Below are 71,082 nucleotides of genomic sequence, written 5' to 3' on the forward strand. Positions count from 1 at the left end.
ATTTTTATTTAGTTTTTAATCCCAGTCCCCGTCCCTGCAGGAGGCTTTTTGCCTTTTGGTAGGCCATCATTGTTAATAAGAATTTGATCTTAACTGACTTGTCTAGTTAAATAAAGGTTAAATAAATAAATAACTCTGAGTCTTTCTTTCCTGATGTGGTCCTCATGAGAGCCAGTTTCATCATAGTGCCTAATGGTTTTTGCTACTGCACTTGAAGAAACTTTCAAAGTTCTTGAAATGTTTCTGATTGACTGACCTTCATATCTTAAAATAATGATGGACTGTCGTTTCAAATCAAATGTATTTATATAGCCCTTCTTATATCAGCTGATATCTCAAAGTGTTGTACAGAAACGCAGCCTAAAACCCCAAATAGCAAGCAATGCAGGTGTAGAAGCACGGTGGCTAGGAAAAACTCCATAGAAAGGCCAGAACCTAGGAAGAAGCCTAGAGAGGAACCAGGCTATGAGGGGTGGCTCTTCTGGCGGTGCCGGGTGGAGATTATAACAGAACATGGCCAAGATGATGATGCCGCAGGCAGAATAGTTGAAACTGGAGCAGCAGCACGGCCAGGTGGACCAGGGACAGCAAGGAGTCATCATGCCAGGTAGTCCTGAGGCATGGTCCTAGGGCTCAGGTCCTCCAAGAGAGAGAAAGAAAGAAAGAAAGAGAGAAAGAGAGAATTAGAGAGAGCATACTTAAATTCACGCAGGACACCAGATAAGACAGGAGAAATACTCCAGATATAACAGACTGACCCTAGCCCCCCGACACACAAACTAATGCAGCATAAATACTGGAGGCTGAGACAGGAGGGGTCAGGAGACACTGTGGCCCAATCCGATGATACCCCCAGACAGGGCCAAAAAGGCAGGATATAACCCCATTCACTTTGCCAAAGCACTGCCCCCACACCACTAGAGGGATATCTTCAACCACCAACTTACCATCTTGAGACAAGGCCGAGTATAGCCCACAAAGATCTCCGCCACTGCACAACCCAAGGGGGAGGGGGGGGGGGGGGGGGTGCCAACCCAGACAGGAAGACCACGTCAGTGACTCAACCCACTCAAGTGACGCACTCCTCCTAGGGATGGCATGGAAGAGCACCCGTAAGCCAGTGACTCAGCCCCTGTAATAGGGTTAGAGGCAGAGAATCCCAGTGGAGAGAGGGGAACCGGCCAGGCAGAGAAAGCAAGGGCGGTTCGTTGCTCCAGTGCCTTTCCGTTCACCTTCACACTCCTGGGCCAGACTACACTTAATCATAGAACCTACTAAAGAGATGAGTCTTCAATAAACACTTAAAGGTTGAGACCGAGTCTGTGTCTCTCACATGGCTAGGCAGACCATTCCTTAAAAATGGAGCTCTGTAGGAGAAAGCCCTGCCTCTAGCTGTTTGCTTAGAAATTTGAGGGACAATTAGGAGGCCTGTGTCTTGTACGTGTAGGTATGTATGGCAGGACCATATCAGAAAGATAGGTAGGAGCAAGCCCATGTAATGCTTTGTAGGTTAGCAGTAAAACCTTGAAATCAGCCCTTGCCTTGACAGGAAGCCAGTGTAGGGAGGCTAGCACTGGAGTAATATGATACATTTTTTTTTGGTTCTAGTCAGGATTCTACCATCTGTAGTTAGCACTAACTGAAGTTTATTTAGTACTTTATCCGGGTGGCCGGAAAGTAGAGCATTGCAGTAGTCTAACCTAGAAGTGACAAAAGCATGGAATATTTTTCTGCATCATTTTTGGACCAAACATTTCAGATTTTTGCAATGTTACGTAGATGGAAAAAAGCTGTCCTTGAAACAGTCTTGATATGTTCGTCAAAAGAGAGATCAGGGTCCAGAGTAACGCAGAGGTCCTTCACAGTTTTATTTGAGACGACTGTACAACCATCAAGATTAATTGTCAGATACAACCGAAGATCTCTTTTTTTCTTGGGACCTAGAACAAGCATCTCTGTTTTGTCCAAGTTTAAAAGTAGAAAGTTTGCAGCCATCCACTTCCTTATGCCTGAAACACAGGCTTCCAGTGAGGGCAATTTTGGGGCTTCACCATGTTTCATTGAAATGTACAGCTGTGTATCATCCGCATAGCAGTGAATGTTAACATTATGTTTTTGAATGACATCCTCAAGAGGTAAAATATATAGTGAAAACAATAGTGTTCCTAAAACGGAACCTTGAGGAACACCGAAATGTACAGTTGATTTGTCAGAGGACAAACCATCCACAGAGACAAACTTATATCGTTTCTATTGGCTTATTTGAGATGTTCTTATTTGAGCTGTTCTTGGTCTTTTACCAAATAGGGCTATCTTCTGTATACCACTCCTACCTCGTCACAACACAACTGATTGGCTGAAATGCATTAAGAAGGAAAGAAATTCCACAAATTAACTTTTAACAAGGCACACCTGTTAATTGAACTGTATTCCAAGTGACTACCCCGTGAAGCTGGTTGAGAATTTCAAATATAAATATACTTTGAAGAATTTCAAATATAAAATATATTTTGATTTGTTGAACACTTTTTTGGATACTATTGTACATGATTCAATATGTGTTATTTCATAGTTTTGATGTCTTCACTATTATTCTACAATGTAGAACATTGTAAAAAATAAAGAAAAACCCTTGAATGAGTAGGTGTGTCCAAACTTTTGACTGGTACTGTATATATATATACTCTGGACATCCTAATATTTCCATATAAATATATGTGTAACGGATGTGAAACGGCTAGCTTAGTTAGCGGTGGTGCGCACTAAATAGTGTTTCAATCGGTGACGTCACTTGCTCTGAGACCTTGAAGTAGTAGTTTCCCTTGCTCTACAATGGCCGCGGCTTTTGTGGAGCGATGGGTAACGATGCTTCGTGGGTGTCAGTTGTTGATGTGTGCAGAGGGTCCCTGGTTCGCGCCTGGGTATGGGCGAGGGGACGGTATAAAGTTATACTGTTACATTGGTGCCGTGACCCGGATCACTGGTTGCTGCGGAAAAGGAGGAGGTCAAAAGGGGGGTGAATGTAACGGATGTGAAACGCTAGCTTAGTTAGCGGTGGTGCGCACTAAATAGTGTTTCAATCGGTGACGTCACTTGCTCTGAGACCTTGAAGTAGTGGTTCCCCTTGCTCTGCAAGGGCCGCGGCTTATTTGGAGCGATGGGTAATGATGCTTCGTGGCTGTCAGTTGTTGATGTGTGCAGAGGGTCCCTGGTTCGCGCCCGGGTATGGGCGAGGGGACGGTATAAAGTTACACTGTTACATTGGTGCCGTGACCCGGATCACTGGTTGCTGCGGAAAAGGAGGAGGTCAAAAGGGGGGTGAATGTAACGGATGTGAAACGCTAGCTTAGTTAGCGGTGGTGCGCACTAAATAGTGTTTCAATCGGTGACGTCACTTGCTCTGAGACCTTGAAGTAGTGGTTCCCCTTGCTCTGCAAGGGCCGCGGCTTATTTGGAGCGATGGGTAGTTATTGTTTTTGGTGCCGTTTCTAAAGGACATTTAGGCCTAAACTGCATTTCACCCATCTATTATCAGTAGTTTTTTTACATATGCATGTGATGGGATGTATAGAAAATATGAACAGTATATGGGTAGAATATGTAGTATATCTGAAGAATAGTATATTAGTTAAATAGGATGGCCTTGACTAGAATACATTATATACATATGAAGTGTGCAAAAGAGTATGTAACATTATTAAAGTGACCAGTGTTCCATGACCATGTTCTGCACATAGGGCAGGTAGCCGGCTAGTGACTAAAGTTCAGTGCAGGGTACTGGGTGGAGGCCGGTTAGTAGTGACTATTTAACAGTCTGATGGCTTTGAGATAGAAGCTGTTTTCCAGTCTCTTGGTCCCAGCTTTGATGCACCTGTACTGACCTCGCCTTCTGGATGGAGACAGGCCTTGGCTTGGCTGGCTGAGGTCCTTGATGATCTTCCTGGCCTTCCCGTGACACCGGGTGCTGTAGATGTCCTGAAGGGCAGGCACTGTGGCCCCAGTGATGCATTCGACAGACCACACAATCCTCTGGAGAGCCCTGGGGTTGCGGGCCATTTCAGATTGTCAGTGATGTTTACGCAGAGGAACTTGAAGCTTTTCACCTTCTCCACTGCAGCCCCCTCGATTGGGATGGGGGCATGCTCCCTCTGCTGTCTCCTGAAGTCCACAATCAGCTCCTTTGTTTTGTTGATGTTGAGGGAGAGGTTATTTTCCTGGCACCACTCTGCCAGGGCCCTCACCTCCTCCCTGTAGGCTGACTCATCATTGTTGGTAATCAGGCCTACAGTACCACTGTTGTGTCATCCCAGTACAACCACCATTTGATCTTCACAGGACAACTGTAGTCAACCACACCATGTTTTTAAATGTGACCTTTATTTTTCTAGGCAAGTCAGTTAAGAACACATTCTTATTTACAATGACAGCCTACCGGGGAACAACTGCCTTGTTCAGGGGCAGAACAACAGATTTTTCCATGGTCAACATTGGGATTCGATCCAACAACCTTTCAGTTACTGGCCCAATGCTCCACTAGGCTACCTGCCGCGCCTGAATCATAGCTATAGTAAGTACATGGGATGTTTGAAATTCAATTCATGTAGAAACGCAGCAAGGTTTCAAACCAATCCTACCATCCACTTAAACTCTTGGGCCAGTTCAGGTTAAAATACTGATTCTGCATTAAACTGACTGAGGCCAAACTTTAGGGCTAAATCAATGTCCACTGCTACCAATCAAAAATATGAGCCACATTGAGAAAAAAGAGAAATACAATATCACCACATACAAAATTAATGGAACTCTAGGCATGAAGCCAAACTGTGTATCATATATCACAAAATAGGACAGAGAGCTTGACGAATCACAAAGAGAGATAAAGACTGAGGATGCTGCAGTGAAAGAGAGAGAGAGAGAGAGAGAGAGAGAGAGAGATAACTAGAAAGAGCAAGAAAGAGAAAGCAGGTGAATAGGGTAGGGCAGAATAATTGTGCAGTTGAAAGAGAGGGGAGTGAGAGAGGAGAGGAGAGGAGGGTGGTGTGGAGGGGATGGGGGGTCCTTGGTGAGTATGACTGTACTGATGAGTCAGCTTGCGGCAGTACCCCACACCTACACTAAACATTGTCGTTGCCTTGTCAGCAAAATACATACAAACACACTCAAATTCATACACTCATCTCAATAAGTACAGCCAAAATACACAGTATACTGCATCCAAACACGGACTCATACCAGCCTGCTCTTTGACCAGATCCTCATACTGTAAACTACTGGTCACTGCTATCCATTCTGTCAGTCAACAGTCTTGGACACTATCAAAGGTGTCCCCTCCCCTCCCCCCACCTCAGGATGAAGAGGAGAAGGAATAGGAGGAAGTGTGTGTCAGCAGTCAAGCAGGCAGGGGGGCAGGCAGGCAGCAGTATTTTTGACCAGTCATGGTTCCCTCTTCACGCTTCAGCTGAAAGATGAAACTGTTTTTCTTGTTAGGGAATTAACATGAAGTCTAACTTCAAAGCCCTCTGTGTTCCTTCCAGCAAAAGCGATCATGAAAATCTATTTGAATGAATATAACCCATTCCGTATAATAAACAAACCAATACATTATCATTACAAAAATTGAAACATCTTCACAGACATCATTTATACACATTAGCATTACAGCACCTGATAGGGGAGAGTGGGGTATGTTGAGACATTTTTTACATTTAGTATATAGTATTATTTTTAACAAAATACAGTATATCACAAAAGTGAGTGCACCCCTCACATTTTTGTAAATATTTGAGTATATCTCTTCATGTGACAACACTGAAGAAATGACACTTTGCTACAATGTAAAGTAGTGAGTGTACAGATTGTATAACAGTGTAAATTTGCTGTCCCCTCAAAATAATTCAACACACATCCATCAATGTCTAAACCGCTGGCAACAAAAGTGAGTACACCCCTAAGTGAAAATGTCAAAATTGGGCCCAAAGTGTCAATATTTTGTGTGGCTACCATCATTTTCCAGCACTGCCTTAACCCTCTTGGGCATGGAGTTCACCAGATCTTCACAGGTAGCCACTGGAGTCCTCTTCCACTCCTCCATGATGACATCACGGAGCTGGTGGATGTTAGAGACCTTGCACTCCTCCACCTTCCATTTGAGGATGCCACACAGATGCTCAATAGGGTTTAGGTCTGGAGACATGCTTGGCCAGTCCATCACCTTTACCCTCTGCTTCTATAGCAATGCAGTGATCGTCTTGGATGTGTGTTTGGGGTCGTTATCATGTTGGAATACAGCCCTGTGGCCCAGTCTCCGAAGGGAGAGGATCATGCTCTGCTTCAGTATGTCACAGTACATGTTGGCATTCATGGTTCCCTCAATGAACTGTAGCTCCCCAGTGCCGGCAGCACTCATACAGCCCCAGACCATGACACTCCCACCACCATGCTTGACTGTAGGCAAGACACACTTGTCTTTGTAGTCCTCACCTGGTTGCCGCCACACACGCTTGACACCATCTGAACCAAATAAGTTTATCTTGGTCTCATCAGACCACAGGACATGGTTCCAGTAATCCATGTCCTTAGTCTGCTTGTCTTCAGCAACTGTTTGCGGGCTTTCTTGTGCATCATCTTTAGAAGGGGCTTTCTTCTGGGATGACAGCCATGCAGACCAATTTGATGCAGTGTACGGCGTATGGTCTGAGCACTGACATGCTGACCCCCCACCCCTTCAACCTCTGCAGCAATTCTGGCAGCACTCATCCATCTATTTCCCAAAGACAACCTCTGGATATGACGCAGTCTTGGACACTATCAAAGGTGTCCCCTCCCCTCCCTCCACCTCAGGAGGAAGAGGAGAAGGAATAGGAGGAAGTGTGTGTCAGCAGTCAAGCAGGCAGGGGGGCAGGCAGGGGGGCAGGCAGGCAGCAGTATTTTAGGATTTTTGGGGATTTCTTTACATTTGATTGTGTTACAAAGTGGATTCAATTGTCATTTTTTTCCAACAAACTACACAAAATATTCTGTAATGTGAAAGTAGAAGAAAAATTCCAACATTATTTTAAGATAATTTAAAAATAAAACACTAATAAACCATGATTACATAAGTATTCACTGCTCTGTCAATACATGTCAGGAACACTTTTGGCAGCGATTACAGCAGTGAGTCTTCCTGGGTAAGTCTCTAAGAGTGATTACAGCAGTGAGTCTTCTTGGGTAAGTCTCTAAGAGTGATTACAGCAGTGAGTCTTCTTGGGTAAGTCTCTAAGAGTGATTACAGCATTGACTCTTCTTGGGTAAGTCTCTAAGAGCTTTCCACACCTGGATTGTTCAATATTTGCCCATTATTCTTTTCAAGCTCTGTCAAGGTGTTGGGGATTATGGCTGGACAGCAATTTTCAAGTCTTACCATAGATATTCAAGCAGATTTAAGTCAAAACTGTAACTTGACCACTCAGGAACATTTACTGTCTTCTTGTTAAGTTATTCCAGTGTAGATTTGGCCTTGTGTTTTAGGTTATTGTCCTGCTGAAAGGTGAATTTCTCTCCCAGTGTCTGGTGTAAAGCAGACTAAGTCAGGTTTTCCTCTTGGATTTTGCTCCATTCTTTTTCTTTTTATACAGAAGAACGACCCAGTCATTGCTGATGTCAAGCATACACATACCATGATGCAGCCACCAGAATGCTTGAAAATAAGGAGTCAGTTACTCAGTGATGTTGTGTTGGATTTGCCCCAAAAAATAAAGTTTTGCATTTATTCTGTGAATTTAAAAAATATATATATTTTCACTTTGTCATTTAAGTCATTATTGCGGAGTCACTACAATGTTGTTGATCCATCCTCAGTTCTCCCATCCTCAGTAGCTGTTTTAAAATCGCCAATGTCCTCATGGTGACATCCCTGAGCAGTTTCTTCCTGCAGCTCAGTTCAGAAGGACCAGAAGGACTTATTATGTGATTTGTTGAGCCAAAATGTACTTCTAAACAAATGTAGGCTTGCCTGAACAAAGGGAGTGTTATGGTGCGTGAATGAGGACCCAAAAGCGAATTAACAAACAGAGTACTTTAATGACGAACATACGTGGGCTCAGATGGACAGGTAGATTCCGACAGGACAGGACAAGGTTGCAGCACACACGATGATAGTCTGGTTCAGGCATGAGACACACAAACAAACAAACAAGAATCCGACAAGGACAGGAGCAGAAACAGAGAGAGATATAGGGACCTAATCAGAGGGAAAAAGGGAACAGGTGGGGAACGGGGTGAATGGGTAATTAGGAGGAGACAAGGCACAGCTGGGGAAAAGAGGGGGAGAAAAGGTAACATAACAACGACCAGCAGAGGGAGACAGGGTGAAGGGAAAGGACAGAGACAAGACAACATGACAGTACATGACAGTACCCCCCCACTCACCGAGCGCCTCCTGGCGCACTCGAGGAGGAAGCCTGGCGGCAACGGAGGAAATCATCGATCAGCGCACGGTCCAGCACGTCCCGAGAGGGAACCCAACTCCTCTCCTCAGGACCGTACCCCTCCCAATCTACTAGGTACTGATGACCACGGCCCCGAGGACGCATGTCCAAAATCCTACGGACCCTGTAGATGGGTGCGCCCTCGACAAGGATGGGGGGGGGGGGGGAAGACGAGCGGGGGCGCGAAGAACGGGCTTGACACAGGAGACATGGAAGACCGGGTGGACGCGACGAAGATATCGCGGCAGAAGAAGTCGCACTGCGACAGGGTTAATGATTTGAGAAATACGGAACGGACCAATGAACCGCGGGGTCAACTTGCGAGAAGCGGTCTTAAGGGGAAGGTTCTGAGTGGAGAGCCAAACTCTCTGACCGCGACAATATCTAGGACTCTTAGTTCTACGCTTATTAGCAGCTCTCACAGTCTGCGCCCTATAACGGCAAAGTGCAGACCTGACCCTCTTCCAGGTGCGCTCGCAACGTTGGACAAAAGCCTGAGCGGAGGGGACGCTGGACTCGGCGAACTGAGATGAGAACAGCGGAGGCTGGTACCCGAGGCTACTCTGAAAAGGAGATAGCCCTGTCGCAGACGAAGGAAGCGAGTTGTGGGCGTATTCTGCCCAGGGGAGCTGTTCTGACCAAGACGCAGGGTTGCGAAAAGAAAGACTGCGTAAGATGCGACCAATAGTCTGATTGGCCCGTTCTGCTTGACCGTTAGACTGGGGGTGAAAGCCGGAAGAGAGACTGACGGAAGCCCCAATCAAACGGCAAAACTCCCTCCAAAATTGAGACGTGAATTGCGGACCTCTGTCCGAAACGACGTCTGACGGAAGGCCATGAATTCTGAAAACATTCTCGATGATGATTTGTGCCGTCTCTTTAGCAGAAGGAAGCTTAGCAAGGGGAATAAAATGAGCCGCCTTAGAGAACCTGTCGACAACCGTAAGAATAACAGTCTTCCCCGCTGACGAAGGCAGTCCGGTGACAAAATCTAAGGCGATGTGAGACCACGGTCGAGAGGGAATGGGAAGCGGCCTGAGACGGCCGGCAGGAGGGGAGTTACCGGACTTAGTCTGCGCGCAGACCGAACAAGCAGCCACGAAACGACGCGTGTCATGCTCCCGGGTGGGCCACCAAAAACGCTGGCGAATGGAAGCAAGCGTACCCCGAACGCCAGGGTGGCCGGCTAACTTGGCAGAGTGAGCCCACTGAAGAACGGCCAGACGAGTAGGAACGGGAACGAAAAGAAGGTTCCTAGGACAAGCGCGCGGCGACGGAGTGTGAGTGAGCGCTTGCTTTACCTGCCTCTCAATTCCCCAGACAGTCAACCCGACAACACGCCCCTCAGGGAGAATCCCCTCGGGGTCAGTGGAGGCTACTGAAGAACTGAAGAGACGAGATAAAGCATCAGGCTTGGTGTTCTTAGAGCCCGGACGATAAGAAATCACGAACTCGAAACGAGCGAAAAACAGCGCCCAACGCGCCTGACGCGCATTAAGTCGTTTGGCAGAACGGATGTACTCAAGGTTCCTATGGTCAGTCCAAACGACAAAAGGAACGGTCGCCCCCTCCAACCACTGTCGCCATTCGCCTAGGGCTAACCGGATGGCGAGCAGTTCGCGGTTTCCCACATCATAGTTACGTTCCGACGGGGACAGGCGATGAGAAAAATACGCGCATGGGTGGACCTTGTCGTCAGAGAGGGAGCGCTGAGAAAGAATGGCTCCCACGCCCACCTCTGACGCGTCAACCTCGACAACGAACTGTCTAGAGACGTCAGGTGTAACAAGGATAGGAGCGGATGTAAAACGATTCTTGAGGAGATCAAAAGCTCCCTGGGCGGAAACGGACCACTTAAAGCACGTCTTGACAGAAGTAAGGGCTGTGAGAGGAGCTGCCACCTGACCGAAATTACGGATGAAACGACGATAGAAGTTCGCGAAGCCGAGAAAGCGCTGCAGCTCGACGCGTGACTTAGGAGCGGGCCAATCAATGACAGCTTGGACCTTAGCGGGATCCATCTTAATGCCTTCAGCGGAAATAACAGAACCGAGAAATGTGACGGAGGAGGCATGAAAAGTGCACTTCTCAGCCTTCACAAAAAGACAATTCTCTAAAAGGCGCTGGAGGACACGTCGAACGTGCTGAAGATGAATCTGGAGTGACGGTGAAAAAATCAGGATATCGTCAAGGTAAACGAAAACAAAGATGTTCAGCATGTCTCTCAGGACATCATTGACTAATGCCTGAAAGACAGCTGGAGCGTTAGCGAGGCCGAAAGGAAGAACCCGGTATTCAAAGTGCCCTAACGGAGTGTTAAACGCCGTCTTCCACTCGTCCCCCTCCCTGATGCGCACGAGATGGTAAGCGTTACGAAGGTCCAACTTAGTGAAAAACCTGGCTCCCTGCAGGATCTCGAAGGCTGAAGACATAAGAGGAAGCGGATAACGATTCTTAACTGTTATGTCATTCAGCCCTCGATAATCTATGCAGGGGCGCAGAGACCCGTCCTTCTTCTTGACAAAAAAAAACCCCGCTCCGGCGGGAGAGGAGGAGGGGACTATGGTACCGGCGTCAAGAGCTACAGACAAATAATCCTCGAGAGCCTTACGTTCGGGAGCCGACAGAGAGTATAGTCTACCCCGGGGGGGAGTGGTTCCCGGAAGGAGATCAATACTACAATCATACGACCGGTGTGGAGGAAGAGAGGTGGCCCTGGACCGACTGAACACCGTGCGCAGATCGTGATATTCCTCCGGCACCCCTGTCAAATCACCAGGCTCCTCCTGTGAAGAAGAGACAGAGGAAACAGGAGGGATAGCAGACATTAAACATTTCACATGACAAGAGACGTTCCAGGAGAGGATAGAATTACTAGACCAATTAATGGAAGGATTATGACAAACTAGCCAGGGATGGCCCAAAACAACAGGTGTAAAAGGTGAACGAAAAATCAAAAAAGAAATGGTTTCGCTATGATTACCAGAAACAGTGAGGGTTAAAGGTAGCGTCTCACGCTGAATCCTGGGGAGAGGACTACCATCCAGGGCGAACAAGGCCGTGGACTCCCTTAACTGTCTGAGAGGAATGTCATGTTCCCGAGCCCAGGTCTCGTCCATAAAACAGCCCTCCGCCCCAGAGTCTATTAAGGCACTGCAGGAAGCTGACGAACCGGTCCAGCGTAGATGGACCGACAAGGTAGTGCAGGATCTTGAAGGAGAGACAGGAGTAGTAGCGCTCACCAGTAGCCCTCCGCTTACTGATGAGCTCTGGCTTTTACTGGACATGAAGTGACAAAATGACCAGCAGAACCGCAATAGAGACAGAGGCGGTTGGTGATTCTCCGTTCCCTCTCCTTAGTCGAGATGCGGATACCTCCCAGCTGCATAGGCTCAGCTCCCGAGCCGGCAGAGGAAGATGGTAGTGATGCGGAGAGGGGGGCAACGGAGAACGCGAGCTCCTTTCCACGAGCTCGGTGACGAAGATCAACCCGTCGCTCAATGCGAATAGCGAGTTCAATCAAGGAATCCACGCTGGAAGGAACCTCCCGGGAGAGAATCTCATCCTTTACCTCTGCGCGGAGACCCTCCAGAAGACGAGCGAGCAAAGCCGGCTCGTTCCAGCCACTGGAGGCAGCAAGAGTGCGAAACTCAATAGAGTAGTCTGTTATGGATCGATTGCCTTGACATAGGGAAGACAGGGCCCTGGAAGCCTCCTCCCCAAAAACAGATCGATCAAAAACCCGTATCATCTCCTCCTTAAAGTCCTGATACTGGTTAGTACACTCAGCCCTTGCCTCCCAGATTGCGTGCCCCACTCACGAGCCCGTCCAGTAAGGAGAGATATGACGTAGGCGACACGAGCAGTGCTCCTGGCGTAAGTGTTGGGCTGGAGAGAAAACACAATATCACACTGGGTGAGGAACGAGCGGCATTCAGTGGGCTCCCCAGAGTAACACGGCGGGTTATTGATTCTGGGCTCCGGAGATTCGAAAGCCCTGGAAGTGGCCGGTGGATCGAGGCGGAGATGGTGAACCTGTTCTGTGAGGTTGGAGACTTGGGTGGCCAGGGTCTCAACGGCATGTCGAGCAGCAGACAATTCCTGCTCGTGTCTGCCTAGCATCGCTCCCTGGATCTCGACGGCTGAGTGGAGAGGATCCGAAGTCGCTGGGTCCATTCTTGGTCGGATTCTTCTGTTATGGTGCGTGAATGAGGACCCAAAAGCGAATTAACAAACAGAGTACTTTAATGACGAACATACGTGGGCTCAGATGGACAGGTAGATTCCGACAGGACAGGACAAGGTTGCAGCACACACGATGATAGTCTGGTTCAGGCATGAGACACACAAACAAACAAACAAGAATCCGACAAGGACAGGAGCAGAAACAGAGAGAGATATAGGGACCTAATCAGAGGGAAAAAGGGAACAGGTGGGGAACGGGGTGAATGGGTAATTAGGAGGAGACAAGGCACAGCTGGGGAAAAGAGGGGGAGAAAAGGTAACATAACAACGACCAGCAGAGGGAGACAGGGTGAAGGGAAAGGACAGAGACAAGACAACATGACAGTACATGACAGGGAGTGAATACTTATGCAACAACTATGTTTTTATTCATTTGTAAAAGTGTCACATTTTATTTTTACTTTGACATTATGTAGTATTGTATGTAGATCAATGACAAAAAACGCATAATTAAATATTTTTAAATCCCACTTTGTTACGCAATAAAATGGGGTTGAATACTTGGGGTTGAGGCCCACTGTATATTTCAGGATGTTGTGTATCCTTGGAAATAATCAGTTTAGCAAGCTCAGTCAAATCCATGACTGATCTACAAATAATAATGAGTAGTTATTTATGATGCAAGGTGATTTGTAGATCAGTCTGCTGCAATGTCGAACAAGCCCCCTGTGTGCCTCTGCTACTCTATCATAGGCTTTCTTCCACACAGGTAAAATGTTTTATTTTTTGTTAATGGACCTCTTCGGTGTCATTCGGTTAATTGTTTCATCCCTTGCTGCTGCTCGAATGGACTCTAACTTCATTGGCTGTTCTTTCAAGAACTTTAAGTGGGGGCTAGACCCCTGCTGGTTTTACATGTGTATACACAGGGCATGATGATGTCTGTTCTGTAAAAATAAAAATGCCCTATCTTCATATGCATAAAACTGACAAAATGTGATCATCATTTGTATAGGGTATGTTGAGCCATTGGCTCAATTGCCACTGGCCAAATGGCACAACTTACCCCAAAGCAATTTTTTTTCCAATATTAGCTCACACAGCTACAAGAATGCACTTTCATGCTAGGTTCAGGACCTTATATTGAAGCTTATAGAGACCACAACTGATGTATAAAACAGTCTTAGAACTATCTACTTTGGGTTAGATACAAGCACCATGAAACATATAACGCAATACATTTATTTGTGAAAATCTGTTTTTTGTACCTAACTTGCTTACCACTTTTTACATGTGGTTTCTTCCTTTACAGACTCCATGAAATTATGACCTCTTCCTAAATATTTGGTCACATTATTCATTTTGTGTATGGTTTCCTAGAGTCAAGGGGTGGCTCAGCTAACCCTTTAGCACGACTTACCCCACTCACCCCTACAGAAGAAGTATCTACAGGCACCAAACAGTAGCTTACCAGCCATGACGTATAAGTAAATAAGCACTCTGAGATTCATCGCATATTTGACCATGTATTTGACCAAATACAATCCAGCTGTGTGTTCTGTGTTTATCATTGCAGGTTTTCAGAGGTCATGGGTGTATTTCTCCTATTGGCCAGCAGGGGAGGTGCCGTGCCACTGTATGATTACATGCTGTGTATAATAGGAACACAAAAGCTGCTGGAGAGTCAGGACAGCCCATTCTCTTCCCCTGTAGAGAGGACTGCAGAACCTTCATTCAAATGAGTACAAACTCAAGTCATCTCATGCGACTATTCATTTTTTCAATGACTGCAGGTACAGTGCAGATAATATACTTCACTAGCCAGAGGCTTTAGCTATCTGACTCTACTTTTCTGTACATTAACTTGTGAATATTAGTAGTCAAGGTTACTGTGTATGACAGAAACACTGTAGAGCAACTAAAAACATGTTAACCTCTGTTCTACTCTCAAAAACACAAACATCTCTCTTTCATCTGCCCCCTCTCCCTTTCCCTCCCCATCTCTCGCCATCTCTATATCTCCTTCCCTCCCCCTCTCTCTCCTTCCTTATTCTCTTTCTCTCATTCTCCCTCTCTCTCCGTTGCAGTGTTAGGCTTTCGATCCTGCGTAGTCAGAGTTTGGGAAACTGCTTGCGTCAGAGCTCAACCTTTTGCTATAAAAGCTGGAGCCACTGCAGCAGCATCAGTCTGGGTTCTTCACCGGAGCCCTACAGACATATTCACTCAGAGCCCGACAAAGCAGCCTGTCCTCCCAGCACAGCCATGAGTACCCTCGGCTTTGACCCTTACTACTCCTCCTCCTCCTACCGCCGCTGGTATGTGGAGGGAGCCCCCCGAGGGGTGGTAACCAGGGGGAGGTCACGCTCGGCCTACTCAATCCACACCTCTCCCCTGTCCTCTGTGAGCTCCCGTTTGCAGTACTCCTCTCCTGGACGGGCTCTGCATTCATCCCCGGCTTCCTCCTCCTCCGTGGAACTGGAGCTGAGCCAGGCGGCCCAGGTGAGCTCTGAGTTCCGCACGGTGAGGACCCAGGAGAGGGCTCAGATGCAGGAGCTCAATGACCGCTTCGCCGGCTTCATCGACCGTGTGCGGGAGCTAGAGCAGCAGAACCGTGCTCTGGAGGCTGAGCTGATGCTGCTGAGGCAGAGGCATGGGGAGCCTTCCCGTCTGAGGACCCTGTATGAGCAGGAGGCTCGGGCTCTGAGGGCTGCCGTGGAGGAGGCGCGTGGGGAGCAGCAGGCCGCCCTGGGGCAGAGGGAACGTCTGGGGCAAGCCCTGAGCGCCCTACAGGCCCGCTACGAGGAGGAGGTGGTGGCCCGCGAGGACGCGGAGGGAAGGCTGTTGGATGCGCGGCGTGGTGCCGACCAGGCCACCCTGGCCCGGACCGAGCTGGAGAAGAGGGTGGAGACCCTGCTGGACGAGCTGGCCTTCCTCAAGAGGCTCCACGAGGGGGAGGTGGTAGAGCTCCAGGCCCAGGCCCAGCTGGGGGCCCAGGTGGCTGTGGAGATGGAGGCAACCACGCCGGATCTGTCCGGGGCTCTGAGGGACATCCGAGCCCAGTACGAGAGGCTGGCGGCCAAGAACATGCAGTCTGCTGAGGAGTGGTTCCGTGGGAAGGTGGGCTCCCTGACGGAGAGTGTGGCCCAGCACAGCGATGCAGTGAGGAGCTCCAGGGACGAGGCTGGGGAGTACCGCCGGCAGCTCCAGGCCCGCCTGCTGGAGATCGATGCCTGCAGGGGTCTCAATGAGTCTCTGGAGAAACAGTTGCATGACATGGAGGACAAGCAGAGTGCTGAGATCAATGGCATGCAGGTCAGTAGTGGTACAGCAGGACTAATTTATACTGGTACTGCAGGAGTGGTACTGCAGGACGAATTTATATCTGTATTCAAGCAAATACCTCAGAAGGAATGCAATCTAATAGTGAATGTGTTTCTTAATTGCATGTTTAGAAACTGTTTATCAATAGATAGATGACTTGATCAGAATACAAGACACCCATAATGTTTTTAATAATTTGTGCAAAGTGGAACTGATTTAGTAATGTAGAAGGGGAAAAATATTATATTGCATCAAATGTGCATTTTAATAGTCACACTCAACATTTTTTGGCAGTTTACCTGAACTTGTAACCTGCTGTAAGAACACACACATTATCCATCACATTACCTCTAAACTTCTCCTGTAGGATACTATTGGCCAGCTGGAGAATGAGCTGGGAGCCACAAAGCAGGAGATGGCTCGCTACCTGAAGGATTACCAGGACCTGCTGAATGTTAAGATGGCCCTTGACATCGAGATCGCTGCCTACAGGTAGGATGCTTTGAGGAGCATTGGCCAGAGCTTCAACTTAAACAAATATAATGTAATAATCCTAATGCAAGTCCAGGTCAAGGAAAACCTTTTGTCCTTTAACTCTGAAAGTATATATGTCCCGTGATACTTTACTTCTCCAGGAAGCTGCTGGAGGGGGAGGAGTCTCGTTTCAGTGTGGGCGTGTCCGGGGGTATGTCCAGTGTCTACGGCCACACCCTGTCGGCCACACCCTCCTTTGGCCGCTCTATGTTCTCCATGCAGTCCAGCCTAAGCTCTGGCGCCCCCTACCTGATGACTTCACGCTTCTTCAGCTCCTCATTTGCCTCTGGAGATGATGTCATCTCTGCCAGCCTAGCCCAGCAGGACTCTGCCAGCCTACCACAGGAGGAGGAGGAGGAGAAGGAGGAAGAGGATGAGAAGGAGGAAGAGAAGGAAGAGGAGGGAGAGGATAAGGAGGAAGAGGGTGGAGAGGAGAAGGAGGAAGAGGGTGGAGAGGAGAAGGAGGAAAAGGGAGAGGAGAAGGAGGAAGATGGAGATGAGGGAGGCGAGGTGGAGAAAGAAGATGGGGAGGATGCTAAGGACGGCGAAGAAGGTTAGCATTAGCATTATCCCTCAAAGAATATTCTCTATTGTTGTCGTGCATTGCTTAGATGTCAACATTTTTACAATACAGTCTACTAACCCAATTATTTCCCTATTCACAATTATAAAATGTTTTGGTTATAGCTGGGGATGAGATGGAAGAGAAGGAAGAAACTGCAAAGGAGGATGGAGAGAAAAAGGAAGATAAGGACAAGGGTGGGGAGCAGGAGGGAAAGGAAGGCGAGGAAGATAAAGAAGCGGGTGATAAAGAGGAAGAGGATCAAGCTGAAGCTAAAAGTGAGGAGAAAAAAGATGACAAAGCAGACACCAAAGAAGAGAAAGGTGAACCAGAGATATCCAAGACCGTTGGAAAGAGTGAAAAACCTGCCGAAGAGAAGAAAGACCAATCTGAAAAACCAATGGCTAAAAAGTAAGTTTGTGGCCCAAGACTCCACAAGCCAAAAGACAGTCTAATAAAAACCTCAGCTTGAAAAAACAGCAGAAATACCCAATATTTATGACTTCAGTGTGCTTGTTAACAAGGTGCTCAATACAATACATATTTTAGTGCACTACTGCATAAAATCACTGCTTGCAAAGATCATAAAAAGTCAATTAAAGTCTGGTCACACAATTCCTTGTGTGTGTGTGTGTACGAATGTGTGTGCTGTGCCTGTGTGCAAGTCTGCGAGAGTGTGGTTTCGGATGACTGAATAAATACTATTCAAATGCAGAGTGTGTCATTTATTGTTTTTGTGCTTCATGCTAAATAATAACTCAATTAACAATATGTATCATTTCTATGTCAGATCTGTTCAACTCAACAACAAGGATGAGTTGTTGAATATATTCGTTATAAACTTTTAATTGAAGGTGTGCTTAAAAAAATGATCACATAGTTAACCACAAATTTAATGCATGTAATGGCCTGCTTACAGCAGGTCCAGACTCAATTGATTCAGTCATCAATCAATCCATTAACAGGTTATGTGTCATGATTTACAAACGGTTTACAAATGTTGAACAAACTATCTATTAAATGCTTTATAAGCTGTTTGTAAAGAAGACATTAACATGATGGTTTACTAGGCTCAATAGCCTGTCAGATCTCGTTTAGACCGTGTAGAGCAGTGGTACTCAAACTTTTCAGCAGGGGCCCCATTTTGTCAGCCAGAATTTCTGGGGACCCCATTTTTTCCCCAATAATTCATTGCGACCCCACCACATCCTAAATCTAATGACACAACCTTAAAATCGTAAGTTTTGATTTTTACATCAACAAATAAGCTTAAATTCAATGCATTTGAATCTATAATAAATAAATACATTTACTTAATAAAACTATATCTTTGAAACTATCTTTCAAAAAATGTTTGTATATTGTCCCATCCAATAATCTGCACTTTTAATATTTTGTTCCTCAAGTGCAGTTACCCCACGACACCACTAGGGGTCGCGACCCAGACTTTGAATACCACTGGTGCAAAGCCATCTTATAAACACAACCATTCATCTCTCTGTCACGACACATCACGACGCACTAGCACCGGCCTGACAGATTTTTGTGCTGTAGCACAAGGTCTGGCAAGGTCTACATCAGATGCTTCATCAGCTACGCAGAACAGGTCCAGTGTGTCAGAGAAACAAATGCTGAGTAACGGGATGATCTTCAGACAGTGATGGCATTGTTATTAGCTCATATCAGGGCTGAGAACGATAACATCTCTGGTTTTTATTGCTTTTAAGACATTGTGCTAACTTTATGACTCTTGGCAATTGAGTTGCTTCCTTCAGCACATTACGTGAGGGCTGGCTAAAATCCTGAGTGGAAGAGGTACAGCAATCAGCAGTCATCCAGGGACAGCACTAAAGAATAAACAAGGTAGTATTAACCAACACCTGCATTGCAGAGGTGTGGATATATCAGTTGGAAAACTGTTTCTAAGCTACTAGGGCGGAAGGTGTACATGACATTGACATTAGAAAGAGCCACATTTGATATCCGACTGCTTCTATGGCTACTTTAGTCTGTTTTTATTCATGCTATTTGGCAATGTCCACTGATGAAAGGGTTTAAAATTGCTCTGAATGAACAAAGCATCGTCACCAAGAAGCAAGTCCGCAGGTGCAGTACAGTCTGGGTCATGTGAGGACATGTAATGTGAGGACAAGCAATGGAAGTGCAGCTCATATAGGTAATTTACAGTCGTAGCCTACAGGCAGACATTTCTAAGATGCTCTTATTTTGATATAGAGTGCCTTTGGAAAGTATTTAGACCCCTTGATTTTTCCCACATTTTGTTAGGTTACAGCCTTATTCTAAAATGCATTTTTTTTAAATCTCCCTCATCAATCTACACACAACACCCCATAATGACAAAGAAAAACAGGTTTTTAGACATTTTTGCCACAAAAATACAAATAAACTGAAAAATCACATTTCCATAAGTATTCAGACCCTTTACTACTTTGTTGATGCACCTTTGGCAGTAATTACAACCTCGAGACTTCTTGGGTATGATGTTACAAGCTTGGCACACCTCAAGATCTCTCAAGATCTGTCAGGTGGGATGTGGAGAGTTTGATGCACAGCTATTTTCAGGTCTCTCGAGAGATGTTCGATCAGGTTCTGGCTCTGGCTGGGCCACACAAGGACATTTAGAGACTTGTCCCGAAGCCACTCCTGTGTTGTTTTGGCTGTGTGCTTAGGGTCGTTGTCCTGTTGGAAGGTGAACCTTCGCCCCAGTCTGAGGTCCTGAGCGCTCTGGAGCAGGTTTTTCTCAATGATCTCTATGTACTTTGCTCCATTCACCTTTGCCTCAATCCTGACTAGTCTCCCAGTCTCTGCCGCTGAAAACCATCCTCACAGCATGATGCTGCCACCACCATGCTTCACCGTAGTGATGGGGCCAGGTTTCCTCCAGACGTGACCCTTGGCATTCAGGCCAAAGAGTTCAATCTTCAATATTTTATTTCACATTTATTGAACCAAGTAGGCTAGTTGAGAACAAGTTCTCATTTACAACTGCGACCTGGCCAAGATAAAGTAAAGCAGTTTGACACATACTGCAACACAAAGTTACGCATTGGAATAAACAAACATACAGTCAATAATACAGTAGAAAAAGTGTGTGCAAATGAGGTAGGATAAGGGAGGTAAGGAAATAATTAGGCCATGGTTCCGAAGTAATTACAATATAGCAATTAAACACTGGAATGGTAGATGTGCAGAAGATGAATGTGCAAGTAGAGATACTGGGGTGTAAAGGAGCAAGATTAATAAATAAATACAGTATGGGGATGAGGTAGTTGGATGGGCTATTTACAGATGGGCTATTTACAGATGAGCTATGTACAGGCCCATTGATCTGTGAGCTGCTCTGACAGCTGGTGCTTAAAGCTAGTGAGGGAGATATGAGTCTCCAGCTTCAGTGATTTTTGCAGTTCGTTCCAGTCATTGGCAGCAGAGAACTGGAAGGAAAGGCGGCAAAAGGAGGAATTGGCTTTGGGAGTGACCAGTGAGATATACCTGCTGGAGCGCGTGCTACGGGTGGGTGCTGCTATGGTGACCAGTGAGAGATAAAATAAGAGATAAGATAAGATAAGGTGGGGCTTTACCTAGAAGAGACTTGTAGATGACCTGGAGCCAGTGGGTTTGGCGACGAGTATGAAGCGAGGGCCAGCCAACGAGAGCGTGCAGGTTGCAGTGGTGGGTAGTATATGGGGCTTTGGCGACAAAACAGATGGCACTGTGAAAGACTGCATCCAATATGTTGAGTAGAGTGTTGGAGGCTATTTTGTAAATCACATAGCTGAAGTCGAAGATCGGTAGGATGGTCAGTTTTACGAGGGTATGTTTGGCAGCACGAGTGATGGATGCTTATTAAATTAAATTTGGATTGGGGATGCTTAGTGTGAGTCTGGAAGGAGAGTTTACAGTCTAACCTGACACCTAGGTATTTGCAGTTGTCCACATATTCTAAGTCAGAACCGTCCAGAGTAGTGATGCTGGATGGGCGGGCAGGTGAAGAACATGCGTTTAATTTTACTTGCATTTAAGAACAGTTGGAGGCAAAGGAAGCAGAGTTTTATAGCATTGTAGCTCGTCTGGAGGATAGTTAACACAGTGTCCAAAGAAGGGCCAGAGGTATACAGAATGGTGTCGTCTGCATAGAGGTGAACCAACAGCAAGAGCGACATCATTGATGTATACAGAGAAGAGAGTCAGCCCGAGTATTGAACCCTGTGGCACCCCCATAGAGACTGCCAGAGGTCCGGACAACAGGCCCTCCGATATGACACATTGAGCTCTATCAGAGTAGTAGTTGGTGAACCAGGCGAGGCAATCACTTGAGAAACCAAGACTGTTGAGTCTGCCAATAAGAATGTGGTGATTGACAGAGTCGAAAGCCTTGGCCAGGTTGATGAATACGGCTGCACAGTAATGTCTCTTATCGATGGCGGTTATGATATCGTTTAGGACCTTGAGTGTGGCTGAGGTGCACCCATGACTAGCTCTGAAACCAGATTGCATAGCGGAGAAGGTACGGTGGGATTCGAAATGGTCGGAAATCCGTTTGTTAACTTGGCTTTCGAAGATCTTAGAAATGCAGGGTAGGATAGATATAGTTCTGCTGCAGTTTGGGTCTAGACTGTCTCCCCTTTTGAAGAGGAGGATGACCGCGGCAGCTTTCCAATCTTTGGGTTTCTCAGACGATATGAAAGAGAGGTTGAACAGGCTAGTAATAGGGGTTGCAACAATTTCGGCAGATCATTTTAGAAAGAGAGGGTCCAGATTGTCTAGCCCGGCTGATTTATAGGGGTCAAGATTTTGCAGCTCTTTCAGAACATCAGCTATCTGGATTTGGGTGAAGGAGAAATGGGGGAGGCTTGTGCAAGTTTCTGTGGGGGGTGAAGGGCTGTTGATTGGGGTAGGGGTAGCCAGGCGGTAAGCACGGCCAGCCGTAGAAAAATGCTTCTTGAAATTCTCAATTATAGTGGATTTATTGGGGGTGACAATGTTTCCTAGCCTCAGTGCTGTGGGCAGCTGGAAGTAGGTGTTTTTATCTTATTCGCCATGGACTTTACAGCGTCCCAGAACTTTTTTGAGTTTGTGCTACAGGATGCAAATTTCTGCTTGAAAAAGCTTGCCTTAGCTTTCCTAACTGCCTGTGTATATTACTTCATGACTTCCCTGAAAAGTTGCATATCACGGGGGCTATTCGATGCTAATGCAGAACGCCACAGGATGTTTTTGTGCTGGTCAAGGACAGTCAGGTCTGGAGAGAACCAAGGGATATATCTGTTCCTGGTTACATTTTTTTGAATGGGGCAATCTTATTTAAGATGGTGAGGAAGGCACTTTTAAAGAATAACCAGGCATCCTCTACTGATGGGATGAGGTCAATATCCTTCCAGGATACCCGAGCCAGGTCGATTAGAAAGGCCTGCTCGCTGAAGTGTTTTAGGGAGCGTTTGACAGTGATGAGGGGTGGTCGTTTGACCGCAGACCCATTATGGATGTAGGCAATGAGGCAGTGATCGCTGAGATCTTGGTTGAAAACAGCAGAGGTGTATTTGGAGGGCAAGTTGGTTAGGATGATATCTATGAGGGTGGAACTAAATGGTTGGTTAAGGCAAATTGAGCAGGGCTATACGCTCCACAGTGAAATAAGACAATAATCACTATCCAGTACAGTAATGGACAAGGCATTAATGTTAGGGTGAGGCATGCGTAGCCCAGTGATCATAGGGGTCCAGTGAGTGGTTGGGCTGGCTGGAGACACGGCGATTCAGACAGCTAGCAGGCCGAGACAGAGGAAAGACTGATTTAGCCTCCACGTGCGTTGATGTTGATAGACCAGTCGTGATGGATTAGTAGGGTTCCGAGTAGCAGAGGGGTCCAAGTCCAATAGGCAAAATAGATATAGTGGCCCAAGAAATTGGCCGATGGATCTATTCAGCTAACAGTCCAATATGCTCTAGCCAGCTAGCGGGCCGTGGTTAGCAGGCTAGCAGATGGGCATTCAGGGGACGTTGCGACCTAGGGGCCAGTTGAGTACCCCCTCGAGCAGATTACGTCGGTAGTCCACTCGTCAAGGATCGGCGAGGTTCAGTGCCCCGTACCGGCAGTAGAAGGGGTCAGGGTATTGTAGCCCAGGAGTGGCTGATGGGCTCTTCAGCTAGCCGGGAGAATAGGCCTAGCATGGGCTAGCTCCAGGCTAATTGGTGCTTGCTTTGGGACAGACGTTAGCCAGGAGTAGTCACTCGGATTGCAGCTAGCTAGCTGCGATGATCCATGTGAAAGGTTCAGAGCTTGCGGTAGGAATCTGGGGATATGGAGAGAAAATATGTCCGGTTTGAGTCGCGTTGTACAAAGTGGTGAGAGCTTTCCGAGCTAAAGGTTAGCTGATGACCACTAGCAGTGGTTAGCTGACTACTAGCTAGTAGCTAGTGAGCTAGCTAGCTTCTGTTGGGGGATTCAGGTTCCGGAGGTAAATAAATATACTTTAGAAAAAACAGATCCACACCATGTTGGGTGAGGTGGGTTGCAGGAGACTATTATGAAGGTGAGGTTTAGAGAAATATAAAAAAGATATGCGAAGAAAAAAATATAAAGGATATATACATGGGACACGGACAAGATGAAGGACAAAGACGTCTGACTGCTACGCCATCTTGGATTTGCAGATAATCTTGTTTCTCATGGACTGAGAGTCTTTAGGTGCCTTTTGGCAAACTCCAAGCAGGCTGTCATGCGCTTTTTACTGTTAAGTGGCTTCCATCTGGTAACTTTACCATAAAGGCCTGATTGGTGGAGTGCTGCAGAGATGGTTGTCCTTCTCGAAGGTTCTCCTATCTCCACAGAGGAACTGTGGAGCTCTGTCTTAGAGACCATCCCTCCCTGACCAAGAACATTCTCCACCGATTGCTCAGTTTGGCCGGGCGGCCAGCTCTTGGTGTTACGGTGCGTGAATGAGGACCCAAAAGCGAATCAACTTAAACAGAGCTTCTTTAATTACCAAACATAGGTAGGCTCAGATGGACCGGCAGATTCCGACAGGACAGGACAAGGTTACAGCAAACATGACGACAGTCTGGTTCAGGCATGAATGACACAAACAAACAAGAATCCGACAAGGACAGGAGCAGAAACAGAGAGAGATATAGGGACCTAATCAGAGGGAAAAAGGGAACAGGTGGGGAACGGGGTGAATGGGTAGTTAGAGGAGACAAGGGACAGCTGGGGGAAAGCGGGGGAGAAAAGGTAACCTAACACGACCAGCAGAGGGAGACAGGGTGAAGGGAAAGGACAGAGACAAGACAACATGACAGTACATGACAGTACCCCCCCACTCACCGAGCGCCTCCTGGCGCACTCGAGGAGGAAACCTGGCGGCAACGGAGGAAATCATCAATCAGCGCACGGTCCAGCACGTCCCGAGAGGGAACCCAACTCCTCTCCTCAGGACCGTACCCCTCCCAGTCAACTAGGTACTGATGACCACGGCCCCGAGGACGCATGTCCAAGATTTTACGGACCCTGTAGATAGGTGCGCCCTCGACAAGGATGGGGGGGGGGGGGGGAGACGAGCGGGGGCGCGAAGAACGGGCTTAACACAGGAGACATGGAAGACCGGGTGGACGCGACGAAGATATCGCGGAAGAAGAAGTCGCACTGCGACAGGATTAATGACCTGAGAGATACGGAATGGACCAATGAACCGCGGGGTCAACTTGCGAGAAGCCGTCTTAAGGGGAAGGTTCTGAGTGGAGAGCCAAACTCTCTGACCGCGACAATATCTAGGGCTCTTAGTTCTACGCTTATTAGCAGCTCTCACAGTCTGCGCCCTATAACGGCAAAGTGCAGACCTGACCCTCTTCCAGGTGCGCTCGCAACGTTGGACAAAAGCCTGAGCGGAGGGGACGCTGGACTCGGCGAACTGAGATGAGAACAACGGAGGCTGGTACCCGAGGCTACTCTGAAAAGGAGATAGCCCGGTCGCAGACGAAGGAAGCGAGTTGTGGGCGTATTCTGCCCAGGGGAGCTGTTCTGACCAAGACGCAGGGTTGCGAAAAGAAAGACTGCGTAAGATGCGACCAATAGTCTGATTGGCCCGTTCTGCTTGACCGTTAGACTGGGGGTGAAAGCCGGAAGAGAGACTGACGGAAGCCCCAATCAAACGGCAAAACTCCCTCCAAAATTGAGACGTGAATTGCGGACCTCTGTCCGAAACGACGTCTGACGGAAGGCCATGAATTCTGAAAACATTCTCGATGATGATTTGTGCCGTCTCTTTAGCAGAAGGAAGCTTAGCAAGGGGAATGAAATGAGCCGCCTTAGAGAACCTATCGACAACCGTAAGAATAACAGTCTTCCCCGCTGACGAAGGCAGTCCGGTGACAAAATCTAAGGCGATGTGAGACCACGGTCGAGAGGGAATAGGAAGCGGCCTGAGACGGCCGGCAGGAGGAGAGTTACCGGACTTAGTCTGCGCGCAGACCGAACAAGCAGCCACGAAACGACGCGTGTCATGCTCCCGGGTGGGCCACCAGAAACGCTGGCGAATGGAAGCAAGCGTACCCCGAACGCCAGGGTGGCCGGCTAACTTGGCAGAGTGAGCCCACTGAAGAACGGCCAGACGAGTAGGAACGGGAACGAAAAGAAGGTTCCTAGGACAAGCGCGCGGCGACGGAGTTTGAGTGAGTGCTTGCTTTACCTGCCTCTCAATTCCCCAGACAGTCAACCCGACAACACGCCCCTCAGGGAGAATCCCCTCGGGGTCAGTGGAGGCTACTGAAGAACTGAAGAGACGAGACAAAGCATCAGGCTTGGTGTTCTTAGAGCCCGGACGATAAGAAATCACGAACTCGAAACGAGCGAAAAACAGCGCCCAACGCGCCTGACGCGCATTAAGTCGTTTGGCAGAACGGATGTACTCAAGGTTCCTATGGTCAGTCCAAACGACAAAAGGAACGGTCGCCCCCTCCAACCACTGTCGCCATTCGCCTAGGGCTAACCGGATGGCGAGCAGTTCGCGGTTACCCACATCATAGTTACGTTCCGACGGCGACAGGCGATGAGAAAAATACGCGCATGGGTGGACCTTGTCGTCAGAGAGGGAGCGCTGAGAAAGGATGGCTCCCACTCCCACCTCTGACGCGTCAACCTCGACAACGAACTGTCTAGAGACGTCAGGTGTAACAAGGATAGGAGCGGATGTAAAACGATTCTTGAGGAGATCAAAAGCTCCCTGGGCGGAAACGGACCACTTAAAGCACGTCTTGACAGAAGTAAGGGCTGTGAGAGGAGCTGCCACCTGACCGAAATTACGGATGAAACGACGATAGAAGTTCGCGAAGCCGAGAAAGCGCTGCAGCTCGACGCGTGACTTAGGGACGGGCCAATCAATGACAGCTTGGACCTTAGCGGGATCCATCTTAATGCCTTCAGCGGAAATAACAGAACCGAGAAATGTGACGGAGGAGGCATGAAAAGTGCACTTCTCAGCCTTCACAAAAAGACAATTCTCTAAAAGGCGCTGGAGGACACGTCGAACGTGCTGAACATGAATCTGGAGTGACGGTGAAAAAATCAGGATATCGTCAAGGTAAACGAAAACAAAGATGTTCAGCATGTCTCTCAGGACATCATTGACTAATGCCTGAAAGACAGCTGGAGCGTTAGCGAGGCCGAAAGGAAGAACCCGGTATTCAAAGTGCCCTAACGGAGTGTTAAACGCCGTCTTCCACTCGTCCCCCTCCCTGATGCGCACGAGATGGTAAGCGTTACGAAGGTCCAACTTAGTGAAAAACCTGGCTCCCTGCAGGATCTCGAAGGCTGAAGACATAAGAGGAAGCGGATAACGATTCTTCACTGTTATGTCATTCAGCCCTCGATAATCTATGCAGGGGCGCAGAGACCCGTCCTTCTTCTTGACAAAAAAAAACCCCGCTCCGGCGGGAGAGGAGGAGGGGACTATGGTACCGGCGTCAAGAGCTACAGACAAATAATCTTCGAGAGCCTTACGTTCGGGAGCCGACAGAGAGTATAGTCTACCCCGGGGGGGGGGGGTGGTTCCCGGAAGGAGATCAATACTACAATCATACGACCGGTGTGGAGGAAGAGAGGTGGCCCTGGACCGACTGAACACCGTGCGCAGATCGTGATATTCCTCCGGCACCCCTGTCAAATCACCAGGCTCCTCCTGTGAAGAAGAGACAGAGGAAACAGGAGGGATAGCAGACATTAAACATTTCACATGACAAGAGACGTTCCAGGAGAGGATAGAATTACTAGACCAATTAATGGAAGGATTATGACAAACTAGCCAGGGATGGCCCAAAACAACAGGTGTAAAAGGTGAACGAAAAATTAAAAAAGAAATGGTTTCACTATGATTACCAGAAACAGTGAGGGTTAAAGGTAGCGTCTCACGCTGAATCCTGGGGAGAGGACTACCATCCAGGGCGAACAAGGCCGTGGGCTCCTTTAACTGTCTGAGAGGAATGTCATGTTCCCGAGCCCAGGTCTCGTCCATAAAACAGCCCTCCGCCCCAGAGTCTATTAAGGCACTGCAGGAAGCTGACGAACCGGTCCAGCGTAGATGGACCGACAAGGTAGTGCAGGATCTTGAAGGAGAGACAGGAGTAGTAGCGCTCACCAGTAGCCCTCCGCTTACTGACGAGCTCTGGCCTTTTACTGGACATGAAGTGACAAAATGACCAGCGGAACCGCAATAGAGACAGAGGCGGTTGGTGATTCTCCGTTCCCTCTCCTCAGTCGAGATGCGGATACCTCCCAGCTGCATGGACTCAGCACCCGAGCCGGCAGAGGAAGATGGTAGTGATGCGGAGAGGGAGGCGACGGAGAGCGCGAGCTCCTTTCCACGAGCTCGGTGACGAAGATCAACCCGTCGCTCAATGCGAATAGCGAGTTCAATCAAGGAATCCACGCTGGAAGGAACCTCCCGGGAGAGAATCTCATCCTTTACCTCTGCGCGGAAACCCTCCAGAAGACGAGCGAGCAAGGCCGGCTCGTTCCAGCCACTGGAGACAGCAAGAGTGCGAAACTCAATAGAGTAGTCTGTTATGGATCGATTGCCTTGACATAGGGAAGACAGGGCCCTGGAAGCCTCCTCCCCAAAAACAGATCGATCAAAAACCCGTATCATCTCCTCCTTAAAGTCTTGATACTGGTTAGTACACTCAGCCCTTGCCTCCCAGATTGCCGTGCCCCACTCACGAGCCCGTCCAATAAGGAGAGATATGACGTAGGCGACACGAGCAGTGCTCCTGGAGTAAGTGTTGGGCTGGAGAGAAAACACAATATCACACTGGGTGAGGAACGAGCGGCATTCAGTGGGCTCCCCAGAGTAACACGGCGGGTTATTGATTCTGGGCTCCGGAGATTCGAAAGCCCTGGAAGTGGCCGGTGGATCGAGGCGGAGATGGTGAACCTGTTCTGTGAGGTTGGAGACTTGGGTGGCCAGGGTCTCAACGGCATGTCGAGCAGCAGACAATTCCTGCTTGTGTCTGCCTAGCATCGCTCCCTGGATCTCGACGGCTGAGTGGAGAGGATCCGAAGTCGCTGGGTCCATTCTTGGTCGGATTCTTCTGTTACGGTGCGTGAATGAGGACCCAAAAGCGAATCAACTTAAACAGAGCTTCTTTAATTACCAAACATAGGTAGGCTCAGATGGACCGGCAGATTCCGACAGGACAGGACAAGGTTACAGCAAACATGACGACAGTCTGGTTCAGGCATGAATGACACAAACAAACAAGAATCCGACAAGGACAGGAGCAGAAACAGAGAGAGATATAGGGACCTAATCAGAGGGAAAAAGGGAACAGGTGGGGAACGGGGTGAATGGGTAGTTAGAGGAGACAAGGGACAGCTGGGGGAAAGCGGGGGAGAAAAGGTAACCTAACACGACCAGCAGAGGGAGACAGGGTGAAGGGAAAGGACAGAGACAAGACAACATGACAGTACATGACACTTGGTGGTTCCAAACTTCTTCCATTTAAGAATGATGGAGGCCACTGTGTTCTTGGGGACCTTCAATGCTGCAGAAAAGTTGTGGTACCCTTCCCCAGATCTGTGCCTTGACACAATCCTGGCTTGGAGCTCTACGGACATTATATAGACAGTTGTGTGCCTTTCCACATCGTGTCCAATCAATAGAATTTACAACAGTGGGACTCCAAGTTGTAGAAACATATCAATGATGATCAATGGAAACAGGATGCACCTGAGCTCAATTTTGAGTCTCATATCAAAGGGACTGAATACCTAAGTAAATCATGTTTTCTGTTTTTTATTTGTAATAAATTTGCAAACATTTCTAAAAACATGTTTTCGCTTTGTCATTATGGGGTATTTTGTGTAGATTGCTAAGGATTTTTTATTTAATCAATTTTTGAATGAGTCTGTAACGTAATAAAATGTGAAAAAATGTAATGGGGTCTGAATCTTTTCCGAATATTCATAATATTCATAATATTTTTTTAAAATGTTAGATAGAATATTTTGTTCTGAAAGTTTTAGGAACAAAAAAATATATGTAACACCCCAGGTGTTATCGTGCTTTGTGGCATAGAATCAGACCAACTATCCTTCTAGCATTATAATAAGGATTCATTCACTGTGAGTGAGTGATAGGCTACATTTCAAAGAAACCTCTTCATGGATTCTGCCTGAGATAGTCGCTGTCCATTTTCCGGTGGTGCTGAATTTCAAATTACGATCGGTTTGCTGTCTGCTTTAATGTTGCTAAATCTCCGAAGGACCTATCACTCGATTGTTTAACTTGTCATGTAAAATACTTTGAATTAAATATGTATGGTTTAAAATCGTGTTTAACAATGTAGGTAATGTTGTTCTCAAATAATGTAGCTATTTGCTGAAACTGCATAAACATCTCTCAATCTAAATACAGTATCTCATATTACTCTCTCATGTTCACTGATGTTTGAATGTTATTTTACTATCCTAATTTATTTAATATTGTTTTACTATCCAAATGTATTTTATATTGTTTTACTATCCTAATTTATTTCATATTGTTTTACTATACTAATTTATTTCATATTGTTTTACTATCCTAATTTATTTCATATTGTTTTACTATCCTAATTTATTTAATATTGTTTTACTATCCAAATGTATTTTATATTGTTTTACTATCCACATTTTTTTCATATTGTTTTACTATCCTAATTTATTTAATATTGTTTTACCATCCTAATTCATTTAATATTGTTTTACTATCCTAATTTATCTATCTTAATTTGATATTTATCTATCTTCATTTTATATTTATTTATCTTCATTTTATATTCATCTATCTTCATTTTATATTTGTCCAGAAATGTATTGTTCTTATCTTTCTCACTGTTTTATTATTGTATTTATGTAAGTGAAGTACATTGAATTGCATTGTTTATGGTAAGAAATGTGCTATGTAAATAAAGTTTTATTTGATAAATCAAGTGCTACAATAAAATGCTATTTGCATGAACATGCCATGGGGTGCATCGTTTATATTATGGTTGGTGGCTCATTCTTTGATGGTATGCACATATTACAGTGTAGCTTTAAAAATCTGTAGAGGACAGCCTCTGGATGGTGATATGGTTTTGTATCATTTCTAGGGTACAAAAGATCATGAAGCATGCGATCACACCCCTATGAAAGCAGATTAAGAAATAGAATAGTGTGCATGTTGAGGTGAGACAGCTACTGTAAATGAACAAGTGAAAGGACATGACAGGACAATTGCATAAAGGAACAAGAGACCATATTTGTATTTCAGTATGACATTTATTGAGCAAATGCTGCTGGGAAATAGTTCATGATGAGTAAAGACATGGGATTGCAAACTGTAGCACCTCATTTAAGTTCGCTATTTAAATTCAAGTCCATCCTATGCATACAAGAATGTATGTGTGCGCATTTACATATTTATTTTCAATTGCACTCATTAGGTAAACACAATAGATACTGATAAAAAGCATGTTTAAGGCTCAGAGTTTCTTCAAGGTTCTTAATGCTTTAGTTGCTTCGGGTACTGTATGTTTATGATCATCAGTACATTGCACCATTGTCTTTCTCATTCTTCACTATATTGTGTTGTAGACGATTGTATTTTTGGCTCAGTTGGTATCTTCACATAAAAAGGCTAGTCCTTTTGAACATGTGTCTCTAAAGTGGACCGTCCAACCCAGGCACCCCTTTTTGAATTAACATTTGAATGAACATACATTTCTATCACTCTCCCACCCACATACAGTATCTAAACTGTAAACCTTCCATCCATACATACAGGTTAGAGCGGAGGGGTCTCCCTCCCTGAGCTAGCATGCAGACGCCCCCACCCGTGAGCCCTCCCGTGAACTGCAGGGAAACATAAAGACAATTAATAATCTGTCCCACTATCACATTTTCCTGATATAATCTGCAGCAAAACCCATTTAAAGCTTTCTCTCAACATGCATTTTTTAAACGTTAGCTTTGTCACATCATATGGCTTCTCTCGTTGCTTTTCTGGATGTTTGAGAGTGGTTCTCTTTATTACATCGCTCTAGCACTATGATTTCTTTGTTATGTTAGTTCTGGGTTGATTGCTTGTTGTCGTGTCATCTTTGTTCCTCCTGAGTGGGTTGGATGGAGCGCAGTTACTCAGTTTCAGTCACCACCTTGACGGACTGGGAAGAGTGTTTCTCCATCTTCTTGCTGGAGACTGTCTTCTCCTGCATCACATCCTCAGACTCCTTCACAGTCTCGGTGACAGTGACAGATTTGGTGACATGCTTGGCTCCATCCTCTCCAGTGGTAATGGTCTCCACCGTTTTGGTGATGACCACCTTCTGGTCCTTTGGATCATCTTTCTGGTCCGGGTCATCTTTAGTGGGGCTCTCGTCCACTCCATTTGAGATAACATCCTTCTCCTCTGCCTCTTTCCCACCCTCATCCTTCTTGTCCTTGTCCTCTGGGGTAATCTTCTCCACATCTCCGTTCATGGCTGCGTCTTTCTTTTCTACCTTCCTCTCTTCCTCTGAATCACTATTTTTGTCTACTTTCTCTTCTGCAGCCGTGGGGGCCTCTGACATTGGAGCTTCTGGTTTGGGGGCCTCACCCTTAGGGGACTCTGCCTCAGGGGATCCTAAATTGGGGGATTCAGATTTGGGGGATACTGTATGTTTTGGGGATTCCGATTTTGGGGAGCCAGCAGGTTTGGGGGATTCAGAAGTAGGGGATGCAGCAGGTCTTGGGGATTCAGATTTAGGGGATCCAGCAAGTTTTGGGGATTCAGATTTAGGGGATCCAGCAGGTTTTGGGGATTCAGATTTGGGGGATCCAGCAGGTTTTGGGGATTCAGATTTGGGGGATCCAGCAGGTTTTGGGGATTCAGATTTGGGGGATCCAGCAGGTTTTGGGGATTCAGATTTGGGGGATCCAGCAGGTTTTGGGGATTCAGATTTGGGGGATCCAGAAGGTTTTGGGGATTCAGATTTGGGGGATCCAGCAGGTTTTGGGGATTCAGATTTGGGGGATCCAGAAGGTTTTGGGGATTCAGATTTGGGGGATCCAGCAGGTTTTGGGGATTCAGATTTGGGGGAGCCATCAGATTTAGGGGATCCTGCAGGTTTTGGGGATTCAGAAGTAGGAGATCCAGCATGCTTTGGGGATTCAGATTTAGGGGATCCAGCTAGTTTTGGGGATTCAGATTTAGGGGATCCAGCAGGTTTTGGGGATTCAGATTTAGGGGATCCATCAGGTTTTGGGGATTCAGATTTGGGGGATCCAGCAGGTTTTGGGGATTCAGATTTGGGTGATCCAGCAGGTTTTGGGGATTCAGATTTAGGGGATCCAGCAGGTTTCGGGGATTCAGATTTGGGGGAGCTAGGTTTTGGAGATTCAGATTTGGGGGTTACAGCTTTGGGAGATTCATGTTTGGGGGATCCAGCTTTTGGTGACTCAGACTTAGGCGACCCAGCCTTTGGGGATTCAGCTTTTAGGGAGTCTGGCTTGGAGGGCTTTGGGGACTCAGATTTCTGGACCTCAACTTTTGGGGCCTCACTCATGGGGGCTTCTGTTTTGGGAGCCTCTGTCTTGGCTACAGCTGCCTTCTCATCTGTTTTGTCTTCTTTCTCATCCTTTCCTTTCTTCTCATCTTCCTCATCCTTATCATCTCCATCTTTGGATCCTTTGTCACTACCTGCATCTTCATCTTGATCATCACCCTCCTCTTCTCCCTCTCCCTCTCCTGTCTCCTCTTCTCCTCCGCGTCCCTCCTTCTCTCCAGCCTTCTCTTTGTCAGGAGAGGCCTTTGATTCTGGGGCTTTGGAGCACAGGACTGTCTCCTCTAATTCCCCCTCTCCTTCTCCCTCATCACCACCTTCTGTATCATCTCCCTTCTCACCCTCACCCTCTTCTCCTTTCTCACCCTCTTCTTCTTTTTCTCCCTCTTCCTCTTCATCACCACCTTCTTTGTCCTCCTCTTCCTCCTCAGCAGGTGTGCTGGAGCTAACTTGGGCTTCAGTGGAGGCTACAACCTCTTCTGATTCACCCTCTCCCCCTTCTCCCTCTGCTTCTTCTCCTCCCTCTTCTCCCTCATCCTCTCCTTCATCTGTTGCCTCTGCCTCCAGAGTGGCAGAAAACTCCTGGGCCATCTCAGCCAGGGCCTGGTCCATCTCATCCTTCTCATCCTCTACCCTGGTCTCCTCGATGATCTCCTCTACAAACTTATGCTGGACTTTCAGTTTGGGAGGCTCATACTTGGACTTCTTAGAGGAGGTGACGGTGTGGCGGTAGGGGAAAGTGCTAAAGTGGGTCTCTTCACCTTCTAGGAGTTTCCTGCAAGAACAGTAGAACATGAGATATAGTTTAGTGTAGGCCGAATATAAAAATGTAGTTTCTATATATAAATGAGATCTTTATGTTTTTATTACACATGATATATTAAAAAAAAAGTTTTTTCAATGTTAGTCCTAATTAGCGCTCTGTTGTCGCACTGTACCTGTATGCAGCAATCTCAATGTCGAGGGCCATCTTGACATTGAGCAGGTCCTGGTACTCACGCAGATGACGCGCCATCTCCCACTTCGTGCCCTTGAGCTCATTATCCAGCTGGTGGATGGTCTCCTGCAGAGAACAAGACCGAGAGACACAAGCTGGTTAAGAGCTATTATTTCTTATGCCTATATGGAACCCTGAAATAATACTTGGTTATTTATTTCTGGTGTAGGGAAGACACGTTTCTCCATAAGGACACTGCTTTCTAAACATCATAAGAAAACGATCAAAAATACAATGTCATATTTTGTGATCCTGGTAATTACTTAACAAGCACATTTACACTTGTATAGGCCTACATTTGAAACAGCACTTTGAGATTCCAATAAAATATCATTGCAATAACAATTGAAACTGTGAAGTCCTCCTGTCTCATTTATGAAAAGTGAAAGTGCAAATAATTGGATAGATTGGACTGTTGTTGTGTTAAATAATGTATTCTGACGCAGTGAACAGCACTGTGTTTCAAGGGCCCCGAGTCTCTGGCTCAGCAACGAAAAAATAACAAAAAACAGTCTGCTGCATTATGTCTTCCCAACCCAAGTGTCGCTGCTTATGCGTAGCCTAATGATCCAACATTTGGAGATGTTAAATCTGTGTCCATAAGATGTCAGCATTGTGCCATTTAGGCTATCTAAAGCAAATGCGCGGACACCACTATTGGGCAGAGTTTATAGCCTAGTTAAAAGACATGCATTTAGGGCCCACATAATAAAACAATTTAGTTCGTTCAAAATCAAACTAATACAATATGTGGGGACACAATGCAAGTGTGTGTCTTTCTCTCTATCAAAGTAGGGGACTCTCCTTATAAGTAGACCTACATTTAAAATAAGAATAAAAACCCCAAAGGTGTGGTGATAATTTTCTCAATTTGAAATCAACGAAAAACACATCTTATTATATAATATATTCTCTCTACTACATTGCTTCTCTTTACACAAAGAATACAACTTTATAGAATACCTCACCATTAAGCCTGTGGCTGGAGGTTTCTGTATGAAAATAATGCCTACAGCGGGTCTCATCATACCTGCAGGCTGGACAGGTCGTTGTTGTGTCGGTCCTCGATGTCATTCAATTGCCTCTCCAGTGACTCCCTGGTTCCACGGACGGACTCTAACTCCACGGTCTTGGACTGAAGCTGGCGACGGTAGTCTGCTATCTCATCACGGGCGGACTTGATTGCATCTTTGTTTTGTGCCGCAGCATCAGTGAGCTTGGAATAGCGGCACATGAACCAGTCCTCCACCTGCTGCAGGTTCTGGTTGGAGTGGCCCTCGAGCTGGGTGCGGATCTCCCGGAGCGCCTCGGTGATGTCCGTCTTCTGGATGTCTTTCCTCTCCATGGTCACCTGCGACGCCTGCACCTGGGCGAACAGGTCGCTCACCTCTTCTGCGTGGTTGTTGCGGATAAAGGCAATCTCGTCATGCAGTGACTGAACTTTCTTCTCCAACTCTGACTTCACCAAATCAGAGTCGGTCATATCTTTTTTCAACGCCCGGATGATGCCTTCCGTCTCATCCCTGATGCGGGCTTCCTCATCGAAGCGGTCCCTAATTCTCTGGATGTCATCCTCGACGTGGTCCGTGTCGAGCTGGATCTGCGCTTTATCGTGGTGAATCTGCTCCAGCATGGAGCGCAGCTCCTGGAGTTCCTGGTCGTATAAATCGCCTAGCTGGGATTGTGACACCTGCTTCTGCCGCAGCGTCTGGATCTCCTCTTCGATCTGGCTGTTCTGCTGCTCCAGGTAGTGCACCTTGTCGATGTAACCGGCGAATCGGTCGTTGAGCCCCTGGAGCTGCTCTTTCTCGTTGGAGCGCTTGTAGTCTCCGTTCGTTTGATTGAAATCAACGCTGTCGGCGGAGCTGAGGAGTGTGGAGCTGTACGCTCTGGCTACCGGCACATTGACGCTCCTCTTGTAGGAGGAGGTCATCGTGGAGCCTGGGCTTGCCCGGGACCAGGACTGAGAACGGAACCCGCTGGAGGGTGTGCCAGTGGAGCGGCCGTAGGTGGTCCTACTATCCATACTTCTCCTGAATGGACTCCCTATCGTGTCCACCGGGTGGTAACTCATCCGGCCAGACCAGGGGTTGCGTGTGCAGATGGAAGGGAAGGTGTCGGAGGTGGAGGAGTGGGGCGAGTATGTGTTTGCAGGTGCGTGGTGGATGGCGCTCACAGCATTCTTAGTCTCACCGGATGTCCTTTATATAGGACAAGCATATCGCTAACGAGGCAGAGACTGTTTTTACTGGCCCATTGATCGAACGGAGGGGGAGGGCCATGTCTCAACCCTCCATACTCTATGTAAGTGAAACACTACTTGAGTGTGTGAGGGTTCGTGGGTGGCCGTTTGAAAGCAGAGGAATGATCACACATAGGGAGAAAAAAGGAAATGGGGTGATTATAATTAGGATGTTTGGGATAGCCTATGTGTCCTTGACGTTGATGTGTTTATCATTTGTCTCTTGTCATATAGTTTCCTCCAAATTTTGAACATTCGAATTAGAGAGAAAATTATACATGCATCTCTGCATTTGCTAATTCAACCAGCCAATATGGAGCAGTTCAATGACCCATGTTAATTATTATTTCCCCTAGTATTAGTTAGCAAAAACGGTTATACCAGAAATGATCAATTTACCGATGCAATTTAGAGCGATAGCAATATCGTCTCCATGGACAGCACCAGTCCGTCAGACTCCAATATCAGCGCCATGGACAGCGACTTAATGCAGCAAAACACCATTACCGTCCTTTTCAAGTGTTTGAAAAGTGTTGAAAATGTTTCTCTCAAATTGAACAGAATGATTGATCATTAAATGAATTGAATTAATAATGTATATTTGCCTATGAACATGTGCAAAGCGAACCAATTTCATATATTGATGTTTTGCTTGTGCTAAGTCTTCAATAATAGGTGATTGATTACTTCTTGACAGGAAACCTCCCAAAATCAAAGGGATTACCATCAGTGACCTACTGATGATGTATAAAGTGAGACTACCATGAGGGGGTTGGTTCAAACAATATGATGCATTTATGTGACCACTTGCTACTTTCAGGAAGTGTTGAAGCATTAATCATAGTTGTAGTTATTGACAGCTATTGGTATAGATTACAGTTATGATCAGCCTGTGCTTATATGCAAGTCATTTACCCCATTCAATAGTATATATCACCTTCATAATGTATATCATAATGTCTTATGGACAAACTTGCCCTTTAATTTTGAGCCATTTCAAACCAAAGCATTTCTGTAGTGATGAATAGGCATCCAAACTGCAACATAGTTTTTTTTCTGTAATTACATTCCTCAGAATGACTTTGTAACTTTATCGTCCAACTCTAACAATGATGGGAAACACGTTGATTAATATGGTTTCACAAACAGATACAGAATACAATGCATAAGTTACAGTCTTTGGGTTGCGGATGAGAGCACAGGGGATAGAGAGGCTGCTATCTCCTCACTGCATTGAGATGTTTTCTATAAGGAGTGAAGCTGCAGTGTTGGTTGACAGATCTGATTGGCTGTAGTCTGTTGTCAGTCTTATTGATTCCCATTCAGTCCTGCTCTACCCATTTCAGAGGTAACTAAGGTCATTGCAAACCCTGCAACTGATGCAGGTAATGCAACAAAATGGCTGCCTCTGGTTTTGGCCAATTGACTGCCTTCAATGACAATATTTCATCCTATGAAAACCAGGGATTAAAATTCAAAAGGCACTTGCACATCTGAGCTATCTTTGTTGCAGGCATATGGTAAGAATTGAATAACATGAGAAAAAATAAGAAACCTGCACACTGCTCTTGCTAGTATCACTTAATAAAGAGCAGTGTGCGGGTTTCTTCTTTTTTCTCATCCTATGAAAACCAGCAAAACTATTTTTGACAAACGGCAAGGCTATTTTTGCCTCCCAGAACATTATTACCCACAAAAATATTTAAATTGTTTGTCAGGATTGATTCAGATTCTCCAGTCTCGTTTAAAAACCCTTGTTTTATACTACAGTTAAGAGGGAAGAATAAATGATTCCCATATAATTGCACTATAACGGTGACAAACGGTGCCCACAAACTGTTAAGGCCTATATAAAGCTGTCCCAACAGCAGAGTCCCAACAGCAATCCCAACATCTTACCACTACTAGACCTGGTTATCAACGGAGCCTTGTCTGGCAGCGAAACAGTTCATTCAGCCTCATTTACTGCTTAAAAAAACATAGTTGATATGGCTGACTTGCTTAAACAAATATGGTTTCCAATGACAATTTAGATGTATGAACTATGACATTAGGGGACGACAAGCGGATAAGAAGCAATCCGTAATTTCAATTAAGACATGAGAGAGCAAGGACGGACGTGGTCGATATAACTATTTGTTTCGCACTTTGAAATGTACAGCGACACAATTCAGAACATGGGTTGTTCTTATAGTGTTCTCCCTGTACACCAAGTCAGAACAATAGGCTAAATAAAGGGGCCATATAAGCAGACAATGAAAGCTCTTACAATATTCAATGATTACATTTCTCTAAAACAGGTTATAGGCTACATGTGCACCACCAAGTCAGATCAGTAGGCGAAATTAAGAGGGGAAAATAGACCAAATTATTAGGGTGAGGCACGTTGGCTACTAACAGCTTACTACACAACATACACTTAGTATTACTTTCTTTGCTATAGGATACATATCTTCCTGGCATATTAATCAAAATCAAATCAAATCAAATCAAATGTATTTATATAGCCCTTCGTACATCAGCTGATATCTCAAAGTGCTCTACAGAAACCCAGCCTAAAACCCCAAACAGCATGCAATGCAGGTGTAGAAGCACAGTGTCTAGGAAAAACTCCCATGAAAGGCCAAAACCTAGGAAGAAACCTAGAGAGGAACCAGGCTATGTGGGGTGGCCAGTCCTCTTCTGGCTGTGCCGGGTGGAGATTATAACAGAACATGGCCAAGATGTTCAAATGTTCATAAATGACCAGCATGGTCCAATAATAATAAGGCAAAACAGATGAAACTGGAGCAGCAGCACGGCCAGGTGGACTGGGGACAGCAAGGAGTCATCATGTCAGGTAGTCCTGGGGCATGGTCCTAGGGCTCAGGTCCTCAGAGAGAGAGAACGAAAGAGAGAAAGAGAGAATTAGAGAGAGCACACTTAAATTCACACAGGACACCGAATAGGACAGGAGAAGTACTCCAGATATAACAAACTGACCCTAGCCCCCCGACACATAAACTACTGCAGCATAAATACTGGATGCTGAGACAGGAGGGGTCAGGAGACACTGTGGCCCCATCCGAGGACATATCATTTATGCAGCAGCATACAAGACATTTTTGGACTCGCCTTGTTGTGCTGTGATCACTTGAACAGGAAGGTGGCACTACGGTCCTTCGTGGGCAAATTTTGTTATCAAAGTCTGGCATTCTCTGGATTTATAGTGCTTTCAAGACAACTGGGAACTCGGAAAAACAAGGTTGAATCATGATCTTCAGGTCGTAGCTCTAGGAAGACGCCCGAGTTCCGGATTTCCAATTCCGAGCTGGATGACCGTTCAAAACATATTTGCTTCATTGACAGCATGACCAATGCTGAATGTCTATAATTTTAAACTTGGAAAAGAGACCCTTAATCCCAGATTTGGGCCCACACAGCCACTCCACTGAATAGCAGTTAGCCACTGATTCCTTCCAAACTGTAACGTCTGCATCCAACTCATACTTCTAAACACTTAGATCCTGGAACGCAGCCCACTTTCCTGCTCACTCTCCAGATCCCAATCACCTGAATTCTAATCACCTGTTCACACACCTGCATGTCATCATCCCACACCATTTAGTTCAGTTCCTTGTACCCCATCACTGTGAGGTATTGTTTGTTTTGAGACACATTTCTTTTGGAGCTCTGTTTTTTCTTGTCCTTCATGCCTCCATATATTATAGTTTTTGCCTGCCTCACTCACGACACCTTTTGCCTATTCCCTGCCTGTACTTTTGCCATTTTGGACCTACCGTGTATGACCTTCTGCCTGCCCCTGGAACTTGCTGCTACCTGCCTCCTCCAATGGTCCCTGCTCTGCGCTTGAAACCAGCTCTCTGTCTCATATTGTGTTCATTACAGAATACCTCACCAAACACGACAGAATGATTCAGCAGAGCTGCAGGACAGGAGGAATGGCTCAACGAACTCTGCAACCTCCTTCACCAGTCCATTCCTGCTTCATCCATATCAGGTGCCACAGCCTCCTCTCGTTCATCCTCCAATATATCTATGCCTAATAAATATGACGGCTCCCCAGGGAAATGTCAAGGATTTCTCATGCATTATAACCTGTACATAGACCATCACCTCACTGACTTCACCTCTGACAAAGACAGGGTGGACTGCATCATCTCCCTACTCACAGGCAAAGTTCTGGATTGGGTCACAGCCCTGTGGGCCGCTCAAAGATCTAATCTGTCCTCTGAATCACGTTTCCATGCTGAGTATGCCCTTGAGTTCAGCACCATGGCTGCCAGCAGTGGATGGAGTGAACCAGCACTCCTTACAGTCTACAGGAGGGGTCTTAATCGGGAGTTACAGACCAAACTGGCCTGCAGAGGAGATTTAACGGACGTAAACCAATACATCCGGATGTTCATATCCATTGGCAACCTACTGGTGGACCACAGACCTATAGAGTCGCCCATGGCCTGCAAGTCTTCCACGCCCTTCTCTCGTCCACCACTGTCCAATAGGCCCCAACCCATGCAACTCGGCGCAGCCCGTTTCCCACAGAGTCCATCAATGTAGCTCGTCTGGAGGTTAGTTAACACAGTGTCCAAAGAAGGGCCAGAGGTATACAGAATGGTGTCATCTGCGTAGAAGTGGACCCACAGCAAGAGCGAGATCATTGATGTATACAGAGAAGAGAGTCGGCCCGAGAATTGAACCCTGTGGCACCCCCATAGAGACTGCCAGAGGTCCGGACAACAGGCCCTCCGATATGACACACTGAGCTCTACCAGAGAAGTAGTTGGTGAACCAGGCGAGGCAATCACTTGAGAAACCAAGGCTGTTGAGTCTACCAATAAGAATGTGGTGATTGACAGAGGCGAAAGCCTTGGCCAGGTTGACGAATACGGCTGCACAGTAATGTCTCTTATCGATGGCGGTTATGATATCGTTTAGGACCTTGAGTGTGGCTGAGGTGCACCCATGACTAGCTCTGAAACCAGATTGCATAGCGGAGAAGGTACGGTGGGATTCGAAATGGTCGGAAATCCGTTTGTTAACTTGGCTTTCGAAGATCTTCGAAAGGCAGGGTAGGATAGATATAGTTCTGCTGCAGTTTGGGTCTAGACTGTCTCCCCTTTTGAAGAGGAGGATGACCGTGGCAGCTTTCCATTCTTTGGGTTTCTCAGACGATACGAAAGAGAGGTTGAACAGGCTTGTAATAGAGGTTGCAACAATTTCGGCAGATCATTTTAGAAACAGAGGGTCCAGATTGTCTAGCCCGGCTGATTTGTAGGGTTCCAGATTTTGCAGCTCTTTCAGAACATCAGCTATCTGGATTTGGGTGAAGGAGAAATGGGGGAGGCTTGGGCGAGTTTCTGTGGGGGGTGCAGGGCTGTTGATCAGGGTAGGGGTAGCCAGGTGGTAAGCATGGCCAGCCGTAGAAAAATGCTTGTTGAAATTCTCAATTATAGTGGATTTATTGGTGGTGACAATGTTTCCTAGCATCAGTGCAGTGGGCAGCTGGGAGGTGCTCGTTTTCTCCATGGACTTTACAGCGTCCCAGAACTTTTTTGTGTTTGTGCTACAGGATGCAAATTTCTGCTTGAAAAGCTAGCCTTAGCTTTCCTAACTGCCTGTGTATATTAGTTCCTGACTTCACTGAAAAGTTGCATATCACGGGGGCTATTCGATGCTAATGCAGAATGCCACAGGATGTTTTTGTGCTGGTCAAGGACAGTCAGGTCTGGAGAGAACCAAGTGCTATATCTGTTCCTGGTTACATTTTTTGAATTGGGCATGCTTATTTAAGATGGTGAGGAAGGGACTTTTAAAGAATAACCAGGCATCCTCTACTGACGGGATGAGGTCAATATCCTTCCAGGATACCCGGGCTAGGTGGATTAGAAAGTTCTGCTCGCTGAAGTGTTTTAGGGAGCGTTTGACAATGATGAGGGGTGGTCGTTTGACCGCATACTCATTATGGATGCAGGCAATGAGGCAGTGATCGCTGAGATCTTGGATGAAAACAGCAGAGGTGTATTTGGAGGGCAAGTTGGTTAGGATGATATCTATGAGGGTGGAACTAAATGGTTGGTTAAGGCAAATTGAGCAGGGCTATAGGCTCCACAGTGAAATAAGACAATAATCACTATCCAGGACAGTAATGGACAAGGCATATTGATATTACGGAGAGGCATGCGTAGACCAGTGATCATAGGGGTCCAGTGAGTGGTTGGACTGGCTGGAGACACGGCGATTCAGACAGCTAGCAGGCCGGGACAGAGGAAAGACTGATTTATTCTCCACGTGCGGTGACGTCGATAGACCAGTCGTGATGGATTAGCAGGGTTCTGAGTAGCAGAGGGGTCCAAGTCCAATAGGCAAAATAGATATAGTGGCCCAAGAAATTGGCCGATGGATCTATTGAGCTAACAGTCCAAAGTGCTCTGGACAGCTAGCGGGCCGTGGTTAGCAGGCTAACAGTTGGGCATTCAGGGGACGTTGCGACCTAGGGGCTAGTTGAGTACCCCCTCGAGCAGATTACATCGGTAGTCCAGTCGTCAAGGATCGGCGAGGTTCAGTGTCCCGTACCGGCAGTAGAAGGGGTCTGGGTATTGTAGCCCAGGAGTGGCTGATGGGCCTCTCCAGCTAGCCGGGAGAATAGGCCTAGCATGGGCTAGCTCCAGGCTAATTGGTGCTTGCTTTGGGACAGACCTTAGCCAGGAGTAGTCACTCGGATTGCAGCTAGCTAGCTGCGATGATCCATGTGAAAGGTTCAGAGCTTGCGATAGGAATCCGGGGATATGGAGAGAAAATAGGTACGGTTTGAGTCGCGTTGTACAAAGTGGTGAGAGCTTTCCGAGCTAAAGGTTAGCTGATGACCACTAGCAGTGGTTAGCTGACTACTAGCTAGTAGCTAGTGAGCTGGCTAGCTTCTGTTGGGGGATTCAGGTTCCGGAGGTAAATAAATATACTCTAGAAAAAACAGATCCACACCATGTTGGGTGAGGTGGGTTGCAGGAGACTATTATGACGTTGAGGTTTAGAGAAATGTAAAAAAGATATGCAAAGAAAAATATATAAAAGATACAGTAGGGCAAAAAAGTATTTAGTCAGCCACCAATTGTGCAAGTTATCCCACTTAAAAAGATGAGAGAGGCCTCTAATTTTCATCATATGTACACTTCAACTATGACAAAATTTGAAAAAAATCCAGAAAATCACATTGTAGGATTTTTTATGAATTTATTTGCAAATTATGGTGGAAAATAAGTATTTGGTCATCTCTATACTTTGTTATATACCCTTTGTTGGCAATGACAGAGGTCAAACGTTTTCTGTAAGTCTTCACAAGGTTTTCACACAAGGTTTTTTGGCCCATTGCTCCATGCAGATCTCCTCTAGAGCAGTGATGTTTTGGGGCTGTTGCTGGGCAACACAGACTTTCAACTCCCTCCAAAGATTTTCTATGGGGTTGAGATCTGGAGACTGGCTAGGCCACTCCAGGACCTTGAAATGCCTCTAACGAAGCCACACCTTCGTTGCCCGGGCGGTGTGTTAGGGATCATTGTCATGCTGAAAGACCCAGCACCGTTTCATCTTCAATGCCCTTGCTGATGGAAGGAGGTTTTCACTCAAAATCTCACGATACATGGCCCCATTCATTCTTTCCTTTACAAGGATCAGTCGTCCTGGTCCCTTTGCAGAAAAACAGCCCCAAAGCATGGTGTTTCCACCCCCATGCTTCACTGTAGATATGGTGTTCTTTGGATGCAACTCAGCATTCTTTGTCCTCCAAACACGACGAGTTGAGTTTTTACCAAAAAGTTATATTTTGGTTTCATCTGACCATGTGACATTCTCCCAATCTTCTTCTGGATCATCCAAATACTCTCTAGCAAACTTCAGACGGGCCTGGACATGTACTGGCTTAAGCAGGGGGACACGTCTGGCACTGCAGGATTTGAGTCCCTGGCGGTGTAGTGCGTTACTGATTGTAGGCTTTGTTACTTTGGTCGCAGCTCTCTGCAGGTCATTCACTAGGTCCCCCCGTGTGGTTCTGGGATTTTTGCTCACCGTTCTTGTGATCATTTTGACCCCACGGGGTGAGATCTTGCGTGGAGCCCCAGATCGAGGGAGATTATCAGTGGTCTTGTATGTCTTCCATTTCCTAATAATTGCTCCCACAGTTGATTTCTTCAAACCAAGCTGCTTACCTATTGCAGGTTCAGTCTTCCCAGCCTGGTGCAGGTCTACAATTTTGTTTCTGGTGTCCTTTGACAGCTCTTTGGTTTTGGCCATAGTGGAGTTTGGAGTGTGACTGTTTGAGGTTGTGGACAGGTGTCTTTTATACTGATAACAAGTTCAAACATGTGCCATTAATACAGGTAATGAGTGGAGGACAGAGGAGCCTCTTAAAGAGGAAGTTACAGGTCTGTGAGAGCCAGAAATCTTGCTTGTTTGTAGGTGACCAAATACTTATTTTCCACCATCATTTGCAAATAAATTCATTAAAAATCCAACAATGTGATTTTCTGGATTTTTTGGGGGGACTGTGTTCTTGGGGACCTTCAATGCTGCAGAATGCTGCAGAAAAGTTTGCTGCAGAAAAGTTTTGGTACCCTTCCCCAGATCTGTGCCTCGACACAATCCTGGCTTGGAGCTCTACGGACCTTATATAGACAGTTGTATGCCTTTCCACATCATGTCCAATCAATTGAATTTACAACAGTGGGACTCCAAGTTGTAGAAACATCTCAATGATGATCAATGGAAACAGGATGCACCTGAGCTCAATTTTGAGTCTCATATCAAAGGGTCTGAATACCTAAGTAAATCATGTTTTCTGTTTTTTATTTGTAATAAATTTGCAAACATTTCTAAAAACATGTTTTCGCTTTGTCATTATGGGGTATTTTGTGTAGATTGCTAAGGATTTTTTATTAAATCAATTTTTTAATGAGTCTGTAACGTAATAAAATGTGAAAAACCTAATGGGGTCTGAATCTTTTCCGAAGGCACTGTATGTCATAATATTTTTTTTAAATGTTAGATAGAATATTTTGTTCTGAAAGTTTTAGGAACAAAAAATGATATGTAACACCCCAGGTGTTATCGTGCTTTGTGGCATAGAATCAGACCAACTATCCTTCTAGCATTATAATAAGGATTCATTCACTGTGAGTGAGTGATAGGCTACATTTCAAAGAAACCTCTTCATGGATTCTGCCTTAGATAGTCGCTGTCCATTTTCCGGTGGTGCTGAATTTCAAATTACGATCGGGTTGCTGTCTGCTTTAATGTTGCTAAATCTCTGAAGGACCTATCACTCGATTGTTTAACTTGTCATGTAAAATATTTTGAATTACATATGTATAGTTTAAAATGTTGTTCTCAAATAATGTAGCTATTTGCTGAAACTGCATAAACATCTCTCAATCTAAATACAGTATCTCATATTACTCTCTCATGTTCACTGTTGTTTTAATATTATTTTACTATCCTAATTTATTTAATATTGTTTTACTATCCAAATGTATTTTATATTGTTTTACTATCCTAATTTATTTCATATTGTTTTACTATACTAATTTATTTCATATTGTTTTACTATCCTAATTTATTTCATATTGTTTTACTATCCTAATTTATCTATCTTCATTTTATATTTATCTATCTTAATTTGATATTTGTTTATCTTCATTTTATATTTGTCCAGAAATGTATTGTTTTTATCTTTCTCACTGTTATTATTTTATTTTATGTAAGTGAAGTAAATTGAATTGCATTGTTTATGGTAAGAAATGTGCTATGTAAATAAAGTTTGATTTCATAAATCAAGTGCTACAATAAAATGCTATTTGCATGAACATGCCATGGGGTGCATCGTTTATATTATGGTTGGTGGCTCATTCTTTGATGGTATGCACATATTACAGTGTAGCTTTAAAAATCTGTAGAGGACAGCCTCTGGATGGTGATATGGTTTTGTATCATTTCTAGGGTACAAAAGATCATGAAGCATGCGATCACACCCCTATGAAAGCAGATTAAGAAATAGAATAGTGTGCATGTTGAGGTGAGACAGCTACTGTAAATGAACAAGTGAAAGGACATGACAGGACAATTGCATAAAGGAACAAGAGACCATATTTGTATTTCAGTATGACATTTATTGAGCAAATGCTGCTGGGAAATAGTTCATGATGAGTAAAGACATGGGATTGCAAACTGTAGCACCTCATTTAAGTTCGCTATTTAAATTCAAGTCCATCCTATGCATACAAGAATGTATGTGTGCGCATTTACATATTTATTTTCAATTGCACTCATTAGGTAAACACAATAGATACTGATAAAAAGCATGTTTAAGGCTCAGAGTTTCTTCAAGGTTCTTAATGCTTTAGTTGCTTCGGGTACTGTATGTTTATGATCATCAGTACATTGCACCATTGTCTTTCTCATTCTTCACTATATTGTGTTGTAGACGATTGCATTTTTGGCTCAGTTGGTATCTTCACATAAAAAGGCTAGTCCTTTTGAACATGTGTCTCTAAAGTGGACCGTCCAACCCAGGCACCCCTTTTTGAATTAACATTTGAATGAACATACATTTCTATCACTCTCCCACCCACATACAGTATCTAAACTGTACACCTTCCATCCATACATACAGGTTAGAGCGGAGGGGTCTCCCTCCCTGAGCTAGCATGCAGACGCCCCCACCCGTGAGCCCTCCCGTGAACTGCAGGGAAACATAAAGACAATTAATAATCTGTCCCACTATCACATTTTCCTGATATAATCTGCAGCAAAACCCATTTAAAGCTTTCTCTCAACATGCATTTTTTAAACGTTAGCTTTGTCACATCATATGGCTTCTCTCGTTGCTTTTCTGGATGTTTGAGAGTGGTTCTCTTTATTACATCGCTCTAGCACTATGATTTCTTTGTTATGTTAGTTCTGGGTTGATTGCTTGTTGTCGTGTCATCTTTGTTCCTCCTGAGTGGGTTGGATGGAGCGCAGTTACTCAGTTTCAGTCACCACCTTGACGGACTGGGAAGAGTGTTTCTCCATCTTCTTGCTGGAGACTGTCTTCTCCTGCATCACATCCTCAGACTCCTTCACAGTCTCGGTGACAGTGACAGATTTGGTGACATGCTTGGCTCCATCCTCTCCAGTGGTAATGGTCTCCACCGTTTTGGTGATGACCACCTTCTGGTCCTTTGGATCATCTTTCTGGTCCGGGTCATCTTTAGTGGGGCTCTCGTCCACTCCATTTGAGATAACATCCTTCTCCTCTGCCTCTTTCCCACCCTCATCCTTCTTGTCCTTGTCCTCTGGGGTAATCTTCTCCACATCTCCGTTCATGGCTGCGTCTTTCTTTTCTACCTTCCTCTCTTCCTCTGAATCACTATTTTTGTCTACTTTCTCTTCTGCAGCCGTGGGGGCCTCTGACATTGGAGCTTCTGGTTTGGGGGCCTCACCCTTAGGGGACTCTGCCTCAGGGGATCCTAAATTGGGGGATTCAGATTTGGGGGATACTGTATGTTTTGGGGATTCCGATTTTGGGGAGCCAGCAGGTTTGGGGGATTCAGAAGTAGGGGATGCAGCAGGTCTTGGGGATTCAGATTTAGGGGATCCAGCAAGTTTTGGGGATTCAGATTTAGGGGATCCAGCAGGTTTTGGGGATTCAGATTTGGGGGATCCAGCAGGTTTTGGGGATTCAGATTTGGGGGATCCAGCAGGTTTTGGGGATTCAGATTTGGGGGATCCAGCAGGTTTTGGGGATTCAGATTTGGGGGATCCAGCAGGTTTTGGGGATTCAGATTTGGGGGATCCAGAAGGTTTTGGGGATTCAGATTTGGGGGATCCAGCAGGTTTTGGGGATTCAGATTTGGGGGATCCAGAAGGTTTTGGGGATTCAGATTTGGGGGATCCAGCAGGTTTTGGGGATTCAGATTTGGGGGAGCCATCAGATTTAGGGGATCCTGCAGGTTTTGGGGATTCAGAAGTAGGAGATCCAGCATGCTTTGGGGATTCAGATTTAGGGGATCCAGCTAGTTTTGGGGATTCAGATTTAGGGGATCCAGCAGGTTTTGGGGATTCAGATTTAGGGGATCCATCAGGTTTTGGGGATTCAGATTTGGGGGATCCAGCAGGTTTTGGGGATTCAGATTTGGGTGATCCAGCAGGTTTTGGGGATTCAGATTTAGGGGATCCAGCAGGTTTCGGGGATTCAGATTTGGGGGAGCTAGGTTTTGGAGATTCAGATTTGGGGGTTACAGCTTTGGGAGATTCATGTTTGGGGGATCCAGCTTTTGGTGACTCAGACTTAGGCGACCCAGCCTTTGGGGATTCAGCTTTTAGGGAGTCTGGCTTGGAGGGCTTTGGGGACTCAGATTTCTGGACCTCAACTTTTGGGGCCTCACTCATGGGGGCTTCTGTTTTGGGAGCCTCTGTCTTGGCTACAGCTGCCTTCTCATCTGTTTTGTCTTCTTTCTCATCCTTTCCTTTCTTCTCATCTTCCTCATCCTTATCATCTCCATCTTTGGATCCTTTGTCACTACCTGCATCTTCATCTTGATCATCACCCTCCTCTTCTCCCTCTCCCTCTCCTGTCTCCTCTTCTCCTCCGCGTCCCTCCTTCTCTCCAGCCTTCTCTTTGTCAGGAGAGGCCTTTGATTCTGGGGCTTTGGAGCACAGGACTGTCTCCTCTAATTCCCCCTCTCCTTCTCCCTCATCACCACCTTCTGTATCATCTCCCTTCTCACCCTCACCCTCTTCTCCTTTCTCACCCTCTTCTTCTTTTTCTCCCTCTTCCTCTTCATCACCACCTTCTTTGTCCTCCTCTTCCTCCTCAGCAGGTGTGCTGGAGCTAACTTGGGCTTCAGTGGAGGCTACAACCTCTTCTGATTCACCCTCTCCCCCTTCTCCCTCTGCTTCTTCTCCTCCCTCTTCTCCCTCATCCTCTCCTTCATCTGTTGCCTCTGCCTCCAGAGTGGCAGAAAACTCCTGGGCCATCTCAGCCAGGGCCTGGTCCATCTCATCCTTCTCATCCTCTACCCTGGTCTCCTCGATGATCTCCTCTACAAACTTATGCTGGACTTTCAGTTTGGGAGGCTCATACTTGGACTTCTTAGAGGAGGTGACGGTGTGGCGGTAGGGGAAAGTGCTAAAGTGGGTCTCTTCACCTTCTAGGAGTTTCCTGCAAGAACAGTAGAACATGAGATATAGTTTAGTGTAGGCCGAATATAAAAATGTAGTTTCTATATATAAATGAGATCTTTATGTTTTTATTACACATGATATATTAAAAAAAAAGTTTTTTCAATGTTAGTCCTAATTAGCGCTCTGTTGTCGCACTGTACCTGTATGCAGCAATCTCAATGTCGAGGGCCATCTTGACATTGAGCAGGTCCTGGTACTCACGCAGATGACGCGCCATCTCCCACTTCGTGCCCTTGAGCTCATTATCCAGCTGGTGGATGGTCTCCTGCAGAGAACAAGACCGAGAGACACAAGCTGGTTAAGAGCTATTATTTCTTATGCCTATATGGAACCCTGAAATAATACTTGGTTATTTATTTCTGGTGTAGGGAAGACACGTTTCTCCATAAGGACACTGCTTTCTAAACATCATAAGAAAACGATCAAAAATACAATGTCATATTTTGTGATCCTGGTAATTACTTAACAAGCACATTTACACTTGTATAGGCCTACATTTGAAACAGCACTTTGAGATTCCAATAAAATATCATTGCAATAACAATTGAAACTGTGAAGTCCTCCTGTCTCATTTATGAAAAGTGAAAGTGCAAATAATTGGATAGATTGGACTGTTGTTGTGTTAAATAATGTATTCTGACGCAGTGAACAGCACTGTGTTTCAAGGGCCCCGAGTCTCTGGCTCAGCAACGAAAAAATAACAAAAAACAGTCTGCTGCATTATGTCTTCCCAACCCAAGTGTCGCTGCTTATGCGTAGCCTAATGATCCAACATTTGGAGATGTTAAATCTGTGTCCATAAGATGTCAGCATTGTGCCATTTAGGCTATCTAAAGCAAATGCGCGGACACCACTATTGGGCAGAGTTTATAGCCTAGTTAAAAGACATGCATTTAGGGCCCACATAATAAAACAATTTAGTTCGTTCAAAATCAAACTAATACAATATGTGGGGACACAATGCAAGTGTGTGTCTTTCTCTCTATCAAAGTAGGGGACTCTCCTTATAAGTAGACCTACATTTAAAATAAGAATAAAAACCCCAAAGGTGTGGTGATAATTTTCTCAATTTGAAATCAACGAAAAACACATCTTATTATATAATATATTCTCTCTACTACATTGCTTCTCTTTACACAAAGAATACAACTTTATAGAATACCTCACCATTAAGCCTGTGGCTGGAGGTTTCTGTATGAAAATAATGCCTACAGCGGGTCTCATCATACCTGCAGGCTGGACAGGTCGTTGTTGTGTCGGTCCTCGATGTCATTCAATTGCCTCTCCAGTGACTCCCTGGTTCCACGGACGGACTCTAACTCCACGGTCTTGGACTGAAGCTGGCGACGGTAGTCTGCTATCTCATCACGGGCGGACTTGATTGCATCTTTGTTTTGTGCCGCAGCATCAGTGAGCTTGGAATAGCGGCACATGAACCAGTCCTCCACCTGCTGCAGGTTCTGGTTGGAGTGGCCCTCGAGCTGGGTGCGGATCTCCCGGAGCGCCTCGGTGATGTCCGTCTTCTGGATGTCTTTCCTCTCCATGGTCACCTGCGACGCCTGCACCTGGGCGAACAGGTCGCTCACCTCTTCTGCGTGGTTGTTGCGGATAAAGGCAATCTCGTCATGCAGTGACTGAACTTTCTTCTCCAACTCTGACTTCACCAAATCAGAGTCGGTCATATCTTTTTTCAACGCCCGGATGATGCCTTCCGTCTCATCCCTGATGCGGGCTTCCTCATCGAAGCGGTCCCTAATTCTCTGGATGTCATCCTCGACGTGGTCCGTGTCGAGCTGGATCTGCGCTTTATCGTGGTGAATCTGCTCCAGCATGGAGCGCAGCTCCTGGAGTTCCTGGTCGTATAAATCGCCTAGCTGGGATTGTGACACCTGCTTCTGCCGCAGCGTCTGGATCTCCTCTTCGATCTGGCTGTTCTGCTGCTCCAGGTAGTGCACCTTGTCGATGTAACCGGCGAATCGGTCGTTGAGCCCCTGGAGCTGCTCTTTCTCGTTGGAGCGCTTGTAGTCTCCGTTCGTTTGATTGAAATCAACGCTGTCGGCGGAGCTGAGGAGTGTGGAGCTGTACGCTCTGGCTACCGGCACATTGACGCTCCTCTTGTAGGAGGAGGTCATCGTGGAGCCTGGGCTTGCCCGGGACCAGGACTGAGAACGGAACCCGCTGGAGGGTGTGCCAGTGGAGCGGCCGTAGGTGGTCCTACTATCCATACTTCTCCTGAATGGACTCCCTATCGTGTCCACCGGGTGGTAACTCATCCGGCCAGACCAGGGGTTGCGTGTGCAGATGGAAGGGAAGGTGTCGGAGGTGGAGGAGTGGGGCGAGTATGTGTTTGCAGGTGCGTGGTGGATGGCGCTCACAGCATTCTTAGTCTCACCGGATGTCCTTTATATAGGACAAGCATATCGCTAACGAGGCAGAGACTGTTTTTACTGGCCCATTGATCGAACGGAGGGGGAGGGCCATGTCTCAACCCTCCATACTCTATGTAAGTGAAACACTACTTGAGTGTGTGAGGGTTCGTGGGTGGCCGTTTGAAAGCAGAGGAATGATCACACATAGGGAGAAAAAAGGAAATGGGGTGATTATAATTAGGATGTTTGGGATAGCCTATGTGTCCTTGACGTTGATGTGTTTATCATTTGTCTCTTGTCATATAGTTTCCTCCAAATTTTGAACATTCGAATTAGAGAGAAAATTATACATGCATCTCTGCATTTGCTAATTCAACCAGCCAATATGGAGCAGTTCAATGACCCATGTTAATTATTATTTCCCCTAGTATTAGTTAGCAAAAACGGTTATACCAGAAATGATCAATTTACCGATGCAATTTAGAGCGATAGCAATATCGTCTCCATGGACAGCACCAGTCCGTCAGACTCCAATATCAGCGCCATGGACAGCGACTTAATGCAGCAAAACACCATTACCGTCCTTTTCAAGTGTTTGAAAAGTGTTGAAAATGTTTCTCTCAAATTGAACAGAATGATTGATCATTAAATGAATTGAATTAATAATGTATATTTGCCTATGAACATGTGCAAAGCGAACCAATTTCATATATTGATGTTTTGCTTGTGCTAAGTCTTCAATAATAGGTGATTGATTACTTCTTGACAGGAAACCTCCCAAAATCAAAGGGATTACCATCAGTGACCTACTGATGATGTATAAAGTGAGACTACCATGAGGGGGTTGGTTCAAACAATATGATGCATTTATGTGACCACTTGCTACTTTCAGGAAGTGTTGAAGCATTAATCATAGTTGTAGTTATTGACAGCTATTGTTATAGATTACAGTTATAATCAGCCTGTGCTTATATGCAAGTAATTTATCCCATTCAATAGTATATATCACCTTCATAATGTATATCATAATATGTTATGGACAAACTTGCCCTTTTATTTTGAGCCATTTCAAACCAAAGCATTTCTGTAGTGATGAATAGGAATCCAAACTGCAACATAGTTTTTTTCTGTAATTACATTCCTCAGAATGACTTTGTAACTTTATCGTCCAACTCTAACAATGATGGGAAACATGTTGATTAATATGGTTTCACAAACAGATACAGAATACAATGCATAAGTTACAGTCTTTGGGTTGCGGATGAGAGCACAGGGGATAGAGAGGCTGCTATCTCCTCCCTGCATTGAGATGTTTTCTCTAAGGAGTGAAGCTGCAGTGTTGGTTGACAGATCTGATTGGCTGTAGTCTGTTGTCAGTCTTATTGATTCCCATTCAGTCCTGCTCTACCCATTTCAGAGGTAACTAAGGTCATTGCAAACCCTGCAACTGATGCAGGTAATGCAACAAAATGGCTGCCTCTGGTTTTGGCCAATTGACTGCCATCAATGACAATATTTAATCCTATGAAAACCAGGGATTAAAAATTCAAAAGGCACTTGCACATCTGAGCCATCTTTGTTGCAGGCATATGGTAAGATTTGAATAACATGAGAAAAAATAAGAAACCTGCACACTGCTCTTGCTAGTATCACTTAATAAAGAGCAGTGTGCAGGTTTCTTCTTTTTTCTCATCCTATGAAAACCAGCAAAACTATTTTTGCCTCAAAGAACATTATTACCCACAATAAGATTTAAATTGTTTGTCAGGATTGATTCAGATTCTCCAGTCTTGTTTAAAAACCCTTGTTTTATACCACAGTTAAGTGGGAAGAATAAATGAGATTTATTTATTTGTCACTTATCCATACTTACCCATCTGTATTCTGTTATCTCACTCATTGTTTTTCCATCGCAAAAGTTAGCTCTGTGGAGTGAGCCCTAACGCGTTTGAGAGCTCAGACAATTTTAGATTGTGTTTGTCCCAGAGAGAGAGAGAGAGAGAGAGAGCGAGAGGCAGAGAGAAAGAGAGGGAGAGATAGTTACCATGCCCCACTACATATGATTCTCTCATCCTAACTGAATGTGTGTGAATGTGTGTTGTTGTGGCTGAGTTAACTTGAGCGATGTTTTCGACCCTATACTCACTTTCTCCTGGCTGATCCTTGTGACCTAGAGCTAGACACCTGGCCTCTGTTGCCTCTATCTCTCTCTGCTCTCCTGTTGGCCTCAGCCTTTCAAACATGTACATCACCACCAGTGGCGATTTTAGCATGTAAATCTTGGTGTGGTAAAACACAACACTAAACAATACATTAATTGCACTATAACGGTGACAAACGGTGCCCACAAACTGTTAGGGCATATATAAAGCTGTCCCAACAGCAGAGTCCCAACAGCAGTCCCAACATCTTACCACTACTAGACCTGGTTATTAACGGAGCCTTGTCTGGCAGCGAAACAGTTCATTCAGCCTCATTTACTGCTTAAAAAACATAGTTGATATGGCTGACTTGCTTAAACAAATATGGTTTCTAATGACAATTTAGATGTATGAACTATGGCATAAGGGGACGACAAGCGGATAAGACGCAATCCGTAATTTCGATTAAGACATGAGAGAGCAAGGACGGACGTGGTCGATATAACTATTTGTTTCGCACTTTGAAATGTACAGCGACACAATTCAGAACATGGGTTGTTCTTACAGTGTTCTCCCTGTACACCAAGTCAGAACAATAGGCTAAATAAAGGGGCCATATAAGCAGACAATGAAAGCTCTTACAATATTCATTGATTACATTTCTCTAAAACAGGTTATAGGCTACATGTGCACCACCAAGTCAGATCAGTAGGCGAAATTAAGAGGGGAAAATAGACCAAATTATTAGGGTGAGGCACGTTGGCTACTAACAGCTTACTACACAACATACTCTTAGTATTACTTTCTTCGCTATAGTTTTCATATCTTCCTGGCATATTAATCAAAATCAAATCAAATCAAATGTATTTATATAACCTTCGTACATCAGCTGATATCTCAAAGTGCTCTACAGAAACCCAGCCTAAAACCCCAAACAGCAAGCAATGCAGGTGTAGAAGCACGGTGGCTAGGAAAAACTCCCTAGAAAGGCCAAAACCTAGGAAGAAACCTAGAGAGGAAGCAGGCTACGTGGGGTGGCCAGTCCTCTTCTGGCTGTGCCGGGTGGAGATTATAACAGAACATGGCCAAGATGTTCAAATGTTCATTAATGACCAGCATGGTCCAATAATAATAAGGCAGAACAGTTGAAACTGGAGCAGCAGCACGACCAGGTGGACTGGGGACAGCAAGGAGTCATCATGTCAGGTAGTCCTGAGGCATGGTCCTAGGGCTCAGGTCCTCCGAGAGAGAGAAAGAAAGAGAGAAAGAGAGAATTAGAGAGAGCACACTTAAATTCACACAGGACACCGAATAGGACAGGAGAAGTACTCCAGATATAACAAACTGACCTTAGCCCCCCGACACATAAACTACTGCAGCATAAATACTGGAGGCTGAGACAGGAGGGGTCAGGAGACACTGTGGCCCCATCCGAGGACACACCATTTATGCAGCAGCATACAAGACATTTTAGGACTCGCCTTGTTGTGCTGTGATCACTTGAACAGGAAGGTGGCACAACGGTCAAATTTTGTTATCAAAGTCTGACATTCTCTGGATTAATGGTGCTTTCAAGACAACTGGGAACTCGGAAAAACAAGGTTGAATCATGATCTTCAGGTCGTAGCTCTAGAAAGAAGCCCGAGTTCCGGATTTCCAATTCCGAGCTGGATGACCGTTCAAAACATATTTTCACAGTCAGAGCTCATGCTTCATTAACAACATGACCAATGCTGAATGTTTATAAATTTAAACTTGGAAAAGAGACCCTTAATCCCAGATTTGGGACCACACAGCCACTCCACTGAATAGCAGTTAGCCACTGATTCCTTCCAAACTGTAACGTCTGCATCCAACTCATACTTCTAAACACTTAGATCCTGGAACGCAGCCCACTTTCCTGCTCACTCTCTAGATCCCAATCACCGGAATTCTAATCACCTGTTCACACACCTGCATGTCATCATCCCACACCATTTAGTTCAGTTCCTTGCACCCCATCACTGTGAGGTATTGTTTGTTTTGAGACACTTCTTTTGGAGCTCTGGTTTTTCTTGTCCTTCATGCCTCCCGTGTATTATAGTTTTTGCCTGCCTCACTTAAGACACCTTTTGCCTATTCCCTGCCTGTACTGTTGCCATTTTGGACCTACCGTGTATGACCTTCTGCCTGCCCCTGGACCATGCTACCTGCCTCCTCCTATGGTCCCTTCCAATAAACACCTGCGCTTGAAACCAGCTCTCTGTCTCATATCGTGTTCATTACAGAATACCTCACCAAACACGACAGAATGATTCAGCAGAGCTGCAGCTACGTCTAGCCCGACAGGAGGAATGGCTCGACGAACTCTGCAACCTTCACCAGTCCATTCCTGCTTCATCCATATCAGGTGCCACAGCCTCCTCTCGTTCATCCTACCCTATATCTATGCCTAATAAATATGACGGCTCCCCAGGGAAATGTCAAGGATTTCTCATGCAGTGTAACCTGTACATAGACCATCACCTCACTGACTTCACCTCTGACAAAGACAGGGTGGACTTCATCATCTCCCTACTCACAGGCAAAGCTCTTGATTGGGTCACAGCCATGTGGGCCGCTCAAAGATCTGATCTGTCCTCTGAATCACGTTTCCATGCCGTCTTCAAGGAGGTGTTCGACCATTCAGTTTCAGGTCGTCACACCGGGGACCTGTTATGTGAGCTGCGACAGGGCCATCGCTCCATCACAGAGTATGCCCTTGAGTTCAGCACCATGGCTGCCAGCAGTGGATGGTGTGAACCAGCGCTCCTTACAGTCTACAGGAGGGGTCTTAATCGGGAGTTACAGACCAAACTGGCCTGCAGAGGAGATTTAACGGACGTAAACCAATACATCCGGATGTTCATATCCATTGGCAACCTACTGGTGGACCGCAGACCTATAGAGTCGCCCATGGCCTGCAAGTATTCCACGCCCTTCTCTCGTCCACCACTGTCCAATAGCCCCCAACCCATGCAACTCGGCCGCGCCCGTTTCCCACAGAGTCCATCATTGTAGCTCGTCTGGAGGTTAGTTAACACAGTGTCCAAAGAAGGGCCAGAGGTATACAGAATGGTGTCGTCTGCGTAGAGGTGGACCAACAGCAAGAGCGACATCATTGATGTATACAGAGAAGAGAGTCGGCCCGAGAATTGAACCCTGTGGCACCCCCATAGAGACTGCCAGAGGTCCGGACAACAGGCCCTCCGATATGACACACTGAGCTCTACAAGAGAAGTAGTTGGTGAACCAGGCGAGGCAATCACTTGAGAAACCAAGGCTGTTGAGTCTGCCAATAAGAATGTGGTGATTGACAGAGTCGAAAGCCTTGGCCAGGTTGATGAATACGGCTGCACAGTAATGTCTCTTATCGATGGCGGTTATGATATCGTTTAGGACCTTGAGTGTGGCTGAGGTGCACCCATGACTAGCTCTGAAACCAGATTGCATAGCGGAGAAGGTACGGTGGGATTCAAAATGGTCGGAAATCCGTTTGTTAACTTGGCTTTCGAAGATCTTAGAAAGGCAGGGTAGGATAGATATAGTTCTGCTGCAGTTTGGGTCTAGACTGTCTCCCCTTTTGAAGAGGAGGATGACCGCGGCAGATTTCCAATCTTTGGGTTTCTCAGATGATACGAAAGAGAGGTTGAACAGGCTAGTAATAGAGGTTGCAACAATTTCGGCAGATCATTTTAGAAAGAGAGGGTCCAGATTGTCTAGCCCGGCTGATTTGTAGGGGTCCAGATTTTGCAGATCTTTCAGAACATCAGCTATCTGGATTTGGGTGAAGGAGAAATGGGGGAGGCTTGGGCGAGATTCTGTTGGGGTGCAGGGCTGTTGATTGGGGTAGGGGTAGCCAGGCGGTAAGCATTGCCAGCCATAGAAAAATGCTTGTTGAAATTCTCAATTATAGTGCATTTATCGGTGGTGACAATGTTTCCTAGCCTCAGTGCAGTTGGCAGCTGGGAGGTGCTCGTATTCTCCATGGACTTTACAGCGTCCCAGAACTTTTTTGAGTTTGTGCTACAGGATGCAAATTTCTGCTTTTAAAAGCTAGCCTTAGCTTTCCTATCTGCCTGTGTATATTGGTTCCTGACTTCCCTGAAAAGTTGCATATCACGGGGGCTATTCGATGCTAATGCAGAATGCCACAGGATGTTTTTGTGCTGGTCAAGGACAGTCAGGTCTGGAGAGAACCAAGGGCTATATCTGTTCCTGGTTACATTTTTTGAATGGGGCATGCTTATTTAAGATGGTGAGGAAGGCACTTTTAAAGAATAACCAGGCATCCTCTACTGACGGGATGAGGTCAATATCCTTCCAGGATACCCGGGCCAGGTTGATTAGAAAGGCCTGCTCGCTGAAGTGTTTTAGGGAGCGTTTGACAGTGATGAGGGGTGGTCGTTTGACCGCAGACCCATTATGGATGCAGGCAATGAGGCAGTGATCGCTGAGATCTTGGTTGAAAACAGCAGAGGTGTATTTGGAGGGCAAGTTGGTTAGGATGATATCTATGAGGGTGGAACTAAATGGTTGGTTAAGGCAAATTGAGCAGGGCTATAGGCTCCACAGTGAAATAAGACAATAATCACTATCCAGGACAGTAATGGACAAGGCATAGTGATGTTAGGGCGAGGCATGCGTAGCCCAGTGATCATAGGGGTCCAGTGAGTGATTGGACTGGCTGGAGACACGGCGATTCAGACAGCTAGCAGGCCGGAACGGAGGAAAGACTGATTTAGCCTCCGCGTGCAGTGACGTCAATAGACCAGTCATGATGGATTAGTAGGGTTCTGAGTAGCAGAGGGGTCCAAGTCCAATAGGAAAAATAGGTATAGTGGCCCAAGAAATTGGCCAATGGATCTATTCAGCTAACAGTCCAAAATGCTCTAGACAGCTAGCAGGCTGTGGCTAGCAGGCTAGCAGATGGGTATTCAGGGGACGTTGCGACCTAGGGGCCAGTTGAGTACCCCCTCGAGCAGATTACGTCGGTAGTCCAGTCGTCAAGGATCGGCGAGGTTCAGTGTCCCGTACCGGCAGTAGAAGGGGTCTGGGTATTGTAGCCCAGGAGTGGCTGATGGGCCTCTTCAGCTAGCCGGGAGAATAGGCCTAGCATGGGCTAGCTCCAGGCTAATTGGTGCTTGCTTTGGGACAGACCTTAGCCAGGTCACTCAGATTGCAGCTAGCTAGCTGCGATGATCCATGTGAAAGGTTCAGAGCTTGCGGTAGGAATCCGGGGACATGGAGAGAAAATAGGTACGGTTTGAGTCGCGTTGTACAAAGTGGTGAGAGTTTTCCGAGCTAAAGGTTAGCTGATGACCACTAGCAGTGGTTAGCTGACTACTAGCTAGTAGCTAGTGAGCTGGCTAGCTTCTGTTGGGGTATTCAGGTTCCGGAAGTAAATAAATATGCTTTAGAAAAAACTGATCCACACCATGTTGGGTGAGGTGGGTTGCAGGAGACTATTATGAAGTTGAGGTTTAGAGAAATATAAAAAAGATATGCGAAGAAAAATATATAAAAGATATATACATGGAACACGATGAAGGATAAAGACGTCTGACTGCTACGCCATCTTGGATTTGAAGATAATCTTGTTTCTCAAGGACTGAGAGTCTTTAGGTGTCTTTTGGCAAACTCCAAGCAGGCTGTCATGCGCCCTTTACGGTTAAGTTGCTTCCATCTGGTAACTTTACCATAAAGGCCTGATTGGCGGAGTGCTGCAGAGATGGTTGTCCTTCTCGAGGGTTCTCCTATCTCCACAGAGGAACTGTGGAGCTCTGTCTTAGAGACCATCCCTCCCTGACCAAGACCATTCTCCACCGATTGCTCAGTTTGGCCGGGCGGCCAGCTCTTGGTGGTTCCAAACTTCTTCCATTTAAGAATGATGGAGGCCGCTGTGTTCTTGGGGACCTTTAATGCTGCAGAAAAGTTTTGGTACCCTTCCCCAGATCTGTGCCTCGACACAATCCTGGCTTGGAGCTCTACGGACCTTATATAGACAGTTGTGTGCCTTTCCACATCATGTTCAATCAATTGAATTTAGAACAGTGGGACTCCAAGTTGTAGAAACATCTCAATGATGATCAATGGAAACAGGATGCACCTGAGCTCAAATTTGAGTCTCATATCAAAGGGTCTGAATACCTAAGTAAATAATGTTTTCTGTTTTTTATTTGTAATAAATGTGCAAACATTTCTAAAAACATGTTTTCGCTTCGTCATTATGGGGTATTTTGTGTAGATTGCTAAGGATTTTTTATTTAATCAATTTTTGAATGAGTCTGTAACGTAATAAAATGTGAAAAACGTAATGGGGTCTGAATCTTTTCCGAAGGCACTGTATGTCATAATATTTTTTTTTAAATGTTAGATACAATATTTTGTTCTGAAAGTTTTAGGAACAAAAAAATATATGTAACACCCCAGGTGTTATCGTGCTTTGTGGCATAGAATCAGACCAACTATCCTTCTAGCATTATAATAAGGATTCATTCACTGTGAGTGAGTGATAGGCTACATTTCAAAGAAACCTCTTCATGGATTCTGCCTGAGATAGTCGCTGTCCATTTTCCGGTGGTGCTGAATTTCAAATTACGATCGGGTTGCTGTCTGCTTTAATGTTGCTAAATCTCCGAAGGACCTATCACTCGATTGTTTAACTTGTCATGTAAAATACTTTGAATTAAATATGTATAGTTTAAAATCATGTTTAACAATGTAGGTAATGTTGTTCTCAAATAATGTAGCTATTTGCTGAAACTGCTTAAACATCTCTCAATCTTAATACAGTATCTCATATTACTCTCTCATGTTCACTGTTGTTTTAATATTATTTTACTATCCTAATTTATTGAATATTGTTTTACTATCCAAATGTATTTTATATTGTTTTACTATCCTAATTTATTGAATATTGTTTTACTATCCAAATGTATTTTATATTGTTTTACTATCCTAATTTATTGAATATTGTTTTACTATCCAAATGTATTTTATATTGTTTTACTATCCTAATTTATTTCATATTGTTTTACTATGCTAATTTTTTTAAATATTGTTTTACTATCCTAATTTATTTAATATTGTTTTACTATGCTAATTTATCTATCTTAATTTTATATTTTTTCATTTATCTTCATTTGATATTTATCTATCTTCATTTGATATTTGTCCAGAATTGCATTGTTTATGGTAAGAAAAGTGCTATGTAAATAAAGTTTTATTTGATAAATCAAGTGCTACAATAAAATGCTATTTGCATGAACATGCCATGGGGTGCATCGTTTATATTATGGTTGGTGGCTCATTCTTTGATGGTATGCACATATTACAGTGTAGCTTTAAAAATCTGTAGAGGACAGCCTCTGGATGGTGATATGGTTTTGTATCATTTCTAGGCTACAAAAGATCATGAAGCATGCGATCACACCCTTATGAAAGCAGATGAAGAAATAGAATAGTGTGCATGTTGAGGTGAGACAGCTACTGTAAATGAACAAGTGAAAGGACATGACAGGACAATTGCATAAAGGAACAAGAGACCATATTTGTATTTCAGTATGACATTTATTGAGCAAATGCTTCTGGGAAATAGTTCATGATGAGTAAAGACATGGGATTGCAAACTGTAGCACCTCATTTAAGTTCGCTATTTAAATTCAAGTCCATCCTATGCATACAAGAATGTATGTGTGCGCATTTACATATTTATTTTCAATTGCACTCATTAGGTAAACACAATAGATACTGATAAAAAGCATGTTTAAGGCTCAGAGTTTCTTCAAGGTTCTTAATGCTTTAGTTGCTTCGGGTACTGTATGTTTATGATCATCAGTACATTGCACCATTGTCTTTCTCATTCTTCACTATATTGTGTTGTAGACGATTGCATTTTTGGCTCAGTTGGTATCTTCACATAAAAAGGCTAGTCCTTTTGAACATGTGTCTCTAAAGTGGACCGTCCAACCCAGGCACCCCTTTTTGAATTAACATTTGAATGAACATACATTTCTATCACTCTCCCACCCACATACAGTATCTAAACTGTAAACCTTCCATCCATACATACAGGTTAGAGCGGAGGGGTCTCCCTCCCTGAGCTAGCATGCAGACGCCCCCACCCGTGAGCCCTCCCATGAACTGCAGGGAAACATAAAGACAATTAATAATCTGTCCCACTATCACATTTTCCTGATATAATCTGCAGCAAAACCCATTTAAAGCTTTCTCTCAACATGCATTTTTTAAACGTTAGCTTTGTCACATCATATGGCTTCTCTCGTTGCTTTTCTGTATGTTTGAGAGTGGTTCTCTTTATTACATCGCTCTAGCTCTATGATTTCTTTGTTATGTTAGTTCTGGGTTGATTGCTTGTTGTCGTGTCATTTTTGTTCCTCCTGAGTGGGTTGGATGGAGTGCAATTACTCAGTTTCAGTCACCACCTTGACAGACTGGGAAGAGTGTTTCTCCATCTTCTTGCTGGAGACTGTCTTCTCCTGCATCACATCCTCAGACTCCTTTACAGTCTCGGTGACAGTGACCGATTTGGTGACATGCTTGGCCCCGTCCTCTCCAGTGGTGATGGTCTCCACCGTTTTGGTGATGACCACCTTCTGGTCCTTTGGATCATCTTTCTGGTCCGGGTCATCTTTAGTGGGGCTCTCGTCCACTCCATTTGAGATAACATCCTTCTCCTCTGCCTCTTTCCCACCCTCATCCTTCTTGTCCTTGTCCTCTGGGGTAATCTTCTCCACATCTCCGTTCATGGCTGCGTCTTTCTTTTCTACCTTCCTCTCTTCCTCTGAATCACTCTTTTTGTCTACTTTCTCTTCTGCAGCCTTGGGGGCCTCTGACATTGGAGCTTCTGGTTTGGGGGCATCATCTCCCTTCTCACCCTCACCCTCTTCTCCTTTCTCACCCTCTGCCTCGGGGGATCCTAAATTAGGGGATTCAGATTTGGGGGATACTGTAGGTTTTGGGGATTCCGATTTGGGGGAGCCAGCAGGTTTTGGGGATTCAGATTTAGGGGATCCAGCAGGTTTTGGGGATTCAGAAGTAGGGGATCCAGCAGGTTTTGGGGATTCAGATTGAGGGGATCCAGCAGATTTGGGGAATTCAGAAGTAGGGGATCCAGCAGGTTTTGGGGATTCAGATTTAGGGGATCCAGCAAGTTTTGGGGATTCAGATTTGGGGGATCCAGCAGGTTTTGGGGATTCAGATTTGGGGGATCCATCAGGTTTTGGGGATTCAGATTTGGGGGAGCCAGCAGATTTAGGGGATCCAGCAGGTTTTGGGGATTCAGAAGTAGGGGATCCAGCAGGTTTTGGGGATTCAGATTTAGGGGATCCAGCAAGTTTTGGGGATTCAGATTTAGGGGATCCAGCAGGTTTTGGTGATTCAGATTTAGGGGATCCAGAAGGTTTTGGGGATTCAGATTTGGGGGATCCAGCAGGTTTTGGGGATTCAGATTTGGGGGATCCAGCAGGTTTTGGGGATTCAGATTTGGGGGATCCAGCAGGTTTTGGGGATTCAGATTTGGGGGATCCAGCAGGTTTTGGGGATTCAGATTTGGGGGTTACAGCTTTGGGAGATTCATGTTTTGGGGATCCAACTTTTGGTGACTCAGACTTGGGGGACCCAGCCTTTGGGGATTCAGCTTTTAGGGAGTCTGGCTTGGAGGGCTTTGAGGTCTCAGATTTCTGGACCTCAACTTTTGGGGCCTCACTCTTGGGGGCTTCTGTTTTGGGAGCCTCTGTCTTGGCTACAGCTGCCTTCTCATCTGTTTTGTATTCTTTCTCATCCTTTCCTTTCTTCTCATCTTCCTCATCCTTATCATCTCCATCTTTGGATCCTTTGTCACTACCTGCATCTTCATCTTGATCATCACCCTCCTCTTCTCCCTCTCCCTCTCCTGTCTCCTCTTCTCCACCGCTTCCCTCCTTCTCTCCAGCCTTCTCTTTGTCAGGAGAGGCCTTTGATTCTGGGGCTTTAGAGCACAGGACTGTCTCCTCTAATTCCCCCTCTCCTTCTCCCTCATCACCACCTTCTGTATCATCTCCCTTCTCACCCTCACCCTCTTCTCCTTTCTCACCCTCTTCTTCTTTTTCTCCCTCTTCCTCTTCATCATCACCTTCTTTGTCCTCCTCTTCCTCCTCAGCAGGTGTGCTGGAGCTAACTTGGGCTTCAGTGGAGGCTACAACCTCTTCTGATTCACCCTCTCCCCCTTCTCCCTCTGCTTCTTCTCCTCCCTCTTCTCCCTCATCCTCTCCTTCATCTGTTGCCTCTGCCTCCAGAGTGGCAGAAAACTCCTGGGCCATCTCAGCCAGGGCCTGGTCCATCTCATCCTTCTCATCCTCTACCCTGGTCTCCTCGATGATCTCCTCTACAAACTTATGCTGGACTTTCAGTTTGGGAGGCTCATACTTGGACTTCTTAGAGGAGGTGACGGTGTGGCGGTAGGGGAAAGTGCTAAAGTGGGTCTCTTCACCTTCTAGGAGTTTCCTGCAAGAACAGTAGAACATGAGATATAGTTTAGTGTAGGCCGAATATAAAAATGTAGTTTCTATATATAAATGAGATCTTTATGTTTTTATTACACATGATATATTTAAAAATAAAAAAAATTCAATGTTAGTCCTAATTAGCGCTCTGTTGTCGCACTGTACCTGTATGCAGCAATCTCAATGTCGAGGGCCATCTTGACATTGAGCAGGTCCTGGTACTCACGCAGATGACGCGCCATCTCCCACTTCGTGCCCTTAAGCTCATTATCCAGCTGGTGGATGGTCTCCTGAAGAGAACAAGACCGAGAGACACAAGCTGGTTAAGAGCTATTATTTCTTATGACTATATGGAACCCTGAAATAATACTTGGTTATTTATTTCTGGTGTAGGGAAGACACGTTTCTCCATAAGGACACTGCTTTCTAAACATCATAAGAAAACGATCAAATATACAATGTCATATTTTGTGATACTGGTAATTACTTCACAAGCACATTTACACTTGTATAGGCCTACATTTGAAACAGCACTTTGAGATTCCAATAAAATATCATTGCAATAACAATTGAAACTGTGAAGTCCTCCTGTCTCATTTATGAAAAGTGAAAGTGCAAATAATTGGATAGATTGGACTGTTGTTGTGTTAAATAATGTATTCTGACGCAGTGAACAGCACTGTGTTTCAAGGGCCCCGAGTCTCTGGCTCAGCAACGAAAAAATAACAAAAAACAGTCTGCTGCATTATGTCTTCCCAACCCAAGTGTCGCTGCTTATGCGTAGCCTAATGATCCAACATTTGGAGATGTTAAATCTGTGTCCATAAGATGTCAGCATTGTGCCATTTAGGCTATCTAAAGCAAAAGCGCAGACACAACTATTGGGCAGAGCTTATAGCCTAGTTAAAAGACATGCATTTAGGGCCCACATAAATAAAACAATTTAGTTCGTTCAAAATCAAACTAATACAATATGTGGGGACACAATGCAAGTGTGTGTCTTTCTCTCTATCAAAGTAGGGGACTCTCCTTATAAGTAGACCTACATTTAAAATAAGAATAAAAACCCCAAAGGTGTGGTGATAATTTTCTCAATTTGAAATCAACGAAAAACACATCTTATTATATAATATATTCTCTCCACTACATTGCTTCTCTTTACACAAAGAATACAATTTTATAGAATACCTCACCATTAACAGCGGGTCTCATCATACCTGCAGGCTGGACAGGTCGTTGTTGTGTCGGTCCTCGATGTCATTCAATTGCCTCTCCAGTGACTCCCTGGTTCCACGGACAGACTCTAACTCCACGGTCTTGGACTGAAGCTGGCGACGGTAGTCTGCGATCTCATCACGGGCGGAATTGATTGCATCTTTGTTTTGTGCCGCAGCATCAGTGAGCTTGGAATAGCGGCACATGAACCAGTCCTCCACCTGCTGCAGGTTCTGGTTGGAGTGGCCCTCGAGCTGGGTGCGGATCTCCCGGAGCGCCTCGGTGATGTCCGTCTTCTGGATGTCTTTCCTCTCCATGGTCACCTGCGACGCCTGCACCTGGGCGAACAGGTCGCTCACCTCTTCTGCGTGGTTGTTGCGGATAAAGGCAATCTCGTCATGCAGTGACTGAACTTTCTTCTCCAACTCTGACTTCACCAAATCAGAGTCGGTCATATCTTTTTTCAACGCCCGGATGATGCCTTCCGTCTCATCCCTGATGCGGGCTTCCTCATCGAAGCGGTCCCTAATTCTCTGGATGTCATCCTCGACGTGGTCCGTGTCGAGCTGGATCTGCGCTTTATCGTGGTGAATCTGCTCCAGCATGGAGCGCAGCTCCTGGAGTTCCTGGTCGTATAAATCGCCTAGCTGGGATTGTGACACCTGCTTCTGCCGCAGCGTCTGGATCTCCTCTTCGATCTGGCTGTTCTGCTGCTCCAGGTAGTGCACCTTGTCGATGTAACCGGCGAAGCGGTCGTTGAGCCCCTGGAGCTGCTCTTTCTCGTTGGAGCGCTTGTAGTCTCCGTTCGTTTGATTGAAATCAACGCCGTCGGCGGAGCTGAGGAGTGTGGAGCTGTACGCTCTGGCTACCGGCACATTGACGCTCCTCTTGTAGGAGGAGGTAATCGTGGAGCCTGGGCTTGCCCGGGACCAGGACTGAGAACGGAACCCGCTGGAGGGTGTGCCAGTGGAGCGGCCGTAGGTGGTCCTACTATCCATACTTCTCCTGAATGGACTCCCTATCGTGTCCACCGGGTGGTAACTCATCCGGCCAGACCAGGGGTTGCGTGTGCAGATGGAAGGGAAGGTGTCCGAGGTGGAGGAGTGGGGCGAGTATGTGTTTGCAGGTGCGGGGTGGATGGCGCTCACAGCATTCTTAGTCTCACCGGCTGTCCTTTATATAGGAGAAGCATATCGCTAACAAGGCAGAGACTGTTTTTACTGGCCCATTGATCGAACGGAGGGGGAGGGCCATGTCTCAACCCTTCATACTCTATGTAAGTGAAACACTACTTGAGTGTGTGAGGGTTCGTGGGTGGCCGTTTGAAAGCAGAGGAATGATCACACATAGGGAGAAAAAAGGAAATGGGGTGATTATAATTAGGATGTTTGGGATAGCCTATGTGTCCTTGACGTTGATGTGTTTATCATTTGTCTCTTGTCATATAGTTTCCTCCAAATTTTGAACATTCGAATTAGAGAGAAAATTATACATGCATCTCTGCATTTGCTAATTCAACCAGCCAATATGGAGCAGTTCAATGACCCATGTTAATTATTATTTCCCCTAGTATTAGTTAGCAAAAACGGTTATACCAGAAATGATCAATTTACCGATGCAATTTAGAGCGATAGCAATATCGTCTCCATGGACAGCACCAGTCCGTCAGACTCCAATATCAGCGCCATGGACAGCGACTTAATGCAGCAAAACACCATTACCGTCCTTTTCAAGTGTTTGAAAAGTGTTGAAAATGTTTCTCTCAAATTGAACAGAATGATTGATCATTAAATGAATTGAATTAATAATGTATATTTGCCTATGAACATGTGCAAAGCGAACCAATTTCATATATTGATGTTTTGCTTGTGCTAAGTCTTCAATAATAGGTGATTGATTACTTCTTGACAGGAAACCTCCCAAAATCAAAGGGATTACCATCAGTGACCTACTGATGATGTATAAAGTGAGACTACCATGAGGGGGTTGGTTCAAACAATATGATGCATTTATGTGACCACTTGCTACTTTCAGGAAGTGTTGAAGCATTAATCATAGTTGTAGTTATTGACAGCTATTGGTATAGATTACAGTTATAATCAGCCTGTGCTTATATGCAAGTAATTTATCCCATTCAATAGTATATATCACCTTCATAATGTATATCATAATGTGTTATGGACAAACTTGCCCTTTTATTTTGAGCCATTTAAAAACTGCAACATAGTTTTTTTCTGTAATTACATTCCTCAGAATGACTTTGTAACTTTATCGTCCAACTCTAACAATGATGGGAAACATGTTGATTAATATGGTTTCACAAACAGATACAGAATACAATGCATAAGTTACAGTCTTTGGGTTGCGGATGAGAGCACAGGGGATAGAGAGGCTGCTATCTCCTCCCTGCATTGAGATGTTTTCTCTAAGGAGTGAAGCTGCAGTGTTGGTTGACAGATCTGATTGGCTGTAGTCTGTTGTCAGTCTTATTGATTCCCATTCAGTCCTGCTCTACCCATTTCAGAGGTAACTAAGGTCATTGCAAACCCTGCAACTGATGCAGGTAATGCAACAAAATGGCTGCCTCTGGTTTTGGCCAATTGACTGCAATCAATGACAATATTTAATCCTATGAAAACCAGGGATTAAAAATTCAAAAGGCACTTGCACATCTGAGCCATCTTTGTTGCAGGCATATGGTAAGAATTGAATAACATGAGAAAAAATAAGAAACCTGCACACTGCTCTTGCTAGTATCACTTCATAAAGAGCAGTGTGCAGGTTTCTTCTTTTTTCTCATCCTATGAAAACCAGCAAAACTATTTTTGCCTCAAAGAACATTATTACCCACAATAAGATTTAAATTGTTTGTAAGGTTTGATTCAGATTCTCCAGTCTCGTTTAAAAACCCTTGTTTTATACCACAGTTAAGAGGGAAGAATAAATGATTCCCATCTCTGAGATTTATTTGGCATTTGTCACTTATCCATACTTACCCATCTGTATTCTGTTATCTCACTCATTGTTTTTCCATCGCAAAAGTTAGCTCTGTGGAGTGAGCCCTAACGCGTTTGAGAGCTCAGACAATTTTAGATTGTGTTTGTCCCAGAGAGAGAGAGAGAGAGAGAGCGAGAGGCAGAGAGAAAGAGAGGGAGAGATAGTTACCATGCCCCAGTACATATGATTCTCTCATCCTAACTGAATGTGTGTGAATGTGTGTTGTTGTGGCTGAGTTAACTTGAGCGATGTTTTCGACCCTATACTCACTTTCTCCTGGCTGATCCTTGTGACCTAGAGCTAGACACCTGGCCTCTGTTGCCTCTATCTCTCTCTGCTCTCCTGTTGGCCTCAGCCTTTCAAACATGTACATCACCACCAGTGGCGATTTTAGCACGTAAATCTTGGTGTGGTAAAACACAACACTAAAGAATACATTAATTGCACTATAACGGTGACAAACGGTGCCCACAAACTGTTAGGGCCTATATAAAGCTGTCCCAACAGCAGAGTCCCAACAGCAGTCCCAACATCTTACCACTACTAGACCTGGTTATTAACGGAGCCTTGTCTGGCAGCGAAACAGTTCATTCAGTCTCATTTACTGCTTAAAAAACATAGTTGATATGGCTGACTTGCTTAAACAAATATGGTTTCTAATGACAATTTAGATGTATGAACTATGGCATAAGGGGACGATAAGCGGATAAGAAGCAATCCGTAATTTCGATTAAGACATGAGAGAGCAAGGACGGACGTGGTCGATATAACTATTTGTTTCGCACTTTGAAATGTACAGCGACACAATTCAGAACATGGGTTGTTCTTACAGTGTTTTCCCTGTACACCAAGTCAGAACAATAGGCTAAATAAAGGGGCCATATAAGCAGACAATGAAAGCTCTTACAATATTCAATGATTACATTTCTCTAAAACACGTTATAGGCTACATGTGCACCACCAAGTCAGATCAGTAGGCGAAATTAAGAGGGGAAAATAGACCAAATTATTAGGGTGAGGCACGTTGGCTACTAACAGCTTACTACACAACATACTCTTAGTATTACTTTCTTCGCTATAGTATACATATCTTCCTGGCATATTAATCCAAATCAAATCAAATCAAATTTATTTATATAGCCCTTCGTACATCAGCTGATATCTCAAAGTGCTCTACAGAAACCCAGCCTAAAACCCCAAACAGCAAGCAATGCAGGTGTAGAAGCACGGTGGCTAGGAAAAACTCCCTAGAAAGGCCAAAACCTAGGAAGAAACCTAGAGAGGAACCAGGCTATGTGGGGTGGCCAGTCCTCTTCTGGCTGTGCCGGGTGGAGATTATAACAGAACATGGCCAAGATGTTCAAATGTTCATTAATGACCAGCATGGTCCAATAATAATAAGGCAGAACAGTTGAAACTGGAGCAGCAGCACGACCAGGTGGACTGGGGACAGCAAGGAGTCATCATGTCAGGTAGTCCTGAGGCATGGTCCTAGGGCTCAGGTCCTCCGAGAGAGAGAAAGAAAGAGAGAAAGAGAGAATTAGAGAGAGCACACTTAAATTCACACAGGACACCGAATAGGACAGGAGAAGTACTCCAGATATAACAAACTGACCCTAGCCCCCCGACACATAAACTACTGCAGCATAAATACTGGAGGCTGAGACAGGAGGGGTCAGGAGACACTGTGGCCCCATCCGAGGACACATCATTTATGCAGCAGCATACAAGACATTTTAGGACTCGCCTTGTTGTGCTGTGATCACTTGAACAGGAAGGTGGCACTACGGTCAAATTTTGTTATCAAAGTCTGACATTCTCTGGATTAATGGTGCTTTCAAGACAACTGGGAACTCGGAAAAACAAGGTTGAATCATGATCTTCAGGTCGTAGCTCTAGAAAGAAGCCCGAGTTCCGGATTTCCAATTCCGAGCTTGATGACCGTTCAAAACGTATTTTCACAGTCAGAGCTCATGCTTCATTGACAGCATGACCAATGCTGAATGTTTATAATTTTAAACTTGGAAAAGAGACCCTTAATCCCAGATTTGGGACCTCACAGCCACTCCACTGAATAGCAGTTAGCCACTGATTCCTTCCAAACTGTAACGTCTGCATCCAACTCATACTTCTAAACACTTAGATCCTGGAACGCAGCCCACTTTCCTGCTCACTCTCCAGATCCCAATCACCGGAATTCTAATCACCTGTTCACACACCTGCATGTCATCATCCCACACCATTTA

At 45.4% G+C, this 71,082-nt stretch overlaps 4 protein-coding genes across 4 annotated transcripts; 1 reads left to right on the forward strand and 3 right to left on the reverse strand.

Moving 5' to 3' along the window:
* The first annotated feature begins 14,745 nt into the window (after positions 1 to 14,745).
* LOC110523534 (neurofilament light polypeptide) lies at positions 14,746 to 17,784 on the forward strand. Its single transcript, XM_021602316.3, has 4 exons — positions 14,746 to 15,965; positions 16,342 to 16,466; positions 16,610 to 17,061; positions 17,196 to 17,784. Exons 1-4 carry the CDS (start codon positions 14,916 to 14,918, stop codon positions 17,483 to 17,485), a joined length of 1,917 nt encoding a protein of 638 aa, XP_021457991.2. The 5' UTR covers positions 14,746 to 14,915; the 3' UTR covers positions 17,486 to 17,784.
* A 13,072-nt stretch (positions 17,785 to 30,856) lies between these two features.
* LOC110522901 (uncharacterized) lies at positions 30,857 to 36,460 on the reverse strand. The gene is made up of 3 exons (XM_036977180.2): positions 35,165 to 36,460; positions 34,076 to 34,200; positions 30,857 to 33,912 (listed from the first exon to the last, which is right to left on the reverse strand). Exons 1-3 carry the CDS (start codon positions 36,206 to 36,208, stop codon positions 31,731 to 31,733), a joined length of 3,351 nt encoding a protein of 1,116 aa, XP_036833075.1. The 5' UTR covers positions 36,209 to 36,460; the 3' UTR covers positions 30,857 to 31,730.
* Positions 36,461 to 46,512: 10,052 nt separating this feature from the next.
* LOC149983227 (uncharacterized) lies at positions 46,513 to 52,116 on the reverse strand. The gene is made up of 3 exons (XM_036977188.2): positions 50,821 to 52,116; positions 49,732 to 49,856; positions 46,513 to 49,568 (listed from the first exon to the last, which is right to left on the reverse strand). Exons 1-3 carry the CDS (start codon positions 51,862 to 51,864, stop codon positions 47,387 to 47,389), a joined length of 3,351 nt encoding a protein of 1,116 aa, XP_036833083.1. The 5' UTR covers positions 51,865 to 52,116; the 3' UTR covers positions 46,513 to 47,386.
* Positions 52,117 to 61,671: 9,555 nt separating this feature from the next.
* On the reverse strand, positions 61,672 to 67,040 carry LOC110523536 (uncharacterized). Its single transcript, XM_090234380.1, has 3 exons — positions 65,842 to 67,040; positions 64,790 to 64,914; positions 61,672 to 64,625 (listed from the first exon to the last, which is right to left on the reverse strand). The coding sequence occupies exons 1-3, from the start codon at positions 66,883 to 66,885 to the stop codon at positions 62,546 to 62,548; spliced, it is 3,249 nt and encodes a 1,082-aa protein (XP_090090506.1). The 5' UTR covers positions 66,886 to 67,040; the 3' UTR covers positions 61,672 to 62,545.
* Positions 67,041 to 71,082: the final 4,042 nt, after the last annotated feature.

The sequence above is a fragment of the Oncorhynchus mykiss genome, chromosome 5 (genome assembly GCF_057628025.1).
Source record: "Oncorhynchus mykiss isolate SJ-2025 chromosome 5, ASM5762802v1, whole genome shotgun sequence".
NCBI classification, from domain to species: Eukaryota; Metazoa; Chordata; class Actinopteri; order Salmoniformes; family Salmonidae; genus Oncorhynchus; species Oncorhynchus mykiss.

Coding starts and splice junctions, on each gene's coding strand:
- LOC110523534 (XM_021602316.3), top strand. CDS start 14,916: ATGAGTACCCTCGGCTTTGACCCTTACTACTCCTCCTCCTCCTACCGC. Junction 16,467..16,609: donor ATCGAGATCGCTGCCTACAG/GTAGGATGCTTT, acceptor TTACTTCTCCAG/GAAGCTGCTGGAGGGGGAGG. Junction 17,062..17,195: donor TGCTAAGGACGGCGAAGAAG/GTTAGCATTAGC, acceptor TTTTGGTTATAG/CTGGGGATGAGATGGAAGAG.
- LOC110522901 (XM_036977180.2), bottom strand. CDS start 36,208: ATGAGTTACCACCCGGTGGACACGATAGGGAGTCCATTCAGGAGAAGT. Junction 34,201..35,164: donor ACGACCTGTCCAGCCTGCAG/GTATGATGAGAC, acceptor TGTTCTCTGCAG/GAGACCATCCACCAGCTGGA. Junction 33,913..34,075: donor ATTGAGATTGCTGCATACAG/GTACAGTGCGAC, acceptor CTGTTCTTGCAG/GAAACTCCTAGAAGGTGAAG.
- LOC149983227 (XM_036977188.2), bottom strand. CDS start 51,864: ATGAGTTACCACCCGGTGGACACGATAGGGAGTCCATTCAGGAGAAGT. Junction 49,857..50,820: donor ACGACCTGTCCAGCCTGCAG/GTATGATGAGAC, acceptor TGTTCTCTGCAG/GAGACCATCCACCAGCTGGA. Junction 49,569..49,731: donor ATTGAGATTGCTGCATACAG/GTACAGTGCGAC, acceptor CTGTTCTTGCAG/GAAACTCCTAGAAGGTGAAG.
- LOC110523536 (XM_090234380.1), bottom strand. CDS start 66,885: ATGAGTTACCACCCGGTGGACACGATAGGGAGTCCATTCAGGAGAAGT. Junction 64,915..65,841: donor ACGACCTGTCCAGCCTGCAG/GTATGATGAGAC, acceptor TGTTCTCTTCAG/GAGACCATCCACCAGCTGGA. Junction 64,626..64,789: donor ATTGAGATTGCTGCATACAG/GTACAGTGCGAC, acceptor CTGTTCTTGCAG/GAAACTCCTAGAAGGTGAAG.